This window comes from Neomonachus schauinslandi, chromosome 15 (genome assembly GCF_002201575.2).
Source record: "Neomonachus schauinslandi chromosome 15, ASM220157v2, whole genome shotgun sequence".
NCBI classification, from domain to species: Eukaryota; Metazoa; Chordata; class Mammalia; order Carnivora; family Phocidae; genus Neomonachus; species Neomonachus schauinslandi.
Genome location: NC_058417.1, coordinates 55,801,708 through 55,872,706, shown reverse-complemented (window position 1 = coordinate 55,872,706; position 70,999 = coordinate 55,801,708).

The following is a 70,999-nucleotide window of genomic DNA, read 5'->3' as shown; positions in this document are numbered from 1 at the left end:
GGAAGGGAGAGAAGATGGACCCCGCCCCACACACCCCAGCTTCCAGGCTCAGGCTCGAGCAGAGCAGGGTACCAGGGGCCGGGTACCCCCCTTGCCCGGCGCTGTTTCTCCCACGCTTCCATCAGCAAAGCTCTGCACGCGTCCATGGGCTTGAGTCAGTGGGCATTTGGAGGGACACCTGTCGCCTTGCCGGGGGCCCGTGGCTCCTGGAGAAGCTTCAGCCCCGGGTCCACCTGCCCAGCTGGGTCGAAACCAGGTCTGTTAGTTTCCAAACTGTCATGTGCTGCGTGTGGCCCGGTCTGCCCTCTGGGGAGTGGGGCAGTTAGTGAGTCATTGTTTGATTTGGCCTCGAGACAAATGGGGGGAAGTTAAAAACTCCTCTTGGGGAGGAGTCAGATCCCCTTCTTTGGTAAAGGCTGTGGGGATTTTTTACTTGTTTTTTTTTAAGAAACAGCTTTATGGAGATACGCTTCACATATCATATATGATGGGCTGAATTCTATCTCTCCCGAGATTCATATGTGGAAGCCCCAGACTCTTAGGACCTCAGACTGTGACTGTATCTGATGATAGGGTCTCGAGGAGGTGACCGCGCTAAAACGAGGCCTGTGGGGGGTGCCCTCCTGCCATCTGACTGGTGTCCTTACAGGAGGTGAATCTGGGAGACGTGAGGGGTGCTCATGCTCACAGGAAGGACCCCGAGAGGATGCGATCAGAAGGCGGCACCTGAAAGCCAGGGTCAGAGGCCTTGGGAGAGAGCCGCCCTGCCCACGCCGAGGCCTTGACCTGTAGACCCCAGGAGCACGAGAGAATAAACGTCTGGTTAGGCCCCCCATCCGCGATACTTTGTGCGGCAGCCCCAGCAAACGAACACCCTGTGCGATCCACCCACTGGAATCGCACAAATCAGTGGATCGTGGTGTATTCGCCCATTCCTGCAATCATCAGCACGGTCAACTTTGGAGCATTTTCATCGCCCCAGAGAGAAGACTTGTACCCGTTGGCTGTCCCCACGCTCGCCCCCCAGCCCCTGGCTGCCAGCCATCAGCTTTCTGCTCTGTGGATGCGCCCATTTTGGACGCTTCACATAAACGGAATCGCATGGCCGGTGTCCTCGTGTGTCCGGCCTCTTCCTTGGCGCCGTGTTCTCCGGGCTCATCTGTGTGGCCCTCTGTCACTTCTTCGTTCTCTTCCACGGCCAGCACGGTGGTCCCGCAGGGAGAGACCTCGGCCTCCTCGGTTCCATAGACGGACGATTGCATTGTCTGCCGCATTGCTGCTGTGAACGTTTGCGGACGGGATTTTGTTTGAACTCACTGTTTTCTCTTCTCTTGGACGTACGCGGAGGGATGGAGCTGTGGAGTGATGCGCGAACTCCCTGTTCGGGCCTGCGAGGGGCTGCGTGAGGCGGACGGCACCGTCCTACGGTCCCACAGTGCGCGCTGGGGTCCCGGGCCTCACCCCCGCCAACGCCCGGCCTTTGCCTCTGGTTCTGTCGCCATCAGAACGTTTCTGTAGACGGAGGCTGTAGAGAAGGCTGAGCCTCCACCCCTGCCCTGACTGCGAGGCCAGAGAGCTCCCCATGACACCCACTTTTTGGGTATAACTGGGAGCAGAGGCCTTCCCGTCTCCTCCGTGGTCCTCTTGGGAGCATCCAGTTCTCTGTGACGCGTGCTTGGACGTCCGCACACCACAGGCCTGGCCCCGGATGGGACGCGGCCCCCTATGCCACCTGGGCCCCAAATGTCACTCAGCGACTGCAGAAGCAGCGGGGTGGGGTAGGTGTGTCTGGAGCAGGAGCGGAGGTGGCTGGACGGAGAGAGGGGCGGGGGACATGGGGACAGACCCTCCTTTCCCTCCTTTCTAGGGCCAGCCGCTCCCAGAAAAGACACCCTCGCAGTCTCCACCCTCCAGATCTTGTCCACAGAGCTTGGCCTTCCAGCCTGGACAGACCCATGCTTGTTAACAGGGAGGTTTGTGAAAAGGTAAGCTCACGACTCTCATACAAATACAAAATAAGTACGTGCCTAAGATTTTCTTTAACTCATGAATTAATGGAGACACCAGTGTGGTGTTACAGCAGGTCCCAAGCGCCCGACATCTGTAGGCAGTGAGGAACGCGGGAGCGCATTTACAGATACACAAAGCCGGCCGCTCTCCACAGGGCAGTGGTCAACTGCATGCCACGGAACACGGCTCATCTGCCTGTCGTGGACAGGGTCGTTTGCGTTCTTACGAGTTTTGTACCACTTGCAGAGTGGCAACAGCTCCAAGACAGTCAAAGGTGAAGATACCTCCAGAAGGTGAGCTGGACAGGATACCCACTGATCTCGTTTGCCCCCTTTCAAAGTCCCACAGTGTTCCCTGGCCCATTAATGGGACAGGGCCCGAATGACCCACCAGCTGGCCTTCCTCTGGCCCTCCAGGTAAGTGGCATGCATGAAGAAATCGGAGTGGACAGAGAGGGCTCCTGGGAGGTGTGTGACCCCTGGGGGGGCGCAAGGTGGGCACTTGGGGGGTGGAGTCGCTCTGGACAGCAGGAGGGCGGGAGGGGCCGGCAGGAGAGGACGGGGCGCGGGGCCACCCTTCTGCTCCCCCTTGGTCTGGCGTCTGCTCCCGCCTCCCTCTCCTCTCTTTGAAGAAGCCGAGAGCAGTGGTCAGGACATGCTCGGGAGAAGGTGAGCCACTCACTGTGGGCTCTGGTGCAGTGGGGTCTGTTCCCCAGCAGAGGCCCCTCACTCAGCGCACAGGAGAGCTGCCTAGACCCCAAGACCCCAGACCCCAGCAGAGCCCAGACTTCTGGGGCAGGAAGCACCAAGAGCTGGGCTTTCCTTTCCTGCTGTCCCAGGGGTCTGGGCAGGAATGCCCTGGGGGTCTCAGGGTGGGGAGGGGCCATGGGTCCTTGAGGACCCTTGACCGCCTGCATGATCCTCCAGATGGGCCTGGGCTTTGCTCAGAGAGTGCAACTGGGGAGGAGGCCTCCCGAGAACAGGAGGGCAGCTTGGAGGGACAAGGGGCAGAGCCCGCAGCTCCCTGGGTCAGCCGGGTGGAGTGGTGAACAGCAAGAGGTCGTCTGGTCTCGGAGGCACCGCACTGTGGGGGCATCCGACCCAACTCCAGAGTGCCACAAAAGGAGACATACTATTTCCCAGACTTTCCCGTGGGGACTGTCCAAATAGCTGGTTTTTCATAAGCTGCTAGGGGTGTAGGGCGGGTGGGGGGCTGAGATTCCCCAGAGAGCAACGTTAAGGAGTAATAGATGTGGGGGTAAGCGGCCTTCCATGGGGGACGGTCCAGTCATCTGCTGATAATAGAGGGGCTGCTGTTGGGCGCCTGGGTAGCTCAGTCGGTGACTGTCTTTTGCTCAGGTCATGATCCCAGAGTCCTGGGATCGAGCCCTGCATCAGGCTCCCTGGTCAGCAGGGAGTCTGCTTCTCCCTCTGGCCCTCCCCCTGCTTGTGCTCATTCCCTCTCTCTCTCAAATAAATAAAATTAAAAAAAAAAAACAAAACAACTAGAGGGGTTGCTATCCCAGCCCTCCTTCCTGCATGTTGTGTCCAGCCTCGTAGTCTGGTTAAATGTTCGGTGAATATTATCAAAGATCATTTCACAGAGGCAGTAATCCATTAGCTGATCCACAGTGCCAAATTATAAACTTGCTGGCGGGACCCCCCAACACTGGTGTTCCAGTATTTAAATGCCTCCAGGGATGGGGAGTTCAGTACTTTTCAACAGCAGCCGATGTCTTCTTGAGGCAGCCAGGAGTGCTACCATATTTTCTCGTATGTAAGACTGAAAACCTGTATTTCTGGAGCTTGCAGCCATTATCATCTTACTTTGGTCCCTTGGGGCCACATGGAATGAGTCTATTTTCTTTGGAGCAGCACAGTGCTTCAGAATTCTTTCTTCATCCCCGAGTTTGTCTTCTGCAGTCCTTAACCATTTTTCAAGGTGGGTTCAAGGTCCCTTCCCTTCCTGGTTAGCTCACATGAACTTGGTTTGGTCTCTGCACAAACACCTCCCCCCATCCTCAAACTAAATAATAGGGCAGGAGTTCAGGCCAGTGTGGAGGACAGTGGGTTGTGATCACCTCCCTTCTTTAGGAGACAATACCTTTAATAATGGAGCCGGAGATAGTATCAGCGTTCTTAGGCCGCCCCATCACACTGTTGACTTGGAGTGCACTGACCACTGACCAGTTCCCTTGTTTGTGCGGCATGTGTGAAGAGGGCAGAGACAGGGGTGCTTATGACGTTGCCTTTCCCCGTCTTATTTTGGAACCCTTTGAAACAGACCCTGACTGAAGCTTTTCAGTCTGAGTGGTTTATCTGGAAAGTGATCCCCGGGAGCCTCGACAGGGCAGTGGGGGCATGAGGGGCTCTTGGGAGACAGTGTGCTCCAGGGACAGCTCCCCATGGAGCGAGGGGGCTGGAGTGTGTCTCCACCAAGTCTTGTTGGGTCTTGACTGTGGGCTGCTTTGGTGGGGGAAGGGGTTAGCTCTCCTGCGCTTCTGCTCTGCGGCTCTCATGGCCAAGAGAGAGATGAGGTGCTGGTGTTGGGAGGTCAGTTGGTGAGCCCAGAAATGGAAAGCCTGCAGGGGTGGGCGGGCCACCGTGGGCAACTCCGGTCCTGTGTCCTATCCATTGCCCTGATGTAAAGCCACAACAGCCTCTGTCACTCTTCCTCGGGGTTCTCTGGAGGTGGCCGGAGGTGGTGTGAGGAGGCACCATCATTTCAACTTACGTTGGCCCAGGGGCCTGCCCGACCCCTTCTTCTGACCTCCCAAGTGGCCGAGAGCAAAGCTTGAAGACCCCACCTGCCCAGGACGGATGGGCAGAGCACCTGGCGGGGAAGGCCCGGCAGGGAGGGCCCAGCGGGGCTGGGCTCTGGAGGGGTGCCGCAACCCTGCCGCAAGCTGGAGCAGGAGGGCGGACCCAGTTACCCCAGGATCTTCCAAGGAGGAGGCAGAAGAGGGCCCACCTCCAAGAGCTGCTTCCCCTTCACCCCACCCCAGCGTGTGAGTCAGAGGAAAGCCGGAAAGGGAATACGAACCGCCCACGGCTCCGCGGGGTTTCATGGCAAGCAGTACGGTGGCAGGCTGGGAGCGGGGATTTGGGGGACGTCTCCAAGGAGAGGGAGGTGGGTATAGACTTCAAGAAAGAGGGACACACTCCATGATTGAGGCCTGGGGGCTATGGAAACTCACTGACGGGTTTTTAAAACCAGAACCCTAACGTGTGTGTCCAGTGGGGGCTGGCCTCACGGTGGGGGGGCCTGGGGTCCGGGGTCCGGGGTGGTCCCTGCCTGGCGCGCCCTTCTTCCTCTCCTGTCCTGCTCGTGGATCCTCCTGACTCTGCCTCCTTCTGCCTCCTTGTCTCTGATCCAAACAGAGGGGCCCTGGCCCTTCCCAGAAGGGAGGGAGAGGGCTTGCTCAGCCAAGGAGGAGAAAGAGCTCGGCTGGCCCAGGACTGGTGGCCGGCCAGGCCAGACCAGAGGGTTTAATGAAGAGAAAACAATTCTCAGGGGGAAGAAAAGGCTGTTCCCGTTTTAATTTTTCCCTTTTGGCAGAAACTAATGGTTCTGTACAAACAATGAAATGTCAGGGTGGAGTCTCCTCCCCTGAGCCACTCAGCACCCCTGGGAGGAAAGGTCTGTGGCCAGGGACGGGGCGGGAGGGCCTGGCTCCAGGGACAGCTGCCCCACCGGGGCTGGGCCAGGCAGGCGGGCAGGAGGGCTGGGGAGGGTGGGCTGTCTGGACCCGTCCTGCCAGAGACAGGGTCTATCAGGCCCCGCTGCCTGCCTGAGTCCTCAGCCGACCTGAGCTCTGCTGGCCCTGCAGACGGCCACAGGGTGGCCTAGACCATGGTTCTCATTCCATGAAGTCGCTGTTCCCTCCCAGGGACTGGCCATTGTGAGCAAAGGTCCTGTGGTGACCCTGGGGAGAGGCAGGCTGGGCCCATGCTCACAAGGCAGGGAGCTGGGCTAACAGGGACAGCCTTCCGTTGTGTTGGGAAGGAAACATTTCTTCTGAGTAGGCACCTCATACCCTACTCGCTCCTTCTGGCACATCCAGGACCCTAAATCCAAGGGTGGTGGATACGTAATGTATATCCTACAGCTCACTGCTCTCTGACCACGTCCCTGGGACCCAGCCTGGCGCTCCCTCTCCCACAGACCACTGGTTTCCTTCTGAGGTGCTTGAGCACTTACTGCATACCTCTCAACTCCCCTTGGAAAGAACCATTTAAATATCTCACGTGGGAAGTCCTGGGAGGCGGGAACACCTCTGCACTGGAGGCACCCGGGCAGGTCTGAATGGACCCCTCTTTGCATACCCCACAGTCGCATGTTTGCCAGAGGAACAGACCTGAGCGGGCCAGTTAGCAGCAGGGAAAGCTCAGGATAAAATCCATCAAATGAAGATGCTTCCAAGAATCAGGGGCCATGAGTAGCTTGGGGTTGGGGGCAGAAACCCAGGGATGGGGCCCCAAGAGAAGCAGATTCAGCCACATGGAGACAGTGGTTGGGAATGCAGGAGGCGAGAACTGCCGAGTCAGAGGTAAGTGGCCAAGGTGTGTAGAGCCTCCTGGAGAGGGGGCTCACCAGGGGACAGGCTCTTGTCCGAGCCGTGTGAGGACCCAGAGCTCCTGGATGCACAGGTCGTGGGGTGGGGGGTGTCCCTCTTCCTTCTGTCACCCACTGGGTGCCTCTCTGCTGCTCCCTCAAGTCCTGATGTTAAGTCCCCAGAGGGCAGGACCTGCCAGTATCCTCCTCTTTGTGTGCCATGTATGGTGGAAGCTTCTGGAAAGTGGCTTTTAGAGGCTGGGGACACAGGACGTGCTCCCCCTTGTGACGCATTGGATGCACATCACAGCCCTGACAGAGTCACTGAGAGCCTGGCAGGACATTCATTGCCCAACTGAGATGAGTCCTTGAGAGATACTCGCATTGTACAGTGGGGAAACAGAGGCACAGAGAGGGGAAGGTGCCCAAAGTCGCCCCCATGGTTAAGGGTAGAGAATCAGAATAAAAATCCAGAGCTCTTGGCTCATAGATCCCATTTTTCCTGTGCACCACCCTATTCTTCTGGATCGGGGGAATAAATGAACAGACACACACACACACACACACGTGCGTGCACATAGCCACCTGCCTGCTTCTGCTGCCAGATGGAGGGCAGAAGCTCCCGGAGGCTGAGGATCCCCGGGGACCTGGGCGCTGACTCGGGAAAGGGGGCACCGCTGCACCCATGTCCTCGCCAGAAGCTGATTCTCCCACAGACATTGTTCTTTGTTTTCATTAGGGAAAATCTCAATTAAATTAATTACAGTTACAACAAAAAAATCACAGAAGAGAGAAAAAAGGAGTTCAGTTAAATGCAAATACATTCAGAATGATGTTATGAACTCTGCTCACCCCCTCTAAAATTATCCATTAATGACTACACTCTAATTACCCACCTTTGTATTGTTTTAGAAAGGAAGAGATTCATTCTCGTTGGAACAGAATAGATACCCAGTAAAATGATGCCCGGCGTGTATTTCCCAGGGGACCAAACAGCCCTCCTTTTTGGTAAAATCACGAGGAAGCTGGGACGGCTCTGCAGAGCTGAGAGCTTTACCCCGAAAAACAAACACGAGCATGAGTGATGGTTTTCCCTTGTGAAAATTTTTCCCTCCCTTTATTAAAACAGGGTGCTCTGTAAGCAAACCCTGGGACTTGTGTGCCGTGAGCCTCTGTCCCGCTGTGCTGCTCCGGTCTGGTGAGGGTCTCATGCCCGTAGGATTTGCATCATTTTGTTTCTCGGGTCAGGGGGGCACTTAGTTCTCTTCGGGGGCTGCTGCTGGCCCTGGCTCCATGCTGGGCCGCTGATCTTCCAGCCACAGATGTCGCCCGTGTCAAGGACAGGGCAAGGTCGTGGCCGAGGCAACAGGTGAAGCAGAAGGGTGTGCACCTGGGGTCAGGCGTGTCTGTCCACGTGTCTGTCCAGAGGCATTGGTCTGGATTCCCACTCCAGTCTTGCTTCCGATGTCTGCCCCGCCTCCAGAATTTGAATTTCCCACTATTTTGACATTGAAACCCAACCGTTCCCTACTTCCTTGTGTATCTATGGGGTCTCTTCCTGGCAGTCCCAGGGGAGGGGGCAGTGTAGGTCATTTTCTCTACAGAATAGACAGGAAATCTCTGTCCCAGGAGGTAGGCTTGTCCAACATCACTTAGCTGCAAGAGGTGGTTTTCAAATACAGGTCCATCCCAAAGTTCAAGATTTTCCTCGCTGCCAGGATGCCTCTCTGGGGGCCCATTGCATGATCTGGGAAATTGGGGTAGGATGTGTGAGGTGCATCTGAGACTCTGGAAATCCTGCAGCTAGAAGACCAGGGGCTCATCCCCAGCAAATGCCAGTGATACAAGGCTCCAAGAGGTAAGCAGTAAGGTCCTTGTCCTGGGAGGAGGGAGATGCAGAGAGAATTGATCCCAGCTGGTCTGGGGGGTGAGGAATTCCCCAGGGGTGGCGTGTGGAAGTCCATTTCCTGGGCGGGGGGTCCCAGATGTGCTGCCTTTCCATCCTGCCTGCATCTGCCAAGTGCCAATGTGACTGAGCTCTTCCCACTGCACATAGGCCGATGACCACACTCCTTACAGGGCATTTGTGCCTTCTAGTCTCATAATCTCCCTCCTTTCCTCACCGGGTTTTTACACTGGACAGTGCTCAAGAACCTGTTGTTCTCAGATCCATGACCCCACTCCTTAAACATGGTCTCCTCTGCCCAGAGCACCCACCTTCATCCCTTGTGTGTTTGGCAAGCTCCTATTCGTACATCAAAACCCAGCTTCTGAGTTACCTTCTCTCATTCTCTCTCCTCCCTTGGGTTACTTCTTACTACCCTGAATATATCCCATTGTTGTCCTTATCACTTACTGTTATTTTGATCTGCTCACTCCACCCCTCTGGCAGGAGCCCCCCGTCGAAGGTACAAAGAGGTGTAGGACACATCTCTGCATGACCAGCGTCTAGCAGAGCCTGGCTCAGTGTGGGCTGAGCGGAATGGAAGCTCCTCTGTCCTTCCCCGCCCTGCTCTGCCTTAGTCCCTTCAGGGGCTCCAACTGGCCTTTGGATCCACAGATGTGAGGGAGCCCCCTGTGGTTTGTTGACAGGCTTGCTTCTCTCCCCCACCCTCTGCCATCTCCACCCCGAAGACCCCCTCTCGCAGCCTGAGTGTCCCGGCCTGCTTCTCCGTTTCTTCACTCAAAGCTCTGGTTATGACGGAGGTAAAAACCTAAGAGGTGGTTTTTGCTCTGCAGAAGGGATATGTTCCAACCAAGTTGGCTGATAAGTGATTTTCTGTGAGTAGAATAATTGGACATGTGTTCCCATGGCAACAGATCCCTTCCTGGAAACCGTTTGGAGGGGAGGCAGGAGGAGAGGGGCCGGCTCTGGCTCTGCTGGGCCCTGCAGAGCTCCTGGGGGGGGGGGGGGGAAGGCGGGAAGGGGCATGCCTGCTGGCCATCCACTTCCCGAGATGCCACTGCCCTGCCTCCGGGGCCTGCCTCTCACTGTCCTGTCGTGTTCCTCAGGCCACAGAGATCACTTCATGCTGGAACACCTCCTGAGCTATACTCACGGATCCCAGGATCTGTCATCCGTCTCTCTCTCCAGGAACAGCAACCATGTTTTTCAACAACGTCGTATTTTACAACGCATATGGTGACAACTTGCAGACTGCTTTCCTGAGCGCTGTCATGGGATTCTCTGAAAGTGACCTTTGAAGGTTTACGATGTAAAAATCCCATTTTACAGATGTGGGAACTGAGGCTGGCACGGGATAAGTGACTGGTAGCACAGAGAGGCCAGAGGTGTGGCCGGATGCCAGGCAGGTGCGACCCCCAACTCCCCTGCGCACAGACGCGCTCCTTACCCCATCAGGAGGGGCGGGGGCAAGGGGTGGGGGGACAGAGAGAGACAGAGAGGGAGTGAGAGAGGTGACCTTCCCTTAACCTCCCTCCTCCAAACGGGGAATTCCAGGGACGCTCCCCTGCGGCGGAGGTGGGCAGGGGAGAGGCTGCTCCCAGGAGTGGGAGGTTCCTGGCTGCTTCTAATGAGCTTCCTGGTGAGATGGGATCAGTGCCTCGCTCTCTCTCCATCGCCCGCAGAGGCCTGGGCCCCAGTAAAAGTGATCACTGCATGAAGAAGAATCAAGCCCTTGCTTTGCATAGCTTGTCCTCTGATCTGGGAAAAGCTCCCAAGTCTATGGCGCAGGAGGCACCGTCATGTCTGTTTGAAAGAGAGAGAGAGAGAGAGAATGTGTGTGGGTGTTTGTGCATCAGGGAGGGCAGAGGGAGGCAGGCGTGGGGTCTCTCCAGAGGGCAACAGGGCCCGTACCTAAATTTGCTGTAATAATTATGTATTCCTTTTTGTCATTAGAAAAACATTTAGGTATATTACATGAAGATGTAAGAGTCGTTGTTTAGAGAAAAGCCAGAAAAGTCAGGAATCTGTAACCTTGCATCTGAGAGTTCCTGACGCTTTAAAAAATTATTCACAACCTACTGTGTATTTGGCACTAAAATTTGCTTTTACTCTAGGATTTGTCTTGTAAAAATTGCATTTTAGCTTTTGTTTTATATGTAAATCATTTCTTTTTCTTTTCTTTCTTTTTTTTTTTTTAGAGAGGGAGGTGGGCGGGGAGGGATAGAGGGAGAGGGAGTGAATCTTAAGCAGACTCCTTGCTGAGCGCAGAGCCTGAGGGGGGGGGGGTGCTGGATCCCGCCACCCTGAGATCATGATTTGAGCACAACCCCTGTTGATCATTTATGTTATGAAAGCCTAACATATATACACAATGAGCAGGCAGAAAATGATACACATTATAAATGCAGAGCTTGATACATTTTACATACAAGTCTTCCTATCTGTGTAACTTGAGCCCAAGTCACGAGACAGAATGTTACCAGTTCCCCAGAAGGCAGCCCTCTTATTTCCCCCATTACTACTACCCTAAATGTAAGTGCTGCCCTGATTTCTAACACCACAGATTAGGCTTGCTTTTTTTTTTTTTTTTAACTTTACATAAATGGATGTGTACAGACTGTGCTATTTTGTTTCTGGCTTCTTCATTCAGTGTTGGAAAGATTCTTCCAGTTCCTACACATAGCTGTGATTCATTCTCCTTGCTGCGTTGTGCTCTATTTTGTAAACATGCCACGACGCGTTCATCTCTTGCATCGCTGGTGGACGTGCATCTGGGTCGTTTCTGGTTTCCAGTGTTAGTGGTGGTTCACATTACTGTGCACCTTCTTGCATGTGTCTCCCGGTGAACCATTGTGTGCCTTTCTGTTGAGTCTGTTGCTTTCGAAGGATACTTTTCTTTCTTATTCAGTTCCTGCTTGTTCATTGTTTTCCTTCAGGGTGTTAGAGGTGTCACTCCTTTCCATGGAAATATGGAAAGTTCAGCCCACTGCTGCTCCTTTGAAGGGACTCTATCTCCCCCCCACCCCCGCCGCCCCACCCCTGCCAGGTTTTTTGGATATTTTGATATTTTTGTCTTTGGGTTGCAATAGGTTTGTTATGATATACCAGGGAGTATGCACATGTGCGGGGGTGCGCGTGTGTGTTTATATTTGTGGTGCTTGGGATTCTTAGTGCTTCTTGCTCCTGTGTCTTGATGTCTTTTGTCAGCTTTGAAAATTCTCCATTACCTCCTTAGGTTCTGCTTCTGCTCCACCCTCTCCCTGCTCCCCTTGGCCACAGGGGGACCGCTCCACGCCCGGAGAGCGAAAGTGACCCAGAATGTCCCCGGTACTTCTCTGTGCTGCTTCTTTTCTCTCCGGGATCTTGATCCCTCAAACCCTGGCTTCCTAAATAGCCCCGAATTCCAGTTTTTGTCACCCAGCCTCATGGGATGGCTGACGCTCTGCTTGCTTCCTCTGTCTCTTAGGGGTTATTTCTGCTGGCCTGGGTCTCTCTGTCCATGCTGCCAGGGAACTGACTAATGGATCAGGAGAGAAAGCAGTATAGGATGTCATGGTCACCTCTCTCTCTCGGAGTGTGGCTTGTCTATTCAAGCTCCACTGTCTTGATCACTCTCTGATGTCTTAACATTAAAAAAAAAGGCTAAGCCTCTCACTAGTTGTTCTCAGTGGGAGAACTGGTCATCTATAAGCTAGCCTGTCCCCTAAACCTTTGCAGTTCTTTTTTTTTTTTTAAGATTTTATTTATTTATTTGAGAGAAAGAGAGCACAAGCGGGGGGGGAGCAGCAGAGGGAGAGGGAGAAGCAGGCTCCCCTCTGAGCAAGGAGCTGGATGTGGGACTCGATCCCAGGACTCTGGGATCATGACTCGAGCCGAAGGCAGACAGACGCCCAACCGACTGAGCTACCCAGGCGTCCCTAAACCTTTGCAGTTCTAAGTTGCTGATGTTTTGGGGTTATTGCCACAGCACACTCTCACACATCCTGGGGTCCCTGGTGGCCAGATGGCTCTTAGAAACATTCATTTTCTGCGAATGGTACCAGAGCCTTCAGTGTCTCCTTTATAAGATTACATTTCCAGAGAGGATCTACTCCTGATTTTATTTTTTTATTTTATTTTATTTTATTTTAAAGATTTTATTTATTTATTTGAGAGAGAGAGAATGAGAGAGAGAGAGCACATGCGAGGGGAGAGGGTCAGAGGGAGAAGCAGACTCCCCGCCGAGCAGGGAGCCCGATGCGGGACTCGATCCCGGGACTCCAGGATCATGACCTGAGCCGAAGGCAGTCGCTTAACCAACTGAGCCACCCAGGCGCCCCTCTACTCCTGATTTTCGAGCTGCACTGGATTTCCTGGAGGTTTAGGAAGTGGTCACCATCCACCCAGCTGACTTTTTTTATTTTGTTACAAATACTAAGCCTCATGGAGTCTATCACATAAACCTGAGTAGGTCCTTATGTTTGCATGATACATTATTTTTATTTTTTGTCATTATTTTTATTTTTAATCTTTATTTTTTCTGATTATAAAAGGAATGCACACTTATTTATAAAAAAGTTTCAGACAACAGAAATGTATAAAGTACAAAGTGGAAGGTTTGGTAATCCTATGTGCCTTGATAATAACTATGAATAACAGGACCTATTCTAGTTTATAGCATTTTATGCAAATGCTAATATATATATGTATTCAAAAATAGGATCATACTGTATATACTGTTCTCCAATTTGCTCTTTTCATTCAGAAATATAGTACCAATGTCTTTCTGTGTTCAAGAAGTATCTCATTACTTTTAAAGGTTATATAGTTTTCCATCATATGGACACATCGTAACTAATTAAGGGAGTCCCTTGATAGACATTTATTATGTGTGATTTAATATAAGGGAAGATTTTTTAAAAAATAGGAATGATTTTATATTTCATCTATTAGACTCCATTCAATGCTGTTGTAAACAAGATTTTAAGTATCAATTTAAAATGCGATACAGTAAGTGGCTGCCTGGTGTAAAGTATGAATGTGCCCCTCCAGGATGAATGAACGTCCTGAAATGAGACACTGTCCTCGTAGGAAGTGCATGGGCTCCTGAAATGGTCTGTGACTATTCCCACAGGCAGCACTTTATTAAGCTCCGTGGTTTCTGAGCATTTCTCATGGAATTAGGTCGGGCCTTTGGGGCTGAGAGAGAAGGGGGGTGATTCTGGGTCGCAGGTGCTCCCAGGGGCGGGAGGAGGCCAACCCCAGGCCTGGAGACTGAGGGGCTGGAGGTCAGACACAGCCTGGGCAAAGCCTCTCTCCCAGGAGCGCTCTCTGTCCCACACAGCTCTGGATGTTGCTTTGGACAGAAAACCTGACATCGGACCCTGTATGCTCTGCGATGCTCTTAAAAGGGTTTTTTTTTTTTTTTTTTAAAGATTTTATTTATTTATTTGACAGAGAGAGAGAGTACAAGCAGGCAGAGAGGCAGGCAGAGGGAAAGGGAGAAGCAGGCTCTCCCCTGAGCAGGGAGCCCGATGTGGGGCTCGATCCCAGGACCCTGGGATCATGACCTGAGCCGAAGGCAGACACTTAACGACTGAGCCACCCAGGCGCCCCTCTTAAAAGGGTTTTATGCAGAGGCATGCGAGTTAGGAGCCCCGTCAATACAGGGGGAGGGGAGGGAGAGCTGCTGTTTCTCGGGCTCAGACCACAACACGGATTGTAAAAGAAGCAGACTGCAGTGAGAAACTCCAGGCACACCAAAGTAGGGCAAAACAGTTGGGGGGCAGTCCCTGCAGATGACCTGGGACCCATAAATTCTGCTTCTGGAAGGGGTATCGAGGGGTGGCCTGGTCTCTGTTGCCCTGTGAGCCCTCCATCACCACCTCCAGGGACCCTCTTGCAAGTGTCATGGCCCAGCTAGTCAGGACAGTGGTGAGAGTTCTTCACCTCTGCTGCTAAAGCACCTGCTGGGGTGGGGGTGCGTCCTGGTCGGCATTTAGAGTGACGCCCTCTAAGGACAGAGGATGCAGGGTGCCCACACCCCTTACTGGGGCTGCCAGGTGCTGTAGGTACAGTGAACATTTTCCACAAGAAATCTCCAGAAGGGATGCTTGACATGCATGTGTCTACAGTTCATTGAGAAGGTAGGTGATGTGGGAGAAGTGTGTGTCTGTGCATGTGTGTGCGCACGTGCATGCGTGTGAGCGTGTGTGAGCATGCGTGTGCATGTGCACGTTCCATGCAAACCATTTTATCCAGGGTCTTCTCTACAGCGCGCTGTTGCAGGCATGGAAACACACATTTACATAACACGGAGTCTTTGTTCTTCAGCAGCGCGTGGTGGGCTAGAGGATGGAGAATGCACCCAGAATAAATAACCCCCAAGTCGGGTGACTTAAAACTGCATTTGTTATTTCTTGGTTTTCTGTGGATTCGCGGGGCAGGTCTTTTCTGGGCAGGTTTGGCTGATCTGCAGGGTGGCTGGGCCGGGGCTGGGGGCTCCAGGATGGCCTCACTCCCATTCTGGCAGGTGGCAGACTGGCTGGTCTTAGGGTCCAGGCTAAGATGGCCCACGCGGCCTCCCAGCCTCCAGGAGGTGAGCCTGGGCTTCCTCCCCCCGGGGGGTCTCAGGGTTCCCAAGAGCGCACACGCTTCCTCAGCTTGTGCTTTTCTCATTGGCCCAGCCAGTCACGTGGCTGTGCTCAGAATGGGCCACGGAGGGGGCCACCGAGGGGGTACTGGAGAGTGCAGCTGCAGGCAGGCTCGTGCAAGTCGGGGCCATTATTACAACGATCTGATCCAGAAGGGCAAGAAGAGGGAGCCTGTTTTGGCAGACGGTATAATAAAAATAAAATTCTAGGGGCGCCTGGGTGGCTCAGTCGTTAAGTATCTGCCTTCGGCTCAGGTCATGATCCCGGGGTCCCGGGATCGAGCTCCACGTCAGGCTCCCTGCTCGGCGGGAAGCCTGCTTCTCCCTCTCCCACTCCCCCTGCTTGTGTTCCTTCTCTTGCTGTATCTCTCTCGGTCAAATAAATAAATAAAATCTTTAAAAAAATAATAAAATTCTAACGGTCCACCATCTTAATAAAAAAAAAAAAAAGTCCCACTTAATGCCGAGTTAAACCAGGGACAGCCAATTTGGGAATTAACCTTCTGGTAGGACCCACCTCTTTTTGGTTCAATCAGTCTCCAACATGGAAAGAACCTTTTGCACTCAAAGGTTTAATTACGGGCTTTTCTTGCCACTTTCCGCTCCCCTCCCCACCACAGGGCTTGGCTGCAATATAATTAGCTGCCTATAGATCAAGGTGGCTGTGCCCAGCGCTCACAAACGGGGTGCATGTGTGGCGGCGTTGGGGGGAACCGCGCATACTCGACCAGATTTCTAGTTGGATCGGTTCACTGTTTCATGTGGTTCGCTGCTAACAGCCACCTTCCAGCATTTTCCAGTGCATTGGAGGCATGGTGGAGCAGTGGGTCGTTAGCTCCCTGCCATGATTGAGAGTCCCGGGGACTGGGCATCCCGGCCGCCCTGCTCTCTGCAGTTGCTGAATGCAGAGGAGAACAAAGAGGGGGCAGGCGTGGGTGTAGTCCTGGCAGCTGGCTCTGACCAGGTGACTGACACTCTCATTCTGGCCGTTCAGGGCTGGAGGGTCCCAGGGCGCTGGGCAGGGAGGCACTGGCCCAAGGTGGGCAAGTGGCCAGCCATCTTGGGTCACATTCTTGTTTTAGGGCCCCTCCCACCCCAAATCCCTTTCCCTGACCCTTGCTTCACAGTGACCACAGCGGAGTGGGTGATTTTTAGGGAGGCTGAGTGTTGGGGGCAGGGATGCGTCAGGGAGAAGGAGGTGGCAGTCTCTGCAGGGGGGGTTTCATGTACGGGAAGGAATGTCCAGTCTCTCGGTTCTGGCCACAGCAGGACAGGTCTCCTTGGGAGCTGGACAGGGACCTATCAGCACCTTATTTCTGAGCACCCATCCCTCTCCTTTCTCCCGTGTCCTCCGAAGGCCCACTCTGGCCGGGTCTGCACCTGGAGCAGAGCGAGAGATGACCCGGCAGGTCACCTGGAATAAGTCAGGAATTGGAAAGAATCCTGATTCATCGGAGGGCCTTGGCTGCCAAGAAAATTCTCTTGAAGCCTTTCTTTTCCTCGGCTGCTGCTTCCCAGGGGTGAGGACTTAACAGTGTTTGCTTCTCGGCCAACCGTCCGTGACTCAGAGACAGAGGGGCCCAGGAAGGAGAAGGGCCAAAGGCCCAGATGTGGGGTGGGGAAGGGGTGAGCATGGTCCCACGTTTGGGAGAGCAGAGTGGGGGCATGGACACAGTAACTAACAGTGCGTGTTAATCTGCGACGACACGTTCCGAGCCCCTCTCTGGGGCCAGGCTTTGGGCTGGCGGTCTTGTATGCTCATGCTTCTTCATCCCACATCAGCCTCAGGGGCATCTGCTACTGCCCCCATTTGGCTGAGGAGGAAGCCGAGGTGGCCTAACCGGTCTCCGATTCCAGAGTCCCATTTCTACAAAAGATTGCTTCTTGGCCCCAGGGTCTGTCCTGGAAGCAAGCGAAGGCCAGCCTCAGGGAGCGAGGAGGACTGCTTAAGGTCCTCCCTGGGCACTCCCAGGGCAAGCTGCTGGGCTAGAGGAACCCCGGGGCGTCTGAGAGGAGGGGTCGGAATGGGTCTATCTTGCTCATCTGGGCTGAGGCTGGGGCCCTATGGATCTATCCAGCAGCCTGCTCCCCACTGGTGCAAGGTTGTGGAGGGTTCAGGGTCAGCGGGCACATCTGGGCTGACAGGGGACGCTCTCACTGCCTCCAAAAGGCTGGTGTGAGCTGGAGGTGACAGAATACAAAAGACGGTCAACAAGAACCGAGATCTCTACCTCTCACAAGATAATGCCCCAAGGAACAGAAGGGCTCGAAGACATGGTGCAGAAGGTTTCTTACCAACTGTGGTGTCACGCCCTGAAGATGTGGCTGCCAGCTCAGAACCGTGGGTCTCGTCTGGAACCCCCTCTCTCTGCCCTTGTGCAGCTGGGTGCCAGCTCCGTGCTCGCTCTCAAGCTCTCAGCCTGTGCTCTTACCCTGGCCTGGCTCCAGAGAGCAGAAAGGCCATGCAGAGTTCTCTCTCCTTTCTGTCTTCAGAAGCTGTGAGTCATGTGTTTGTATTTTTAGCAACACATAGGAATCTGCTGTGTGAAAAAGAATTGGAGGGGACACTTGCACCATTAACGTAACAAAGGCAATTAATTTGGATCCAACACACAGGGCTGGAGCCAGCCAGCCTGTGTTCTTTGATCCAGGAAAGAAAAGAGAAAGAAGGTCTGGTGGTGCTCCAGGGATGGAGGCCGCCCAAGGATGGAGGCACACCGGGGACGGAGGCACCCCACAGATGACACCCCACAGATGGAGGCATCCCAGGGAGATGGTGACACTGGGAGGATGGAGGAGGCCTGGGGATGGAGGCCTTCTAGGACTTTCCCGGGACAGCAAAGCGGAGCTGCCTGTCCCGGTGGGCAGTTGTCATGGCCTGGAGCCCTGGGAATTGTGGACATAGGCCTGGCTCAGGGCATGCCTCTACCACCTGGAAAGGTCAAAGGGTGTGGATTCCTTCCTGTTGAGTCCTCCACCCCCTGAGCAAGCCTCATGATCTCCTGGGAGCCCCCCAACTCCAATGACAGGCTTCTTCTTCATGACCACCCCGTGCTGGAGAGATGCTGGGTCCCTACCGCTCTTGGGAAGAGCTGAAACTTCTGACCTTGGCTACCAGGATTGTCCTCAGTTGGGTCCTGATCCCCCTCCAACCTTATCACACATTGTAAATGTATAAAGTGTGGATGGGCAACACGCCATCAGCATCCACGTTGTCGCCTTTGCCGTGACCATCCTTAAAGACACTTCCAGAGGTGGTATTGTCCAAGAAGAGTCCCAGCTTAGAAGTCACAAAGCACCCTTCTTGGGTCTGCCCTGACTGTGGCCCCTTGGACAGTTGCTCTAACATCTTTGGGCCTCAGTTTCTCTGTAGTGTCATTTGACAATCCATGTCATGGATGGACAGAGCATGACCCACATAAAGGAAGGGTGAAGGCAGGCCTTCCCCGCTTAGCTTATAGGATTGCCAAGAGGACAAAGTCAGCTAAAAGGCGGGAAGGCTCTCTAGTAAATTAAAGAAGGTGATGCAGGTGAGTGCCTGGTAAATTCTTTCCCCTGGGGATTTGACCACCTAGACTCCTGGATGGGCCCGGTTTCCTGGGATGAACTTGTCGTTCATAGCAGATCAGCTCCCTTTGCTCCTGGAAAGAAAGCAGGAGGTTTCTGGGGGCTGGAACCATGCAGAGAGGTGGGCCCTTGTATGTCCTGCGTCATCGGCTCGGGCTGATTCACCCCTCTCCGGATGACTTGTACTCTCGGGAAGCCCGCAGGACAACCCTGGGCCCCCAGCACACACACAGCCCTTGTGCTGAGATGCCCGTCACAGACAGCAGCAGCGTCCGGGCCCGGAGGATGCTCCAGATCAGAGTCGGACCCCACAGCCCTTGCCCAAGGAGCAGACCACAAGGAGAGGCTGACTGTGGCCGCAGAGACTCTCCCGGTTGCCCCAAAACCACGGATTCAGAATTCATTCACTCTATTATCCGACAGTATTGAGCATTGCAGGAGAAGTCCCGATTACCCATCACTCGGCCGGGCCTGACCTGGATCCCCATGAGATGACGAGGCAGGAGTTGATGGCTGGTCATCCTGATTGGCCTCCTCCACTCCAATCCACACCATGGCCAGGCGGGCGGGGAGTGTGGAGTCCAGGCTGTTCCAGAGCCGTCTTCCCTGGCACCCCGCCAGCCGCCTTGTCCTGGTGGTCGACAAAGCCGCTGGCCTCTGTCTGGCATCCGTATCCACGTCAGCGCACCTGTCCCGGACCTGGGTCAGGTGTCTCCGCCTCCTGAACCCGATCTCACGACGGCTCTCTTGCCATTGCCCGAGTTTAAAAAAAAAAAAAAAAAATATATATATATATATAAATAGCATAACAGCATTGAGTACGTACTTGAGGAAGTCAAAGCACTCGTGAGCCCTCTGCCCAACACAAGTGTCTCCATCTTGGCCTCCTCCCTTCCCTGCCTCTCTGCACACAACCTCTCACACTCGCCCGCTTGCCTCTTTTCAGCCGGCTTTGATTTGATCAAGTGAGAGTTTCTCAACTCTGGCCACGCAGTTAGCACCTCCCTGGCTCCCAGACGCAGATTCCCGAGTGCCCCGATCTTCCCGCCTGCTGTCTCCTTCCACCCCCCGCACCAGCTTGGGTTCTGGGGACACTCCTCCCTCGGGCCAGGGCCTTGGGTGCCCCCTCTCGTGGTGCTTGCGCTTTCAGCCACTCTCCTGCCTCCGGGCCACGTCCCAAGCACTCCCAGCCCATTTCCCTCACTTCGGGAGACCGACCATCCCTCAACAGGTGCTCTGCATTGGCTTTTTAAAGGGAATTATTCCTTTTGAAAAAATATCAAAAGGGGGTATCTGGGCTGTGGGATTGTGGACCACAGGCTATTTTCCTCTTTATACTTATTATTAAAGTTGAATCCATTTGGAACCCTCTAAGATGTTTCTGACATTCCGTCGTGATGATATTCGGCAAAACTGTTTTGAGGAGGCTCACCTCTCAACCCGACATTCTTTCATCACGCAAGGATGCCTTCCTGCACGTGGACGGGCACGCCATGTGCAGCTGCTGCTCAGCGCATTGCCACGGGGCCTCTCAAGGAGATGCGTCTTTGCCCTCCCGGGGCCCCCCATGAGGACAAAGAAATGACACGTATGAGCACCTGCTGTCCACAAGTGGGCTGTGCTGGGTGTAGGCCAATTCTCAGCCCTGCGACCAAACCTCAGGTGAGGTGCCCAACAGAAGAGGTGAGGGTAACCTGGAGTGGGGGGGACAAATTTGCCCAGGGAGGGCAGGTGAGGCTCCAGCTGGAGGTGTTGGCGTTTCACGGGTGGGTGTTGCTAAACTGAGCAGGGTTAAGGAAACTTCCAGGCTGAGGGATGGAGGTGTGATAGGGTGAGGGGACAGGGGGCAGGTGGGAGAAGGATCTGGAAAGCTGAGTCAAGGTCAGGAGGTGAAGTGTGATTAGCATCAGGCTGAGGATTTTGCATCGGGTGCTCTCAAGTGGAAATCCCTGGGGGCCCGGGGGTGGGGGGCAGGTGTGTGTAAGGAGAGATCCCATTGCTGGCAGCAGCCTGGTGGATGAGGAGAACGGAGGGATGGTGGTGGGGCAGGCACCAACGGGGACAGTCGTCATAACTCAGGGAAAATGGTAGAAGCAGGAGGGGTGGAGATGGGAGAGGGGGTAAGAAATGCTCACAATGCAGAACCCAAAGTTGACAGGTTGCTGATACACCGTTTGGGCCAAGGGTCAAGGTGAGGGTGGAGGGAAAAGAGGCATTGAAGGGAAACAAGCAAGTGCTGCTTTGAGGGCCCACAAATAAACGGTCTGCTCCCCAAGCTTGCCGAGGGCTGGGTCCACTTAGACCCACTTGCAGGAACCAATGTGGTTAGGCTCATGGATGCTCAAGCATGCATGCATGTGTATACAAACAAGAGGGATGCGGAAGTGGCTGCTTCAAGAAGATTCATGGATGAATGGCAGAGATCTCTGTGTACCCAATCCCAGCTGGCTTCCTGAAAGAGGGAGCACCCTCCCCTCTGCCACCTTGCACTTCAGCCACTTCACCCCCAAATTCCTGCACCTCTACCCCCCCTTTATCTAGGGAGCAAGTGTGCTCTGAGAAACAAGAACCCTTCGCCTTTCTCCAAAGATAAGTCTGCATGGCCCCCATCACTTAAGGAAGAGCATCTTTTCAAACAGGAGGGTTTCAATCCTAACAGGTTCTCCCCCACCGCCACCCCAGCTCAATGGAGCCACAGTCCCAAGTTGGTTCCTGGTCTTAGAGAAGCCGTCAGGGCTGGGGGCCAGGTGTCTGCTTCTCTGCACATCAAGGAGAGAATCAGACCTTTCAGGAAGGTGGCTGGTTTTGTCCAGAGGAGTGTAAGGCTGTCTGGGGTCTGTCTTCCATCCTTCACTCTCCCATTAACCCGGTGGGGGGCCCTTCCCCTGACTTTTTTTCCACTTTAGCCTCCTCTTCTGTATTGTTTTGTTTTTTTAAACCTCTGTGCCCGGCTCCCATTATGGAAAGTGCTGTTTATGTCCAGGGCCCCTTAAAAAGGCAGCTAACGGCTCCCTGGCTGCGGTCCTCTCTGCTTGTTTCCCTGGCAACTGGAGGCAGGGAAAACAGAACCTGTCAGATGGAAAATGTCAGTTATAGCAGATCTGGGGAGAGGAAAGAAGGGGTGGGGCGGAGGGAGGGGAGAGGGAAGGAGGGGGGAGGGGAGGGAGAGCTGGAGGGGACCTCCGGGGCTTAGGCTGCTGCCACCCCAGGCGGGTGCCCTGGCCCAGGCCAGCTAGTGGGCAGAGGGGCTGGCTTCTGAAGCGAGGGGGCTGCCCCCCCATGCCAGAGCAGGGGCCTGGAGGGGTGGGGAGGAGGGGGATGCAGCCAAATAGGATTAGCAGGATGGTGCTGGAGGCTGCCATCCCTGCCCTGCCCAGCTGATTATCACATTGTTTCAGAGGTAATTTGGTGGCTTTGGGCACAGAGCAACGCATCCTAGGATCCCCTCCAGCTGCCTGTTTGAAGCTCAGCCTGGGCAGGAGAACGGGGAGGTTCAGGGGAGAAAAAAGATATCAAGTCTTGGCCATCCAAAGACCCCGAAATCCGCTCCTTCTGCCCTCCATATTGATCCCCGTCCTTGCTTTATATCAATTGATCAACGGCTCTGCTGAAAAGAGGAACTGCCCTTTAAAATGGCTGGGAAAGCGGTTCAGGCGGAGCGTTAATATTAATCAAAACGGGCCCCTCTCAGAAGGACAGCGGGGAAGTGGAAACAAAAGAAGGACGTTTGCTGAACAGCCTAGAATATTAGGGCGGGAGAAGCAATCAGTTAATGGGACTGGATGCCAATGAGGTGTGGGGGGGGGCTCCCGCGAGTAGGGAGAGCGCGTGAGAGTGCTGTGAGTGTGAGTGCGTGTGTGTGTGTAGTGAGAGTGTGTGGGTGGTGGGCATGCGCTGTCTGCAACCTCCTGCCGTGGGCCTCAGAAATTCCTGGAGCCTCCCCGGTATTCTGATTTCCCAGGAGCAACTCCGCCGCCTCCCTGGGGCCAGTGGACCCAGAGAGAGTGGGGACAAGACAGGCTGCTGCCCCAACTGCGTGCTTGCATTGCTGTTCAGATGGTGTACATTTAAGATAAAAAAACAACAGGGGGGGTGGGGGGGTGGGGGGTGGCGGGCTCAACAGAAGGAGGAGCCAGGACTGGTTTCTGTTCATTCTGAGAAGCTTAAGCCCCGCAGAGGAGAATCTCCCCATCTTGTGCTGGGTTATCTGGGGGAGTCTTCGAGGAAGATCGGTCTGTGAGGCTGGAGCACAGGGGATGTCCTGCTTCAAGGATGCTCGCACCTGAGGTGCCTCTGGCTGAAATGACATCGCCTTCTGGCCCAAGGAGTGCAGTGCATCCTCGAGCTCTGGCTGAGTACAGGTTCAAGGAAGGGCAAGCTTGACAACACGCGACCCTTTAATGCCCAGTCCCACGTAAGCATCCTCGCCAACAAAACTTCCCAATAGAAGACAAAAAAACCACAGCAACGCAACAATAACGCAACCGGATGTCACTGACCCCCAGACTTGCAGACTGCCTTATTTGCTCTAAAGATTCCAGCTTCAGGCAGCAGCAGGGGAGGAAAAGGGAGATCAATTATATTCTGTGTTCTTTCACTGTAATCTCTCCTCCCAGGGTTTGCTGGGCGGGCACCCTGCTCCTTTCTTCCATGGATTTCTAGGGCTTGTGGGGATGCGTCCACGTGACCGTCCGGTCCACGTGGTCCCTGAAGGTCGAGGAGGAAGCAGGTCTGCGGTGACAGTGTAAATCAGGGCTCCACGAGCCTCCTTGCATGCGCCTCACTTAAAGACCATATGGACCTTCTCGCCAGGCTGGGACAGGCTTAAATTATGACATTTTTCGTCTCGATTGACAATTCCCTTCCCCTGGAAGTTGGGGAACGGCCCGGCTATATTACATCTTGTACAATAAAACAAAGGAAATAAAAAGGGGAGTCATTATTTTAGGAATATGGTCTCTGGCAGTTGGCTCCGGACGTAATCTTTATTCCCACTGCTCCTGTGTTTTATTATTTTATTAAGAGTTAACTCTTGATTATCCACATGTGAGCCAAAGAGAAGATTTTATTCCCACAGCTGTTAGGTCTTATTATTTCATTATTATTGGTTTGGGTTTGTCCCCGGGCTCCATTCTGGGCTGAAAAAGAGTCATGATTTCTCACATGTTTTTTAAGTACCCCTTTTGAATTATGTGCAATAAATGCTTATAATTTCAGTATCACTTCTTCCTTCTTCTGGGGTGGGTGGTTATTTCTTTTTTTTTTTTACTGTGGTAAAAAACATTACACAAAATCACCATTTTAGGGGCGCCTGGGTGGCTCAGTCGTTAAGCATCTGCCTTCAGCTCAGGTCATGGTCCCAGGGTCCTGGGATCGAGCCCCGCATCGGGCTCCCTGCTCAGCGGGAAGCCTGCTTCTCCCTCTCCCACTCCCCCTGCTTGTGTTCCCTCTCTCGCTGTGTCTCTCTCTGTCAAATAAATAAATAAAATCTTTTAAAAAAAAATCACCATTTTAACTATTTTAAATACAATTCAGTGGTGTTTTAGTACACTCACAATGTGGTGCAACCATTACCACTATCTGGCCACAAACATTTTCATCCCCCCCAAAGGAAACCCCACAATAAGCAGATAAACCCCATTCTGTCTCACTCTGGTCCCTGCAACCACCCATGTGCTTTTGTTTCCATAGATTTCCCAATCTGGACCCTTCATGTAAATGGGATCATACAACACGTGGCCTGTGGTGTTTGGCTTCTTACTTCCCATAACGGAGCCAAGGTCCATCCATGTGGCAGCATGTACCAGAACTCCATTCTTTCCGTGGCTGAAATAACACTCTGGCATATGGATTCACCACGCTCTGTTCATCCATGCTTTTGTGGACGGACCTTTGGGTCATTTCCATCTGGGGTTGTTGTAAATAGTGCTGCTGTGAACGTCTGTATTCAAGGTTTTTTTGAACACCTATTTTCTACTCTTTGGGGTATATTTCTAGGAGTGGAATAGCTGGAACTGCCGTGTAGTTCTGTGGTTAGCTCACTGAGAGCCACCAGATTGGCTTTGCCAGTGGCTGCACCGCTTACGTGCCCAGCAGCAGGTAGGAGTTTCTAGTTCTCCACGTCCTCTCCCACGCTCGTCAACTGACGATTCTTTCAGTCGGCCCTCTTTGTGTCAATGGAAAAAACAGTATTTTCAAGATCAAGTTCTTGCCGTGTCCTTGGCCTTTGACCTTGGTGCTGTGGCATCATTCTGTGGTGCCACGCAATGGAGCAGGGGCATGGTTAGTAGGAGCGCCGCCATGTCTCTTGACCTGGGAGCTGGGTGTTTTGGGAAACCCACAGAGGCAGGCCCACCGGGGGCATTGCCAGGCAGGGGATCCTTCGGCAGGGTCAGCGTGGTGGGGCCGGGGGATGGTTGGGCTTTGGAGAAGAATTCTCCAAAAGTACGTGGCCTTGGCAAGTAACTTCCTCTTAAAATGGTGTAGCAGACCCTGTTGGTGCCCCACCCAGAGCCCCATGACATTGACTTCTGTTTGCTCTTGCACCCGGACTCACTGCCAGAGTTGGGGTCCCTCTAGGTAGAGGGGCAGGTCAGAAGTGCTCAACCAAGGGTATGGAGGGATGGATAACCTCGTAACCTTCGGGATGGGTCACTCTGTCTCCCAGAATCTGCTGCTGGGCTGGAGCTCCATTTGCCCTCAGTGATAACTATATGAACGAGGTACTTATATTGGCTGCCTCAGGTCCCCACATCCTTTCCCCACTCCCCATTGGTGCTTCCTCTGCTCCCTTCTTGATTGAATGTCTTGTACTCTGATCCTGGCCTCAGAGTCCCCTCCCTGGGGACCCCACCATGACCTGGGGTTCTGTCTTTCTGTCTTTATGGATTTCCATCTCCTGAACTGACTCAGTGCTGGGCACATGGCGAGCCCTCAGTGGACATCAGCAGTCCTTGTCACTGTTAACGTGGGTAGAAGCGGTTTCTAATTATCAGTCTGTTTTGGGGGACCATCTCCCCGTGGAGAGAAGTGAACTGGAAACAAATATGGAGGCAGCTTAATTTTAGCACAGTGTTCTTATCCTATTAAAAGGGATCAGCAAAGCGCGTGATACAGAATCCGGGTGTTTATCTCCCGACAACAGCACTCAACTTTCCCAGAGGTTTGCGTTCCTCTCCGAAAAGCATTTCTTCCAGGCTGAGTCGCAGATGAGCAGACGTCCCCTTTGAGTGTCCCCCCTTCAGATGGGGCGGCAGGGGGGAGCATTGGGTGCGAGAATGCTGGTCTAGAAGCAAAAATTGGCTTTAGATAATCCCCAAAGTGGATCACCAGCCATGGAAAATCGAGAGGTGGCCATGCTTATTTATTCCCAACCTGATGGGTACAATCACGGGGGAGGGGGTGGACTGAAACCCAGGGAGGGAGAGCACCAGCGTCTGGAAGAGTAGGGGGCATTCAGCTCTGGAGTGGGCAGCTGCCAGCCAGAGCTGAGTGCGGGGAGGGCTGTGGGTTCTCAGCCCCCCTCACTCATACTCTATCCTTCCTTCAGAGTTACAAGTGGTTCTCTTTGGACCAAGTGTTCAATACTGGCTCTTTTGGGCGGTGGGGTTCTCCAAGAGGACGGGGCAGGTGGAAGGAGGGCCGAGGCCAGGGGCTACTGAGGAATGGATGGGCAGCCCAAGTTGGCCTGCAGTCCCCTTGTCACCCTCTCCTTGCCACTGGCTGGCACATGCTCAGGCATACTCAGCAATTATTTTGGGTAAACAGAAGGAGGATCAAGTTTCTACCTGTGTGGGCTTCCCACCTCCTAATCCTCGAGGGCAGAAAAACTTGGCCCCCCTGCCTCCTAGACCTGTCTTCTCATCGCTATGCATTGGCACCTTCCACAGTAAGACCAAGAAACTGGGTCCCCTAAGGGCCCTCCTCCTGGTGCTCCAGCTGACCTCTGCCCCGGTGCGGGCCCCCTGCTCCGCCCATCTGCGAATCCTGTCTCGGCACTGCCTGCCCCCACCGCTCACCATCACCCCTACCCCAGCAGGCAAGGCGTGCGGTGTGTGTTGGGGGAGGAGGAGGACTAGCATGTAGGGCTGGGTCAGAAAGCAGGTGGTGGAGGGAACTCTAAAATGCCTAGACTCCTGCCCCTTCAGAGTGCTCCCAGTTCTCCCCAACTTCTGTGTGCAGGTTGCACCGGATGCCTTTTTTTTTTTGAGAGAGAGAGAAAGCGAGAGAGCATGAGCAGGGGGAGGGGCAAAGGGAGAAAGGGAGAAAGGGAGAAAGGGAGAAGCAGACTCCCTGCTGAGCAGGGAGCGTGAGGTGGGGCTGGACCCCAGGATCCCGGGATCATGACCAGAGTCGAAGGCAGACGCTTAGCCGACTGAGCCACCCAGGCGCCCCTGAATGCATCTTCAAACCCAGGAGTCCAGGCTCCTGCCCACTGATCCCAAGTGCCCGGGGCTGCACCCACCCTGGCTGTTGGCAGCTAGCCACCAGTCCACTCTTACAGGCTGGGAATATGATGTTTGGGACGGCAGGGCTGAATTTTTCTCCACACATTCCCTGAGTTCTTTGTATAAATACCTGCTCCACGGCCATCACCTACTCCATCACAGAGACCTATCAAATGAACCAGCCGAGCCCATAAATTATTGCACAACCATTCCAAACAATAAAGGCAATTTTACTTACTGAACCATTAAATTTACATACTTAAATTAGACCCAACCAGACGTCGCATGGGGGTGTCTTGGGGCCGGGCCCACAATGAGTTTCGGGAAGTGCTGGCTGGTGGCCCCACCCCTCTCATGAAATTAATGAGATGCCTCAATTTAATCATCCCTACAATCATGTCTTTATTTAGGTACTTAGCTGGGTTTGACCTGCTGCTGTGGAGTCACCCCTGTGCCCTGGGCCATCCAGACAGCCAGCGAGAGGTCAGCAGGAGGCCGGTGGGCGGCTGCAAGGCTGCTCTGGCCCAGGACGCCTCGTTGGCGGATCTTATTTCTGCCTCCAGGATTTACTGGAGGCTTGCCTGTGCTTTTCTCTTATCTGGAGATCAGAGCCAACAGCTAGGAGACACACGGTGCCCCCAAGGTGGTCTCCCTTGACCCCCACGCTGAATCTGACATCGAGCTTGACCCATTACATCTTTTAAATATTTCTTGGATCTCTGTCTCTTTTCCATTCCTAACACCAGTGTCTGAGTTCAGGCACCAAACTTTGTCCCTTTGGTGTTAATTCAACTCCAAACCCTGGCTGTCAGAACAGTTAATGGAAAATCTGAGTCTGACCTCATCTACCCCAGCTCAGAGCCCTTCGGTGGGGCCCCGTTGTCTCCAGGGAAAAGGTGGATGCCTGGGTGTGGCGTTCAAGGTCCCCCTGCCCAACTGTCCCACCCCCCATCAACCCTTCCAGCTTTGTCTCCTGTCACTCCCCGCCTTGACCTTTAAAGTCCACTGAAAGCAAACTGCCCGGGGGACCTCTGCCCCCCACCATATACCCCCCACAGTTAACTTTGCCACATGCCTCAGAGACTTGCTTATATAATGCCCTGGCCCAGAATGTCCCTCTACTTTCTTGTGCACCTGTAATTCATCCTTTCAAACAGCCGAGGCTTCGGCTCCTCCATTTCCTCCATGTGCATTTCTAAATCCTCAGGTTGGGCTCAATGCCCCCAGGTAGCTCATGGGCCTCCTGCCACTCACCCATGTATTTGGAACAACCGGTTAATATGCCTACAGAGGGGTGGCATACCTATCTTGCACCCTCAGTGCCCAGCAGAGCCCAGCAAGCAAGGATTTGCCAGGCAAATCCCTCAGAAGGAGGGGATAGTAGCCCACAGGCTGCTTCCCCTGGCCCTCCATGCACCTGCACACTCTGCGGCCCTCGACCCTGGAATGCACTTACTCTTCATTCGTGCACGAGTCAGACCCAGGATGATGCTGATGGAGAAAAGCTTCCATGGTCCCACGGTAGGTACCCAGGTGCTTTTACGGACAGTGGTGGAAACTGGGTTCTAGTTGTAGGGGGCCTGGAAAACACCCAGAAGGCATCAGGAAGTTCCTCGGCTCAGCCATACCTCTCCTTGATGTGCATCAACTGGTCATTTTAAGAAGTGGCTCAGGACAGATGTGTGCATCAAAATGTGTAGGGCAGGGGAGATCTGAACATCACCCAGGGGGGCACTCCTGATTGTTTGGGGTGGGCACCCACCATCTGCTCCCTGCTGAGGTCATCCTCGTTCCCTTCCAAAGGGGGACTCAGGGAGGCCCTGGCTACCTCTGCCTGTCTATCCCCAAGGTTATCATTGAATATCTATCTGTAAAGTGGAGTGTGTCTCTACTCATCCTTGTCTGAGCATCAGGCTTGCAAAACACAGACAATCCCCCAAAGGGATGTTTGTGTGTGCACAATGCCCACCCACCACGAGGTTGGGTGCATCTGGTCCCCACGCAGGGGCCCTGCCTTCTCTTCTGCTCCCCATCTGTCTTCTCCACACCCAGGCCAGGTCTCTGCCTGGGGCGTATGTCTGGCCTATCACCGCATGCCTCGTGGAATTATAATGCAAGCCACATCCGGAATTTTAAATTTTCTAGTAGCCACGTTCAACGAGTAAAAAGAAAGAGGCGAAATTAAATTTAATAATGCATTCTTTTTAACCCAACACATCCCGAACATTGTCATTTCAACATGTCATCAGCATAAAACTTGCTGATCAGATACTTTGCTTTTGTTTTTGCACCGGGCTTTTGAAATCTGTTTGCATCTCCCATTATAGCCCCTCTCGTTTGGAGCGGTTTTCTTCTGAGCGTGCATGAGCCACGTGTGGTTGGTGGCTACCTAATTGGACGGTGCAGATGTTCCCGGCTGACATCAGAGAATGTCTTTGTGGAAGTGAATATCCTGAATTCTGTCGCTTGCCAGTCCTCCAATTAGGCAGGCAGGGGGAGGCAGGAGCCGGGCCGCGTCAGGTGGCCCCTACCGAACAATACCCCAACTTCCAGCAGGAGCGGGAGGACCAGGAAAGCATCACAGACACCGTGGAGACCAAACACACGGCCTCTGCAGGGGCATTGAGCACCAGTTACTTATCGGCTCCACGGGGGATGGGGGGGGGGGTAACGAAGAGACCTCCGAATCAGGGCCGCGTGGACGCTGCTGCTGAGGAGGAGGAGGAGGCAGGCTCCGGGCCCGGGGCCCTCGGGGAGAGCAGGCCCAGGACGCCGCGGGGCCGTGGCCGGAATAATGAAGCGAAGGCCCGCATGCAGCCGCTGCCGGAATGCAATGCGGGCCACGGATTTCCCAGGCAGCGCCCCGGGGAACTCACAGGCACCATGATTAATGGCTGGATACCCCGGTGTGAAAACCATTTAAAAGATGGCATTTTTGTCACGGACAGTGTTCCACATATAGTAAAGGTCATACATGATAAGACCATTATCCGTATTTCTTGGGCAAACACGCTTAACCTTGTAGAGCACGATTCCTCGGCGGATCAGCGATCCGTCTCTGGCACTTCGGAGGGGCCGAGGGCGCGGATTCCCTGCCGAAAGGGATGAAGGAGCGCGGCCTGGCACCACGCGGGGGCTGCACACAACAGCCCAATGGGCTGCCGGCCTCTCGCTGCCCCGGCGGGCACAGGCACGAGGCCCCACAGCCTGCGAAAAGCTGCCGAGCGGAGAAGGTTCTTGTGAACATCAGCAGCTGCTCTCCCCAGCTTTGAGTCCCCGGGATGGCCCTGGGGGGGTGCGGGGCTCCCCCTGGCAGGCTGGGTCGGGAGGGACGCGTGCGCATCTCCAGCCTCAGCTGCCCAGTCTGGTGCTGGGTCCCCTGACGGCGCGGCCTCCGCAGGAATCCAGAAGGGGCTCCATCCGCCTGTAAGGGGGTGTTGAGTGACAGCGGCTGGGGCCATGGATGGATGACTGGACACCTGGTCCACTGCAGGGGGCGGAACCCCAGACCCGGGAGAGCCCTAAGTGGGGAGCTGTGGGAAACACCGCTAAAGAAGGCCAAGCCTCCGTCTCGGCAACTCACAATGTGAGTCTGATCAGCCATGATCCCCCGGGGATGGCTCACGCTCCCCGAGACTCGGGGAGCACTGGGTGGTGGCTGCTGCCCGTAACCTTGGCCTTGAGAGTGAGCGGCGGGCGCTGTTCTTCGGGTCTGGGCCATGTCCTTCTTGCGCACTGCCCACTCGCGGTCACCACTGCCGCACACATGCGGCGTTGGGCATCTTTCACAGCCCCCTCCCTGCCATCCCTGCCCCCCTAGCGGGTGGCCTCCTGTCCGTTCTCCACCTCGAACCAGTGTCCAAAAACCTAATGTGATTACAACTCCCTCGGTGCTCCCAGTCCCAGTGAAGGGGAATGGCCTCTTAGTCCAGCACGAGGCTGCCACCTGACGTGGCTCTCAGACTCTGGTGTGCTGATAAATGTGGGACCACCGGCTCTCCGAAAAACAGATGCGTTTACATCTGTGTGTGTTTATCGTAAGTTTTACCGATATAAATGGTGTGTGGTGCCAATTGACAAATAATAATAAAATATACAATATTCCTTATTGCAAATTCCACGTAGCCGAGCGATAACTCAGAATGCCTTTGCTGATTTTTGCTGAGCTCTTGTATCTGTGGTCGGCCTATGTTGCAATTCAACCCTAATTTGACAATCTTTCTGTGACATTCACAACATAATGGCAATAAGCCCATTTAAAGTTGAATCTGTATGATTAACATTCTCTCTACTGCTTTCTTGAGCCTAGACAATCAGCAACACCCCATAAATCAAGCCCTGATTTGTAGAGTTTGCCAATTTCCATGGTGTAAATCCTCCTATTGCAGCCAATTTCAGACTAACAGCATGACATCATTGAGCAGGGAGCTGGAAAGAAAGGTGTGGTAGTCACCATTATATAATGTTTCCAGCCTACAGATGCAAGAAATACAAATTATCTCGAGTGCAGCTAATAATCAAATGTAGCGAAATAATTAGTAGGTGGGGGAGTCTCGAGTTTTTATGATCATTCTTTTTAACAAAATTTCTTTAACAGTGAGTTTATATAATTGAGTTTTTAAAAAATGGCTCGATTTAGCAACCAGTCCACAAAATTCCCCATGATGTAAAAATCGGATTTGGTGCGCAGGTAGAAGCTGGCTCCGGGGAGTGGCGGCCTTCGCCCCTGCAAGCTATCTCTGCCACCTCTTCACTTCCCTTAGGCTCCCTGTTCCTTACTCTGCTCATGCTGCATTTCTTTGAGCTTTCCCTGCCCTCTGAGCTTTACACACACCGCTACCTTTGCTGGACACACTCCTCTCCTTGTCTCTTTGCCTAGACACCCCTGCCTCCCCTTCCCCCCCTCCCCTCCCCTTCCTTTCCCTTCTTATTACTTGTAGATTCCAACTTGGAGCCTGGGGCTTAAATTATTCACATTATTATCTTACCTCCAGGTTGCAGCAAATAGCATCACTGCCTGGTATCTGTAATTGTCACGGAGACTTCTCTCCGTTTACCTCTGGATTCCTCTGGCCTCGATGAGTGGAAACAAAGAGACTCTGCTGAACTGGCCAGCATTCTCTCTCTGGCCACCCAGGCCCAGCTGCGCTTCCGGGGCCGGACTGCAGGTGGGACAAGGGTGGCATTCGATTGGCTTTGTGGTCCCCTCAGCCTTTCCCACTCCACAAAGTCGTGATCAGAAGGTCACATCAAGAACGTCGATCTCAAAGGAGAGACAAAAGCATGAAGAAGTCTAAGGAAACTAGGATTTTCCATGTTCTCGTTCTAGACTGGAAAAAGCATCACAATGCTCACACAGCATGAATGTGGCGATGGAGCTGGAAATGCTTATAAATGAGAGAGTGCTGGCCACCCCTTATAACCGGGAGGACAGGGGGAGGCAGGAGACTGCTTGGTTCGTTCAATTCATTCACTCATTCATTCATTCAACATACACCTGAGAGCCTTGCCTTAGGTGCTGAGAAGGGCACCACGAGGGGCCACATGCTTCCCCCCACCCCGAAGGACCATCGGTTTTCTCTTCCCCTTTCTCCAGGGAACGAAGATGGGAGAAGACAACGTAGGACACAAAGGCCACCCAGGAACACTTCAAGTTCAACCTTCACTTTGCAAGTCAATTATGTGGTTTGCTCCCCACGACCTCCATCTTCCAGACTGGAGCACAGATCGAGACTGTGTCCTCTGAAGTCCAGGGACAAAGCCTGCCCGCCTGCTGCCAGGACCGCGCGAGCAGGAACAGCTCTGAGCTGCCCAGCAGAGGGGTGGAAGAGCACGACGGGGGTCCGGGTGTGGCCTTCTGGGGCTCCTATGGGGGAAGAAGATGCCGGGTTGTCCCCGCTTCCACTGGGCACCTGATGAGATCAGGTTCTGCAGACGAAAACGGATTTGGGACAGTCGGGAGGGAGGTTTGAAAGTGCAGCATCGGAACGGGGGTGGGGCTGAGGCTGTGGTCAGGACTCCTTTCCGCCAGGGTGTCTGTTCCCCAGAAGCAGGGTGCGTGAGCCGAGCATGCGTGGGAACAGTGTGTGTGTGTGTGTGTTTGTGTGTCTCGGGGAGCTGGCAGAGACGGTGGCATAGCTCTGAATAGACACACGGGGTGCAGGAGGCCGCACCCCACATGAGCGAGTTAAGTGAGGGGAGAGGGTGTTTCTTCCCAGGACCCCCCATCAAACCATCCCGTCACTCTGGTCCTCCCCCAGGCTACGCCTCCTCACACCCCTACAGTCACTCTGGACTTCTTCTCCTCCTTCCCCTCCTATCCCTCATTCCCTGTCTAGAAGCTGGTCCACTGTCTCTGCCCGGCCCCCCTCACCCGGAGAGGACAGTGGTGTCCTTCCTGGTTCCTTCTGGCCCTCCGCCTCTGACCTGCTCTAATCTTCCGCCACCAGCTTCTTGGGCCCCCCCTCCTGCTGTGTCCTGCCTACACAGTGCCACCGCCCTGCTGAGGGTCCCCCTGATGTCTCTGGCCGGGACTTTATCTCCTGTGCCTGCATCCTGTTATTTCTGCTCTTCTTACCTCTGCTCACCTGCCCACATAGGAGAGAGAGGTACCCTTTGAACCATGCATGGGCTTTGTCCCCGGGATGTATCCCGTGCACATTGGATGTGACGTTCTTGAAGACGAGCCTGTCTCGTCGTGCATCTTCACCAGCTAGCTCAGGCACACAGAAGGTCAGCGCTGTGAGTGTCTTGAAGAAACTGTGTAAGACATTTGCGGGGCGGGACACAAAGCAGAAAGCCTGGTCCACGGTGGGCACCGCTGACTCTCGTGGCACGAATGGATGGTTCAGTCTGTGAGCTCCTGGGGGAGGCGATGAGAATAGGTGTGAGACTGTGGGCAGGTATAAGGGTGGGAAGCAGGCTGCTGGGGTATAGGGGCACCATGGGGAGGGGGTGTGTGCTCCTAGCTTGGAAGCACCTGTTTCAGGTGTGGGGTGAGCATCCCTCACGATGGCCTTCTTTGGACTTCTTGAAACCGACTCCTGATGTGCTCAAGTGGGGCCCTGGCATCTTCGGGGCTAAAGATTCCGGATGCTGTGGTAATTGTTCTTGCTAATTACCAGGAAGCATCAAACAAGAGATTTTTTTTTACCCCCTTCCTAATGGATTTTGTTATGCAAATTAGAATTGTATGAACTGTTGCTCTCAAACCTGGAGAGTTAGGGAAACATTTGCATTAATAGCTGCTGCAGAAACCAGTTATTATTATTATTATTTTTTAAAGACTTTATTTATTTATTTGAGAGAGAGAATGAGAGACAGAGAGCACGAGAGGGAAGAGGGTCAGAGGGAGAAGCAGACTCCCTGCCGAGCAGGGAGCCCGATGTGGGACTCGATCCCGGGACTCCAGGATCATGACCTGAGCCGAAGGCAGTCACTTAACCAACTGAGCCACCCAGGCACCCAACCAGTTATTATTTTAATGAAGTTCCGGTCATCGAAGAGATGCCCCTGTTTGTGGGCTGATTTCAGGTGTGTGTGTGCTCCTGAGCCCGTGAATGCACGTGTGTGCCTGTGCATGTGTGTGCGTGCCATTTGAAGGGTCTGCCTTCTATTTTGATCTCTGCCTGCTCGGTGGGATGGTAGGTTTTTTTTGTCTCTGCAGCAGAACTCCTGTCCCTCACCCCCTTTTGGGGGGCCCGGGGCCGAGACAGCGAATTAGAAGTCATCAGCACTTAGATTCTGGCCTTCACTTGCCATGTCTACTACCAATGTTCATTAAACACCACCCACCCTGCTTCCGGAGAGGAGAGGGAAATAGGGGGCCTCTCTCTATGGAGCCCCCGGTAAGGGGGTTGATGCAAAGGAGGGGCCTGGTCTCAGCCACCTGGCTCAAAACCGCAGGCCCTTCCCACAACCGCTCTGTGGCTGCCATGGCCTGGAGTCTGAGCCTCTCCATGTGAAGGAAGATGTGGGTGGAAACACACATCTCAAAAGGCACCTGGAAGAGGCGACTGTCTGCCAAGAACATGGGCAGTGAGCAGGGAGATGGATGCCACACCCCGGGGACCTGTCGACCATTTGCGTGGACTCTTACGGGAACCACAGCCACCTGGCCCTGCCCAGCGCTCACTGCGGACTTCTGGTGATGAAGGGGGTGGCCGTTGCCCACCGAGGAATCTTCCTCCCTTCCCTACGCCGCCTCCATCCCCTGGGTCCCTCGCAAGGACCGGCCCCCGGTACAGGTCGATGACTCTCACTTGCGGGTCCATGAGTGCCCATGCTCCCCTCCCCTTCTCCGCCACCCCTTCACCGCCCGCAGGGTCCTGGGGCACATGGCTGCCCTGCGTAGGGAAGCTCACGGAGGCTTCGCGGGTCTGAAAGCCTCACCAAAGCCCTGGATGTCAACTTTGCCTGATTTTCTAATTTCATCTCTTACAAGCTTTCGGGATGCTAACATGATTAAGTTCTTCACACAATTTATTAGCATCATGTTGGAAATCCAGTAGTATATTATACTGTCTGAGTAATCCAATTAGCAAAATGTATTTATTTAACGGGAATATTAGCCACACGTGATCCCACACCAAGTTCATCCCTGCCTTCTCTGCTCACTCTCCTTGCGTTTCTGCAGAGGCAAGGGCTGGAGCTACCACAGACGTTTGTGGGGGAAAGGGGGCAGCCCCCATCACCGGGTAGCCAGGGACGCCCCTGTTTGGGCCTTGACGGGGTGAGTCACACAGAGTTACAGATTTTGGCTCTGAGACGAGATGGTCTGGGGGGAAGAAACTGTTTTCAGGTGCTTGCTTTAAGGCCCCTCACCTCGCTCCCCACACCCCCACGCTGCTCCTGGTGCTTCCAACCTCGACTTCACTCACAATGGCAGCCAGCTCTTCGAGGCAGGCATCCTCCGGGTCCCTCCGGGTCATCACGGTCAAGACCACAAGACCCAAGATAGTGGGGGCCCAATAACCCCCTCACCCCCATTTGCCTTCCTCCCTGTTGGGGAGCAGGGAGCCAGTGCAGCTCAGAGGGGAGGGAGCATAGTGAGTCCTGGGGGCAGTCTTGCTTGGTGTGTTGGCTTCCTGCCAGGGAGAACAACAGGAGAGAAACAAAGGACTCCCACTGGCAGCAGCTGGCCAGCCTTGCTTCAACCTGTGTCCATCCAGCTTTCCCTCTACCTGCAAGGATCACCCCTGTGTGTGGCACTGACTCTGTCCCCTCGGAGGCCTCAAGACACCCAGAAACACCCCAGCTCCCAACTCGGGGCTCCCCTGTCTCCCCTCCCCTAGACTGCATTTTTAGGCTCCCGATGGCGCTCCCCCGTCCCCCTCGTGTGACTGAGACATCTCCACCATGTGCCCCCCCAGACTAATAGCTGCGATGTTCCGCCTTCCACATTAATGACAGGTGCGCGGGGGAAGGGGAAGAAGGCTGCCTGCCTGCCAGGGGGCTTCGCTGATATCAGGCCGCTCTGCGCTGAGCAGCACACCCTAAGGCAACTGAAATCCTAATAGGTTCCTCTAACTGCCTCCTGCATCAATTTTGACACCAGGCGCTTTCTTCTTCCTCCCCACGGCTCGCCTTATAACTCTGTCATTGTCATTGATTTTGACTAAAAGAGAGAGAAAAACCCCCGCTTGTGCTATTACCATTCTAAGTCAGAGAGGCAGAGGTCTCGGGGACAGCGGGGGAGGGGTCCTCACAGGATGTGCCCCACGGATCCTGGGGCAGAGAGGGGGTCAGCGAGGGGGACGGGGGACGAGGGGGCTGAGGGGCTGACGGCAGGTGAGTGAGGTCCCTGGGGGGCCCTCTGCTGCCTCCTCCTCTCCACCTGCACTTGGGGGAAACTGGCAGAGCGTCGCATTTCAAAATGCTTTCCATCTCAGGGTTGGAGCCAACCTGGGTGCTCCGCATAGAAGAGGGGGGATTGTGTGTGAACCCCCTTTGCACCCCCCCATTTACCTTATAGCTTGGGCCAGTTGTGGCCACACCCACCTGATCTGAGCATCCCTGGTTCAAGGATCAATCAGCAATGAACCTACCTGGCTGGATCTGAGAGGTCTGGGCGCAGAGGTCTGTGAGTGAGGGTGAGGGTGAGTGGTAGGGGTGTTCCCTGAGACCCTCACTGACCAAAGTCTCTCTCTCCAGGAGGAAGGGGAAGGGAGAGAGGGAGCCTGTTGGAGGAGCAGGGGTGGAGTGACTGCCCTCTATCTCATCCCTTGTCTTTGTCCCACCTGCTCCCAGGCTAAATACCCCTCACTGTAACCATTTTCAAGATGTTCAACCCTCCGTGGACCACCCAGAGGTGCTGGGTGGCCCTGCACTGAATGGGTCCAGACAAAGGCACAGAGAAGCCCAAGGTAGAGCCTGTCCTCAGGGACCTCCTGCACAGCAGGGACCCCTGCCATGTCATGTCAAGAGGACAGGGAGGGTGCTGATCCATGGATGGGGGACCCAGCGGGTCTGGCTGCAAAGGCAGACACAGGGAGGGGCTGCATGGAGTCCAGGAAGAGAAGCCTTGGTGGGGGCTCTGTAGCTGGTGGCCTGAACCATCCTGTCCCATCCAGGCATGCACGGGGCCCCTCCGTGGGCATCTCGGGCACCCAAGAAGCAGGGCCCAGAGCGTGCTGATTTCCTGCAGCTGTGCTCATTTCAACGGGAACTCACGGCCAGATCCAGCTTGGTTGCAATGCCTTTACAGTGCTTTTCACATCAGAGCAAACCCTTTGACAGATGTATCCCAGTTTCTAGTGGGGAAAACATGTTGACAGCAGGGTGCAGGCCTCTCCAGGTCCCCCATCCTGGGTTCCCCTATGGTCCTCTGGGCTGGATGCATCTCTGGAATGGGGATGTGCTGTGGGCCCAGGGTGAAGGAATGAACAGGCTTTTCTTGTTTCTAAACCCATTGCTTGTTGGACTCTAGCAGCTCTGCTTCAGTGATAAATCAGGTTCTGGATGGTAATGCATTTGGGGGTCTGCCCCTACCCCATGGCCCAGAGAAAGCCCGCCATGCCTACCTGCACCTCGTGAAAGGGAAAATGCTTTTTATTGCTCCTCTGCCCCCAGACTCCTCCTTCATGGGGTGCTGGGTCCTTCCTCTGGGGCTCTCTATTCTCCATGCACCAAAAAATGTTTGGGAGAAAAAGCGGGGACAGAGGAGAGCTTTATCTGTGTCCTTGGCCCTTCGGAAGAGACGAGGGCTTCCTTTGGTGGGAGTGGGGAGGAGGAGCTCTGGGACAACATGGCTCTGGTCCTTCCTGGGGGCCCTGGGCCCGGTGCCCTGCCCGAAGGGGAGGGGTCTTCCTGGGGAGGGTCTCCAGCAGAGCCCCGTGGATGGACGGGCTCCTGCAGGCAGTCAGCTGGCTGTGGCTGGGCACACACAGTGACCCTTCTGCAGGCCTTCCTGGGCACCCGGCGGCTGATTTCCTGCACTTGCAGGTCGTGGGCCCTCCGGGGGCAGGTCCTCTCCATGCCCCGCTGTGGGCCCTGGTGAGTGGGCATCTCCGGGCCGGACTCAGGGGGCCGCCGCCCAAGAGGACAGCCACGCCGCCGCTCGCTTGCACAGCCCCACACAGTGAGCCGGCTCTTCTGGCAGATCTCCGGGGCCCAATCTGGCAGTTTCGGGCGTTTGCGAGAAGCCAGGGCACTGAGAGGAGGTGGGAGGGACGACTGCCGGCACCGAGTCTTGGCGGCTGTTGCCGGGCGGGCGAGAATGCAGTCCCGCCTCTGTCATGGGTCCTGCGGCCTCTTCGGGCGGGGTGGGGAGCGTTGCCCACACACAGGGGGCCGGTCCGTTCTGTCACCCTGGGGAGGCCGTGACCACCAGCTTTGGGCCCCCCCCTCCCCCCGGGGCCCAGGGCCATCCCGGCCAGCCCCGCACGGAGAGAGCTGCCACATCACCGGGCTACATTTATCCTTTATCCTGCCTGCTGCTGGCTCGGCTCAGCCTCCTCCTCTCCTACCCAGGGCTCACGCTTTCCCGCGCCCCGTTCTTGCTGGAAGAGCAGGGGGGCACCCCGGCTCCAGCCCTCCCACTATCCTGTCTCCCAGAGGGCTGTGTCTGGCACCCACGGACAGCCGGTGTCTGTCTTGGGCGGTGGGGACCTGAGCCCCCTTCTGGAACACCAGCTCCCCGAAGGCAGGCCCCCCCCACCAGCTTCTCCAGGGCCACACATCCAGGGGCTTAGGATGCATTGCTGAGCAGACAAGTGATCTGAGAGAAAACAATACCACATCCCTCTCCCCGGCCTGAATTGACCCTTTTGCATCCTCCCCATGGAAACAGGACCTCGGGAGAGAAGGGGCAGACACCAGGACGAAGTGGCAGTGTGGGGCCAGGGAAACGGAGTAGGGGTGGCAGGGTGGGTGACAGAGAGGCTGAGGGGTGGGCAGAGGCAGGGGAGTGAGGGCAGATCCCGAAGAACTCCGGAAAGCCCTCATCAGCAGTGACCCACACTGATCAGGTGTCCCCCCTCCAGCTAGAGTGGCTGGATGCGCCGACCCATCCGAGAGGCCACAGCGGGAGCGAGGTAGGAGGCGGTGTGGCGAGGTGCTTAGAGCACATGCTTTGCAGGGACACAGACCTGGGTCCATATTGCTGTGTGACCTTGGAGAGGTCTCTCACCCTCTCTGGGCCTACTTCCTCCTCGGTTAAATAGGAAGACCAGCAACAGCAGAGTCACAGTGACAATGGCCTGTGTCGGGCTACGGCGAGGATTCAGTGTGATGCCGCGTGAAGAGTGCCTAGAACAGGGCCCGGCGTACTGTACGTTCCGATTACGTTTCAGGGAGAAGTTGTCAGCGATGATACAGGCCCAAGTGTGGATGTTGATAGAAGCCTCCGAAGACAAGAGGCCTGGTTTTACAGCACATGAGCACACTGGGCTGCGTGCTCGTGGGAGACGCACCCGGCACTCTGGATGACCTCTGGGTGTCGCTTAGCGAGGGAGGGGCCTGGGGCTGGGGGCCGCTGGGGTCCTGCCTTTGTCCTGGAGCCTTTCTGTGCGGAACGATGAGAGGTTTTCGGCTCGTGGTGCGCTGGTGCTGGAGTGACCACAGTCCGTCCTCCCGCCAGTGACGACGATCGCCACATTTCCGGTGAGGAAGCTGGAGGCCCACGTGGTTAATGACTTGGCCACGGAGGGACAGAACCACAGCACCGACCTCTGCCCGGAGGTCCCGTGAGGCCTGTTTGTTTTTGAATACTTGGCCGTGCACAGTGTTGGCAGCCCAGACAGTCAATGCTAACGTGCAGGAGGCCGTGCACCAGGGAAGGGGCTGGAGTTTACATAGGAATGTTCTGGAACGTGCCGTTACGATCACGTCACGGCCGTGTATCGTGCGTCTGGTGCCCGAGAGGTTGCAAAGTACTTGCTCATCTTATGTCACCTGTTCTTCCCAGGAACCCGGGAGGCCCTCATCCTGCTGTACAGGTGCAGTCGAGGCAGAGAGGCGGGCATCCGCTCAGAGCCCCAGAACCAGCAAGGTTGGGTTATGAGCCCAAAGGTGCCCTCTCTGACTTTTAGCATTCTACGACCTGGCCAGAGCCCGGGGTCCCCGAAACTTCACTCCTCTGGGAAGAAAGCCCAGGCAGGGGTCACCTCCTGTTCTCCAGAGAAAGCAGTGCCCCGTCATTGACCCATCAGAGCCCAGAGGATGCTGGGAAACTCCCTCTCAGGTGCAGAGACTCCCCTCCCCCACCCCACAGTTTCTCTACAAAGGGAGCTATCTCTATGGGGAATATTCCCCAGGAATAACTGCTAAAAGGCTTAATTTTGGAGACAATCTCTGTTCTAGACACCTCAGCACTTTCAGTAGCGTCTCCCCTGTGACATGCCGTCCCCCCCTGCAGAGGGACAAGTGAGGCAGCAGCCCGTGTGTGCTTGACCGAGAGGCAGAGCATGCTCGCGAGGCCCCCCGCCCAGCCTTGTCAGGCCCCCAAGCCTCTCGCAGATGCCTGCTTCCTCCTCCACCGCCCGGATGCCCCGGGGCCCCGCAAACACCCCACCGGCCCCCGGCAGCTGGAGGCTGGCCAAGCTGGTGTGGATGAGCCAGACGGTGACTCTGTACAGGAGGAGGTGATGCCAGCCGCAGGGCTCTGGGGACACACGCTCTCCGGTGGGGGGTCCCGGGGTGCATCTGCTCCACCTGGGCATTGTAATAACCTCACTGGCACGCCCTTTGTGGGGGCTCTTGGAGCATCCTGGGTCCTGTTGTTCATGCTTGGACCCAGCTCCGAGAGCTCGAAGGGGACGTGGGCAGGCTCTGAGGTCTGTGTGTCTGTGCGTCTGACTCCAGACCCTTCCATACAAGCCCAGAGGCCGGAGAAGTGCCATCGCTAGGTTGGGGATGGGGGCTCGGCCCACTGGTCACAGGAGGGCAAGGTCGGGAAGGTTATGAGGAGGGCGGAGCTGCTCTTGCTGCAGCAGAGGGAGAGGGAGTGAGGACTGGTTGGGGCCAGGCTGAGCCAGGCTCCAGCCTGGGGGGCAGAGGGGAGTCAGGACGTCCTGGTAGGAAGTTGAAGGGGAGGTAAAGATGAGCACAGGAGGCCTCTGGAGGGTCTCTAGTAGGAACCAGACCGAGTCATGTGGAATCAGGTGTGGCCCCAGGTGGCAGGACCCAGCCAGAGGGTGGGTACCGGTCTGTGGCTCCTGAGAGGTCTTGCAAGCACCAGGCAAGACTCCGTGACCCGGGGCATGGGGTAGGGCTGAGTCATGGGGCGACAGGTGGGTATTCTGAGGTAGGGAAGAGGTCTGAGGTCTCAGCAGGCTTGGACACAAGGCTGTTGATCCCGAGCACTGCAAGTACACGGCAAGGGGCCCGGGCTGCAGCCAGGTGGGCCGGGCGTGGGGGCAGATAGACTGATAGCTCCAGGTGGAAGGAAAGCCCCTGGGGTCTCCTGGTGGAGCAAAGCCCAGGGTACCTTGGACGGACTGGGATGGGCTCACCTGTCAGCCGGGATCAGCCTGGGCTCAGGATCCAGATAAAAGGGAGTCCACTCCCTCTCCCATCCTGGAAAGCACACCCTGGCAACACTACCTTGCTATCTCTCCTTCATAGCTGGCCTTTTCTAGAATTTCCTGTAAATGGAAACTTCCAGTACACAGCCCCTTGAGTCTGGCCACGTTCACTCAGCATAGCGGTTTGGTCGTCCATCCGTCATACTGCTGTGCATGCTGGCAGCTCATGGCTTTTTATTGCTGAATAGTATCCCACTGATGGAGAGACCTCAGTGTATTTTTTCCTCCACCTGTTGATGGACAGCTGGGCTGGTTCCAATTTTTGGCTGTTATGAATAAAGCTGCCATGAGTATTTGCCTACAGGTCTCTGTATGAACATATGTTTTCCTTTCTCTTGGGTAAATACCAAGGGATGGAATAGCCGGGTCATCCAGTAAGTGGGTATTAAACTTTATAAGAAACTACCAAACCACTTTCCAAAGTGACAGGTCCTTTACGTTCCCCGTCCCCCCACCCAGGGTGGGAAAGTCCCATTTGCTCCCTCGCCGCTCCCTCATTTGCAAACCAGAATGAGGGCTTTCTAAAACTTCTTTTCTCATTACCTTGACAAAAATCATCCTGATACATGGGAAAGAATCTGTGTCACATATATGTAGGTGGGAAACATAGAATGGAAGGAAAGCTGCAAAGCCTCTGAAACTGTGGGGTTCTCGCCAACACCACTGGTCTCCCCTGGTGCCTTCCCTGCCAGTCCTGCCTTCCCCCAGGGGCAGTGCCCAGAGGCAGCCCTGAATTCTGTGTTTATCATTCCTGGACTTTTCAAAGAGTTTTCTCCCTAGAAATGCACTCATCAACATTGTGATATTCTGTTGTTGTTGTTGTTGTGTTTGTTTTTTAGTTTTCTTAAAAAGATAGACTGCGTGATGCATGCTCTGCTCAGGATCTTGGTTTTTGTTTTGGTTTGGTTAACTCAGCATTCAGGACTCCCTTGCAAGGGAATTGCTCAGGTCACAGCACGTGGCAGGAGTCCGTGCATTGTTAAAGCTATGTAATACCCCACTGGTGAATATAGAGAAATTTATTTATCCATCCTCTACTGATGGACACTTGGTCCCTCCTCCCGGTGTTTTGCCAGAAGTCGCTATAAATATTCTTGTATATGTCTCTGGATCTACCTATGTAAGGTATCCCTTCCTTGGACATACAGGGGTGGGGCGGCTGGGTCACGGGCAAGGAGAATATCCAGAATGAGTTCTCTTCTTCCTCCTTCGTAACCAGCATCTTTCCCATCTCCTGAGCCCTGCTGAACGCCAGCCTCGGTGCTGGGCACTTCAGCTGGGTCTCATTCAACTCTCAAAATCACGTGGTGAGGAAGGCCGCCTTATTATCCCCATTTTACAGACCAGTATCCTAGGGCTCAGAGAGGTTAAGTCACTTGCCCCAGGCCCCACACAGCGAGTAAATAGCATGGACAGATCTGGGTCTGTCCAGATCCCACGGTGTGGGACAAAATCCTTGATCTCAAGGCCCTTCTGCCGCCTCAAACATGCAGAATTCTGAGCACGGCTCTGGGACGGTGGAGGCTGCCTACACTTAGGCTGGCCTGTGGACCAGGCCTGACGTGCAAGCCGTGCCTCCCCTGGGAGTGCGGTGGAGGTTCACGTTTGCATGGCTTCGACAGGCGGGTGTCCCACTGTGACCTGTGTGCCTGACGCTGGAAGCGCCCCCCTCCACCCCCGCCCCGCGCAGGAGAAGAGCCTCAGCCCCTGCCTTGCTCACACTTTACTTTCTCTTAAGTGGCCACAGGAGATGCCATTTCCCGACACAGAATCTGGCTCCATCCAACCATCCCTGCAAATGGCCCGTCAGCTCAGCCTAGTTACACAAGCACAAGAGAGATGAGTAAGGGGAAGGGAGTGAGCAGGGATGTTTTTTTCCTTCCTGGGGTTAAACATCCCAGTTTGAGGTAAAACAAATTCCTTTCTGGAGCTTATCACCTCCAGTTGGGCCATTGGAAGCCCCATTGAACCAGATCATTTAGCACTGAATCACGTTAACAAGACGACTGGGCGGGCTAATTTTACACTTGCTGAAGGCCAGTCTCTGGCGGCTGAGGGAGCGGCATGCTGGTGGCCGGTCTGGAGGCTGTGGGACCCGGGATGGGCTGGTGGAGGCCCTCCGTCCTCAGATCATCTGAAGACATGAGGCGGGGGTGCTGTCCTTGGCATCCAGTGTAAGATGGAATTCTCCCCGGGCCTCTGCTTGGGGTCCACGGTGAGCCCACAGAGAACCCTCAGAACCACTGCCCCGCCTCCAGGTAGGAAGAGGACACCCTCCCCGCCACCGACCTGGGGCCCCACCATTCTGTGTTCATGACGATTCTGGCCAGCCCAGTGCTGTCCAGCTTAAGGAGCCTGGCAGTCATCCTCGCTCCTCGGCCTCTGACTCCAACCCGTCTGCTGCAGAGTCTACCCACACGGCAAACAGGGTGCACTGTCATGGAACCCCTTCCCTAGGGACTCCTCAGTCCCAGAAAGGGGAAGAGAGAAAGGGAAGGAGGAGTACCAGCCTTCTGAGCGGACACCCTGACCACTGACATTGCCAGCTCCTCATTCTTTCTGGCAAGACCACTGAGAGACTCTGCTTAAAGCGTGTAAGAGTAATATCTGAGAAGGATAGTACATGAGTTCACTGGCACCCTTTAATACTCTAGCAAGAGCTAGCGAGTCCGGGGAGCCCTGTCCCTCAGCCAGGGGGCAGCAGGCTGGCTGGTGTCACCAGGGTGCCCTCTTTGGTGGACACCCATCACCTACGAAAGACTGCCATTTTCCAAGACCCTCTGTCCGGGAAAGTCTGGTTTAGGGAGTGGTCGGGACTGGCCTGGAGCTGCGCCGACAAGCAGCCCCCGTCTCCGTGTTCCCCGCCAAACACCTGTGCCCCTCTCCCTGCTCATGTTTTCGCTCTTTCATTTGGGTCTTCTAGATTTCCTTGTCCCTTCCTGTCCCCACTGTGTGCCTGCAAGTCTCAGATGTCCTGCCCACCTCCATAAAGGTCCTTGATTCCCTCCCTGCCCTCCAAGCACTGAGTCGATCGATGCCCATGGCTTGAGACCCAGCTCCTCCTTCCCCTGGCTGGGTGGTCAGGTTACATACAGATGTGTCTCATCCACCACGCTTTCTAGTTACTCCACCACCGGCCCCTGCCCCGCATAGCCCATGCATCCACATGGTCGGGTGACAGTTGAGCGAACACATCCTGTGTGCCGGGCACCGTGCCAAGCGTTCAACGCATCAGCTCATGCAGTTCCCGTGACAACCCTCTGCGGGGGGCGGGGGGGGGTGGTGATGAACACTCCATTTCACAGACAAGGGACCTGAGCGGCCACCATTCTTCTGGCTTGCTCCTTCAGGAATGGATCCCTCTGTCTTGGGCCCTCCCCTCCCTGCACCCTGTGGACTCGAGCAGCTGATCTGGGCTTTGCAAGGTGCCCCCAGCCTTGCTGCCTTGGGCCGGGATGTCTGGGGCTCCCGGGTAGCTCTGTCTTTGCAATGGCCTTTGGCCGGCCCTCTTGCACTTCCACTATTGGACGGTGGTGTTGGCTGTTGGTTTCTCTGGTTAAAGACCCTGCTTTTCTTTCCATATGTTCTACGTCTTCTGTTTGCTGCTCAGCAGAAAAAAGAATGAAACTCAGGGTTTCATAACCCTGAGCCCAGGGTTATGAAGCCCGAGCTGCTTCAGTGCTGTCTTGTATGGATTAGTGACTTCAGATAAGCTGCTTGGCCTTGACCGAATGGGAGTGTTTACACCGGGGGAATTGACAAGTGCCACAGCTCAGGGATTTTTTTTTCCGCTGGAAAGCTGGGCAAACACTTACCAGCACACACTGGCGGGACCCCCTGGAGGTCCATTCTGTCGACACGGTCTGCACTGTTTTCACTTGGCTTTGGACCCTCAGCTCCCAGCCAACACCAGAACTTACTTTAAAAAACAAATACTTATAAACTGAACAAGACAAGGTCCCCACCCAGAGCCATAGAGCCGCATGATTTCTTTCCCCAGTGAATGGGAGACAGAGCCTGGTCAGCATCACCCATTAGAAAATTTGGCCGTGTCGAGCTTTCATCTGTTCCTCTCCCTGAGCCAACCTTCCTGGAAGTTGGAGGTTCCAGGGGTTCCTGGAAGCATGAGTGTGTGGGGTGGGATCACAATACTCTCCCATGTCTTTCAGAACCCCCGGAGCGTGTCAATTACTCCGCTCGGTGAGCCCAGCTGTATGGAGCGATGCGGCCAACTCTTCATTGACACAGTTGCATTAAAGATTCAGGATATAAATTTGAACAAGGATTAACCATTCCCAGAACAAACAGCCCTCACCGGCACTCCTCCTGGCACACAAACCCACTGCCTTATCCATGTGCAAACAGCCCCACTGCTCTCTCCCTCTCTCTACCTCCCTCTGCCTGGCAACTGGTCCTCCACCAACAGAGTCCAGAGTTGGTGGCCGTTGGCCTGCAGGGAAGGTAGCCCGAGTGTTGGAGGAGCAACGGGGACCTCAATCCCCCTGCTGGAGTAGGTAGGGGCTAGGTGAGACCCTCGGCAGCTTCCCTTCTGTTCCTCAAAGGGGAGAGAGCCGCACCTTGGCCCCCTGCATCCCTTGGCTCAATGTCAGCAGAAATGGAAAACTGAGAACAGGTCACGGATGAACCCCAGTTGCCCCCAGTGGCCTCCCAGTTTTAGACAGAGAAATCACAGAGATTGGGGAATTAGCATCCTAATCCTGGTCTGGGGTCTCCCAGAAAATTCAGATGCACGAGAAAGCCGGGAGGAAAAGCCATTGTGTTGGTTGCATCCTGAAAATGCCAGGCAGAGTCCTCCCAAACCCGGACATGGTGCAAGCTACAGAATTGCGGTCCCTGGGGGAAGCGGAGTCCTCCGTGAACAGAATTGCTGTGCGTCCACTCACCTTCAGGGGCCAGGCAGGTACTGGTGGGTGGGCCTGGGGTCACCTGGGGAGTGCCACAGTCCGCAGGCAGCCACTGCCCAGATCCAGATAATTGCTGTCATGGGGGAGCCTGGGGTCACCTGGGGGTATCTGGTTTCTTTGGAGGAGCCAGACCTACCAACTAGATTTTTATGTGGAAGCATACGATTTTAGATGTTGGCACCCAGATTTTAAAAATAGAAAGCATGGTATGGGCCAAACAAAGCCTTTGGTGGGCTGGCTTCTCCTTCCTCAGCCTAGCAGTTTACAATCCCTGCCCTAAACGTCCAGCGGCTGGCGGGGCGGGGGCAGAGGAGGGGGGCAGGCTCCGGAGTTTCTGCTTTCAATTTCACAAGCCATGCTTCTTCCAGGGGCTGCTGCCTTCCGGGGTAATTTGATTTTGCCTTTCTCTTGCTGTCTTTGATCATCTGAGGTTGCCAGGCATGGCTACCATTTTATTCGCAGGCTCCGATGACAGGAGAAGATTTTGAAAGCTGTAGCCTGAAGAGGCATGCTTCCTCTGGGCTGTTGTCAAGTCATTTTTCATAGTCTCCAGGGGGAGTGGAGGCCACCGCACAGGACAGAGAGGCTTGGGGGGAGAGGCCCTCAAATGTTCTCTGGGCCACCTTGGGTTGGGATGACCTACTCCCCTTTGCTGACACTGGGCTGCCAAAGCTAGGAACTAACTCTCTCTACTCGGTGCTGTCACCAACCCATCCATCTACCTACCTATCCACCATCACTCCATCCATGTACTCATCCATCCACCACCCCATATACCACTCCATCCATCACTCCACCCACTCCGTCCATCCATTCATCCATCCATCCATCACTCCATCTATCACTCCATTCATCTGTCTACCCACGCACCCACCCATCTACCACCCTATCCATCACTCCATCCATCCATCCATCCACCACTACTCCATCCATCACCCCATCCATCCATTTATCACTCCATCTATCCATCCACCCACCCATCCATCCCACATTTACTGGGCATTGGTCATGTGTCAGGGCTGTGCTTGGTTACGGGGTGATCATGATGGTGGACGGCGGTCCCTCTCCTCACGGAGATGGCATCCTTGCCCCCACAGTTGTGATGCAGCAGCAGCAAAGTCTTCTTTGCTGGGTTTTGAGGTTTATACAGTTTTGGACCAGACAAAGGGAGGGGAAGATATTTCTGGAGGAAGGAATAGCCTGAGAGAGAAGCAGGGGCCCCTCCCAAACCCAGTGCAGACTCCGTGGAAAAGCAGAGGGGCATCCTTCCCATTTCTCTGGGCACAGCACTTAGAGGACCAGCGGTGATTCCCCTTTGGTGCAGAATATGTCCCTGCAGGCAGTGAGCTGAGTTGGTAACTCGGGATAGATGTCAGCAATGGATGGACATTGGGAAGATGAGCTCCCCCAGAATGGGCTATAAAAAGCTTCATATCATGATTACTGCTGGTAGAAGAACCCCTTTTAACTTGAACTGAAGTTTTCCACTCCTTCCAGCCAAATGCCCAAGGCAATTACTCATGCTCACGACCCTTTGGGGTAAATATACACTACAGATGAGCAAACGTGCTGAGAAAGGTTTAATAACTAGTTAAAAACCACACAGGTCTCTCTGGTCACAACCCTGTTCCCAAAGCGGTGCTGTTTGCTTGCGCGCCGGGACAGAACCATCGGCACGCCCCGTCCCTTGTCACAGTCGGCCTGGTTGTCAGTGCACAAACACCAGCGGAAACCCACAGTCTTCCTTATAATCATACACTACAGAGCTTCTATCTGTTTTCCATTTTTGCTGACGGATTCCCTTTGCATGGAATTACTGTGCCACGTCGGTGTTAATAATGTGTCTGCCCCACTTACTCTGATCATCTGTATTGTTGGGCAAACGTGGGTTCCTTCTTATTGTTGTTTTACTCCTCAGAAGTTCTCTCCATCATCAGCAAATCCAAGCTCTGCTCATTATTTGTGCTGCCTGAGCCCCTGTTCACCTGCACTTCCTGAGGGCCCCCCCCTCAGATCCGATGGCCAAGCCCAGGAGGCAGCGGCTGTTTCCATGTGAACTAGAGGGAGGGAGGGGGAGGGAACGCAGGCTGATTGTTTACTAGTTGTCCAACCTCATCCCTTCCTCTCTTCTGTGCCCTCCTCAGACCCATGGAAGATAGTACCCTGTCTTACCTAGGCTCCCCAAGAGAAGAAACAATGAGCCAGAGTTGAAAACCTGTAGACTTTTTGAAAAGGTAGAAGACAGGTCTTCTGGTTAGCTATTCCCTGGATGTGAGCCCGGGGCGGAGGGGAGGTGGTGGAGAAGGTGGCTTCTGGAAATCTCTATGCCCGGCAATTCCCTGGACTGCAATTCTATTCCCAGATCTCCCATTATCTTAATTTGTGATCTTGAATCCTTCTCTGGGGCTCAGCTTGCTCATCTATATAACGGGAGGATTCGATTAGATCAGGGGTTGTACAAACTTTTTCTGTAAAGAGGCAGGTAATAAATATTTCAGGCTTTGGCAGCCAGAAAGTCTCTGTGGCAACTTCTCTCCTCCGCTGTGGTGTAGTGAAAGCAGCCATAGGCAATCTGTGCATGAACAGGTGTAGCGTGTTCCAATAAAACTTTATTTACAAAAGCATATGGTGGGCAAGCCTGCTGTGGCTGTTTATTTGCAGTGGAATCCTTTTATCAAATCAAATCTTGCTTGGAACTCCAATAGATAGACACCTAGCTTCTCCGATTGCACTGGGGAGACTGCACCCTCCCTCACCACGACCCCTCCGGCATGCCCAGCTCCCACCCCACCTGACACCCTTCCTAAGCTCCCAGAACACAGCTTGAGACCCTGGGCCTTGATGACCTCTCAAAACCCCCAACAGCATATGATTTATTCATTCATTCGCCCATTTCCCTATGTCGTGCCAGATATCCACACTGTCCTGGGACAGCAGGTGCCAACAGGCTGGTGGATTTTTGATATATTCTGATTTTGTTAAACCACACGTGTATTAGTCAACAAGTTCTGTTTTAAATAAATACATGATGTCTTAGTCTGTTTGGGCTGGTATAATGAGTTATCACAGATACAGGGTGGCTATAAACTATAGAAATCTGTTTCTCACGATTCTAGAGGCTGGAAGTCCAAGATTAAGGTGCTTCTGGGTCTAGTGTCTGGTGACAGTTCCCTTCCTGGTTCACAGACAGCCCATCATCTGTCTTCTGGCTGTGTCTTCACAGGGAGGAAGGGGCAGGGGACCTCTCTGGGGTCTCATTTATAAGAGCAAGCACCTCATTTACGAAGGCTCCATCCTCATGATCTCTCACCTCCCAAAGGTCCCTCTTCCTGACACCACCCACCAGGAGGCTAGGAGTCCCACATCCTAAATCAGGAGGACAGAACATTCAGCCCCTGGTGACAGATAACTTAGTATGAACAGTGTATGACCTCGAGTTTGCTGTTAGCAACGTGTACCCAGGACAGGCTGCCTAACTTGCAGACCCAGTGAAAAGGTGTCTTGCTTAAAAATGAGGAGCATCTGTGCATAAAGATGCTCCCCAAAGTGCTAAAAGGAAAGCTGGGGGGGGAATCTCAACTTTCTTCGTGCTTTTCTGTGAGCGCAAAACTTTCTATCACTGTGTGTGTCACCCTCATTGCAGCAGAAATGGACAACAGATGCTTTACATGGGACGGAGCCCTCAATGCCCCACTTTGCAGCCGGGTGGGGGCGGGTGTCGGGGGGCCCTGCAAGGGGACGGGTGTTGCTGCTGAGGGGTGGGTGGATCGAGGGCCACTTTACCTCCAGGTTTGCCCACGGAGACACGCCTCTAGTCCACGTGGGCCCCCTGACCTTCCCAGGGCGTCACCGAGCCCCTTTCCTGGGTCTGGAAGCATGGACCCCTCACCCACACATTTACTGCAGAGTTTTAAAGGGAAATTGGGGCTTGATGAGGGTGCATTCCTCACATCCGAAGGTCTGGGTCCCCAGGAAAAAATTACCACGAGCTCCCCAAGACATATCCCTGGACGTATAATGCTGTATAAATGTAGATCCAACATACACGAATGGGTCATTAAGGGAAATTAGGGAAGCCTCGGGATAGAGTTCTAACCTTTTAAGGAAAATGTCATGCTTTTCCACAGAGCCCCCCAGGGTGTGATAGGGAGAACCAGAATATTTGGGCTGTTTCCGACTTCCCTCCCCAGGCTCTGGCCAGTCTGAATATCTGCTGTGGCCTCTACCTTTGTCCCTGTCCCCTGCCTGGGGCCCCTGTACCTTGGGGCTGAAGGCTCCCCTGCCCCTCTCCCCAGCTGCAGAGTGAGCACACCCCCTCCCACGCTGGCCCTGGCCCCCCTCCTCTCCTGGTGACCTACCTCTCAGCCAAGCCAGCAAGTCTCAGATTGTCATTCATAGGTCACTGTCACGTCACTGTCCGCCCTTCTCGGACGTTCTGGAGCATGTCTTCTTCCTGTATCGCTATTATCTTGAGTCGTGAGGTTTCTGACTTCATCAATTGAGGCGTCCCACTAGGGTGTCATTATGGTGTGTAGGGATGCTGGCGGAAGGAGGGGGCAGTGACGGGGCCTCACAGAGGAAAAAAACATGATACCTGAGGGGGCAAGGGCCATCCCACACAAATCCCCTCCTTGTTTCTTAATGGAAATAAAATTCACGGAACACAAAGTAAACCACTTTCAAGTGTACCATTCAGTGGCACTTAGCTCATTCACACCGTGGTACGACCACGACCTCTACCTAGTTCCCAAACATTTCCATCACCCCAAAGGGAGACCCCAACCCCATTAGCAGCGACTCTCCATTTCCCCTCCCCCAGACCCTGCAGACACTCATCAGCTTTCTGTCCCTATGGATTTGCCTGTTCTGGGCATTTCTGGAATCATACGGTATGTGGCCTTTTGTGTCCGGCTTCTCTCACTGAGCAGCGTACAACCCCTCTGTCTTACCGATGGAAAGGCTGCGCCCGAGCGAGGTGAAGTGAGCTGCCCGAGCTCGCACAGCATGCTGTCGGGAAGGAACAGACCTTCCCATGAGCGAGAGAAAATGGAGCCAGGATTAGCAGCCGCAAGGTGGAAATGAGGTAGAGTAGATAATATATCATCTAGAAGGTGAAAGCAAGATCCATACTGACGAAGCCTATGCCCTGACTGACTGAACATCAAGCATCTCATTCAAGGAGCATTTCTGGGGTGTCTGCTGAATCCACAGCGAACCCACCGCCTGGGGGAGAATTCTTCCTTTCTCAGAATTTCTGGGTTTTGATACGAAGCTCAGGCGAGACTCCGAAGGCCCCTTTCCCACATGCCGGCCGTGCGGTTCCAGGCGGGCCCTCCGTCTGCACAGCTCCCTTCCTCAGTGCTCAGGGGCCGCACCCACACAGCCTGCTTTAGGGGCAACTGCGGGGTCGAGTGGGGCAGTGCACGGCAGGCGCTCGGCGCGGCAAGCGTGCGACAAACGTCACCATTAGCACCTCTGTGTCATCAAGTTGTCATCGTGTGAGAAGGAAGCTGCTTCCTTTGGGCGCCTCCATCCCCCTGGGGAGTGCGGCCAGAGCAGCAAGCCGCGCCCCCGCCCTGAGGTCACCAGTAAGGGTGGGGTGCCGGGCCTCAGCTTAGCACAGAGAAGTCTTGGGCTCTTCCTGTGTGTGGAGGGTGTGTGGGGCGGGGAGGTGGGTAACAGTGGCAGCCTCCTGCATCGGCCTTTTTCACCATGTCCGAGAAGGGGCAGAGGAAGCCCACGCTGGGCTCATTTGTGTCCCTGTCCCCTCGTCTATCCTGTAAACCGTCCCCAGTGTCCTGCTTCCCATCACCCCGGCTCCTGACAGAAAAGATTGGAACACCCGCCCTCCTCTGAAGAGACACGTCTCCGACACTCGAGGACCGCATACACGTGACAATTACTGGTCAAAAACGTCTCAGCCACGCGCCGGCAAGCGGGTGTAACTCAGAGACCTAAGCAGCTCACACCGACCCCCCCCACCCCGGAGCTCCCAGGGGCTGGGCTGCTTTATCTCGGCTGGCACAGAGGGAGGGGAGCCCCGCTGCTCCGTTTGGAGGATCTAGAACAGCCCGATATTATTTATTTTTCATCAACCATCCCAGCGTGCTCCCTGTAGTCAAAGGCAAAGCCGGAGCGCGGCGCGGGCACGTGATTGATGGTCAGCTTCCATTTGCCCAGGGAAGTCTGGGGAGCTGCAGTCCCTCGTTTGCAGAGGTGCCCCGGGGGCGACACGGCATTGCTCAGAGTGCGACCTGAGCTTTGCCCAGATAATGTGAGGGCAGGGCTGGGTGGCCCTCCGCAGCCAGGACCAGCTGCCTCCTGCCCGCGTACGGGCTGCCGGGACACCAGCCTGGACACTGGAAAAATACCAGCCCCCCAGGAGGAGCCGGGAGCCCTCTGCATGCCCGCCGGCCCCCCTCCCCCACCGCTCCTGCACGCCCAGCTCGGCTGTCTCCCGGCAGGGACACACAGCTAGTGTCCCCTGACGGCCTGGCGTCGCTCGGCTGCTCCTGGCGGCGAGGCTGTCCCACAAAGAGGCTGGCTGCCCCTTCTTGGGGTGCGCTGCGGGCTTCCAGCAGGGGCTGGGGGCACTCCCTGCTTCCCCCACTCACCGCTGTCCACCAGTTTATGGTCAGCCTCCCACTTGGGACTCTGGAAGGCCACTGCTCCTTGGCTAACCTCTTCCTCCTTATTTTCTAGGGAGGCCTAAGCTGGTGATTTCTGAGCCAGAGTCGTGAGGCTGGATCAGGGCCTGGTGGGTGGGGCCGGTTTGCGATTTGGACACTGCAGACTGCAAACAGACAGAGGGTCCTGTAGCCAGCGTCCCTGTCTGCCCCCCTGTCTGCGTGGGGATGCAGGAGCAGGGGCAGTGGGGAGGGAGGAGGCAGGAAAACTCGAATTTACTCTGGTCATGTGGGAATGGAGGGGAAAGTGGCTCATCTGAGCCCAAATAGGGATAGACCTGTCCTTTCCATCCCTCTGCTCAGGAAAGTGAGGCCCGAGCACGGGACAAGGGACAAGACCCAATATCCATTAGGGCCTCCTGAAAGCTGCAGACTCATGGGGGGGGGGTTCACCTCCACCCCCCTCCTTGGAGTTATTTACATAATAACCTGACCCTCAGGTTACCTCTCATTAACAAACACATGTGAAACACAGAATCAGCAGGCTACATCTCATAAATATAGATTGTTAACCCGGTGTAGACGGCTTACTCTCACTCACTCGAAAGAGAGGGGCCCCCTGCTTTGCATAACCATCAGGCGCTGATGGGAAGGGCCTGGCAGAAGATGGTGGCAGCTTCTAGACTGTACACTCACCCGAGAGATCATGCCTCTTCCTCTGAGTGCTGAGTTCAACCTTCAATTAATTCCTTTGCCCAGGTTCTGGGCTTTCCCCTCCTCACTCCCTCCTGGCGCCGGGAGGTCTGGGAGCCAGGGATGGGGCATTTCAGGCCAATTTGTTAAGTGCTCGCTGGCAGGATCATCTTCCCTCCCTGGTCCCGGGGCTCCAAGAGAGAACCAGGGCTGTGCACACTCAGATCTGGAGCTTACACACTATGGCTCTTCAAGAAACATGTGTTAGAGGGCCGTGCTGGTCCCATCCTGTCTTCTTACTTTTGGAGGTGCCCTGTTGTTCTCTCTGGGATCCTCACTGAGTGGTGCAGGGGGTTTCTGGGACTTCTGCTGTTTCTGAGCCATTGAGGTCCCTGAGCGGTGTGGGGTGGGGCATGCAGTCTTCAATTGCCCATCTGCCTGGCAGGTGGTGTCCCAGGAAGCAGGGAGGCCACCTAGGTGATGAGGCTTGAGGCCCAGGCTGGGACAGGTGAGATTCTGGAAGGCAGAGCTAAGGAAGAGCTGGTACCAAAGAGGGGGATTCCTGGGCCTCCTTTTCCCATTCCAACCTCATAACTGTCCTCCTTGAGAAGTTTTGAATTCACCCTCAGCCCCCTGGGCAGCCTGCCGTGCGTTCAGGGCTGAAGTGTGGACACAGGGTGACAGCGAGGTCCTGCTGGAAAGGCCCTCAGGAGCTGGAAGGGGCTTCCAGGGTGGGCTGGATCCAAGAGCTGGTCCTAAGCCCTGGATGCCCAGACCCTGGACTTGCCAGCACCCACTCATTTCCTGGCTGGTGTTTCGAGTCAGATGACCACACTGTGAGTGGCTGCACTGCCCATACTCGGGCTGACATCGAGGCCAGAAGACCGATTTCCTCATTTGCAGTAAGGATGACGACTGGGCAGACAGCGCCGCCCGTGTGGCAAATCTGGGTGCTTTCCCCGTGGACCAGCTCTGTGGACGCTGGCCAGAAAGGCTAACAGGAATTAAGCACTACCATCAGCCACGTCTATCAGCTACCTATTGCTGCATAACAAATGACCTCAAAACTTAGTGGCTTAAAATAACAAGCATTGATTATCTCAGAGTTTCTGAAGGTCAGAAATGTGAAAGCAGCTTCGCTGGGCAGTTGAGGCCCTGGGTTGTGGTCAAGCTGTTGGCCAAAGCTGCATGATCTCAAGATCTAACCAGGGCAGAAGCAGCTTCTAGATGCTCACTCACACAGTTGTTGGTGGGAAGCCTCAGTTTCTCACCATGTTGACCTCTCCATAAGGCTACTTGATGTCCTCACCACATGGCAGCCAACTTCCCCCAGGACGAGGGATCCAAGAGGAGGACAAGGAGGAAGCCACAATGTCCTTTAGGACACGGGTTTGCAAGTGACACACAATCAGCTCTGCTACATTCTAGCCATTAGAAGTGAGTCCCAAGGGCGCCCGGGTGGTTCAGTTGGTTAAGCGACTGCCTTCGGCTCAGGTCATGATCCTGGAGTCCCGGGATCGAGTCCCGCATCGGGCACCTTGCTCAGCAGGGAGTCTGCCTCTCTCTCTGACCCTCCCCCCTCTCATGCTCTCTCTCTCATTCTCTCTCTCAAATAAATAAATAAAATCTTTAAAAAAAAAAAAGTGAGTCCCAAAGTTCAGGCACATTCAAGAGGAGAGGAGGAGAGAAGTTGCTCCTCTTTTTTTTTTTAAAGATCGATCGATTGATTGATTTTAAAGATTTTTTATTTATTTGAGAGAGAGAGAATGAGAGAGAGAGAGAGCATGAGGGGAGGAGGGTCAGAGGGAGAAGCAGACTCCCTGCCGAGCAGGGAGCCCGACGTGGGACTCGATCCCGGGACTCCAGGATCATGACCTGAGCCGAAGGCAGTCGCTTAACCAACTGAGCCACCCAGGCGCCCGATTGATTGATTTTAGAGAGAGAGTACATGCAGGGGGGCAGAGGGAGAGGCAGAGAGAATCTCAAACAGACTCCCTGCTAAGTGCAGAGCCCCACTTGGGGCTCGATCATGAGATCCCATGACTCGTGGGATCACTGCCTGAGCTGAAACAGAGTCAGACGCTCAACCAACTGAGCCACCTGGTCACCCAGCGAAGTTGCTCCTCTTGAAGGGAGGAATATTGAAGCCTCTGTGGACATATTTTTAAACACCACACCAGGCACAGTGTCGGTGCTTAACATGTGTTATCTCGTTTAATCCTACCACCATGATTATTAGTGCCATTTTACAGAGGAGGAAACCGAAGCTCGGAGGGGTTGCGTGATGCGCCCATGTTCACACAGCTGATTAGCTGCACAGCCAGAATTTGGAGTCAGATCGTGTAGAACAGGGCAGCCCAATAGAACTTTCTACAATGATGGAATTGTTCTCTGTCTAGGCAGCCCAATATGGTAACCACTAACCACGTGTGACTACTGAACACTTGAAATGTAGCCAGGGCTGTGTCTTCCAGCAAAGACCGCCAGGAACACACCTGTAGTTGAACAAACTGGGCTTATTACTTGGCGCGGGGAAAGAGAGCACACACCCTAAGGGTTCATGTGGTGTCTTGGCAGGAGGCAGTTAGGAAGAATCTAGGGTACTGTAGGTCTTTGGTTGGGTGACTGGGGAACCAGGTCATCCTCATAATGACTTGCTGGAAACATTCTTCCCATTTTACAAATGGGTACACTGAGGCTCAGAATGGTTACATGATTTGCCTTGAGCCACATGGCTGATGAGCTAGACACAGCCCTGCGTCTGACCTGAAAACCTGTCCTTCCCCATCACTCCCAGATCCTGTTCAAGGCGGGAGGAGAGAAGAAACTTGCCCTCGGATAGCTTGCGGCCACTCTGTTCTGGGGAATGCTCTCTGGGCAGAGGAAATTGCAGCCTGGCACCGCTCAGAGGCAGGTGCAGGTGCGGCTGGCCCTGGCGCTGTGCCAGCCTGTCTGAAGAAAGGGAGAGAGGGTAGCAGGGAAGAGGTCTGCAGCATCCTTCAGCTCTGCAGGCTGGTTTGGGACTCTGGACGCAGTGTTCCCAAATCTGAATCCTAATGATGTTTCTGCACCGCGGGCTGAAATTAACAGTGCCTGCCACCACCAATGCCCACACGACAGCTCCCCATGCCTTCAAGGGGACGTGTCATTTGACATTAATCCCCTTGAAGCCTTTTTAGCTATTCATTTGGTATTTCCAAACCAATTATAGGCTCAGAGTTTGCAAAAAGGGTTGACACTTTGGTTTTCCGGCGGGGACCCCCTCAGCACCAATCTGAGGATGTGGTAATTTCGCAAAGAGAGAAAGCATATAATTTTTTAGCTCAGGGGAGACTGGAGGCAATTGCAAATATCCCTTGAGCAGAGTCAGATTCTCTGGTTAAAAGAAGCGACGTGTTCCCTGCCATAATTGGACTTTAGAACCCCTTTAATTTGAAGGGGGGGACAGACAGAGGAGGTTAGAGACGTCATCACTTCGCTGGGCTGTGCCCTCCTGGGAGCGGGGCCTGAACCTCCATTTAATTGGAACAAACCAGGGAAGGTCTCTCATCTGGACTGGCACCCAGCTGTGTCCAGGAAATGACTAGCACTTCCCCACTTGAGGACAATTCACTGGTCAGTGTGACCAGAGGGGGCAGGGAGCCAGATGCCCTCTCCCTCTTGGGTCCTGCTTTCCTGATTGGCTGGCTGGCCTGGTCCAGTCTCTGGGCATGTCCAGTTCTCCTCTGCTGGGCCCTCCCGGGCTGCCCAGGATGGACAAGACCAAACTGGAGCTCGAGTCCCTAATCCTTCTCCAGGTCCCTAGGTAGGAGCTCCAGCAGCTGTCAGAGCTGCCCCTACACACCGATCCCAAACCCTAGGCCCAGACACCCCATCTTTGTGGGGAGCGGACCCTGGACCAAAGCCTAGCGTTGAGGGAAAACACAGGTGTCTCTCCCTGGCCTCACCTCTCTCTAGCTCACCCCCGTGGGGGCCTCTGCAAATACAGCCTTGTGCAGGAGCCCTGGGTCCCATCAGCTTGGGTAAACAGAGACACCTGCTCCCTGGACAGGAGCGTTTATGTTCCAGCTCTGTTACTTAGAAAAGCAGACATCCCTCTGGCTCTTCCTGCTTCCCGCTCATCTCCTGGGTCTCTGCTTCTGTATGGAAGTGCCTGGCAGGGGACCTAGGTCCTGGGGGGTGTGTGGGGGGGAGGCTGTGCTGGTAAACTTGAAACAACTGCCTCTCTAGCAAAATAAAAGCCCAAAGGTGGTGTTTGCGTTTCCCTGGTGGAAATGCTCCCACCACCACCAATTTCAAGCTGTTGGTGTGATGTCACGAAACAGGGACTCGACTGGCTCCAGAGCACCGCTGTGGAGAGAGGGGACGTACCACACTGAACCCTGCTCCAGAAGACCCCACGCCTTCTCCAGGCACACCCTGCCTCAGGCACACCCTGCGCCTCTGGGGGAGGCCTAAGCAGGGGGCTGGGGGCGCAGGTGAGTCCAGGCCAGGAACCCCCCGGAACAAAGGAAGGGCGAGATTCCTAGAAATGTCCCCAGAAGGGAAGGGGGGGGGGTGGGAGCTGTCCTACCTGAGGATCAGCAGAGCCTAATGAGAAGGCAAATTTCAAAGCAGGAGAGGATTTGAAGCTAATCCTTACCCAGGCAATTAGCCAGAAAGCCACTCTTATGGGGGATCTGGTTTCTTTGCTTATTCCGGAATCCCCTGGCTTCAGGGAACCTCAAAGCACAGGAGGCAAAGGAAAATGAAAATAAATCCTGTCTCTTTCAATAAAGCACAAAGGCCTTGCCTCTTTTGGCAGGAGCAGGGCTTGCAGTTTCCCAGACAGCAGATGCCCAATGAGGCCTGTGGAGGCGGAGGGGCTCAGGACTGGGCAGGCTCCGGGCGGCCAAGAGGGAGGGGAGCTGGGCTGCATTCTGCAGACATCACAGTGGGAACAAGGACCCTTGATAAACACCCTTGCCACACTGAGCGATCCGACCTGGAAAATGCCATCATGTATTTTTAATCTGCCTTCCCCTCGCTGAATAATGAAAGACGAAAATCACAAGGTTTGACTGGCATTTATAAGGAGGCTCTGAAGGGGGCTCAATGAGGAGAAAATGAGCTCCAGGGCTCATCACGGTTCAACTCGTGCTCCTGACACCCACCGCCTCCTGGAGAGCCTCTTTCTGCCCAGGGCCCGCAGCCCCCGCCTTTCCCAGCCTGGCCCCTACGGTCCTGCGCCTCCGGTCTGCGAGGCTAGAGCTTGGGGAGCCTGACCAGCACTGGCCAGGGGAAGATAGGAGGGTAGAGGGAGCTGGACAGCCGGCTGGGGATGGACCCCTGGCCTTGGCCAAGCTCCATGGTGCAAAAACGCCCACCAGGGCCCATTTCCAACTACCACCAGGAAATGGTTGAACCCGGGGTTGGGAAAAGATGGGCAGAGTCAGCTCTCGAAAGGTCTCGTCTTGGGGGTAGGGGCTTGGGATGGCCAGCAAGTTCCTCTGAGCTGGGAGGTCAAGGGGAGAGGAAGAGGGGCGGAGGGCCGGCGGGTTGCTGAGAAGAACAGGGTCTTCGGAGGGCTGGTGGGGATGGCTGTGTCGTGACCAGGATGCTCCGTGTGAGTAACTTAACCTCTGGGAGCTGCCAGGGCCCTGTGCTGCTGCTGGAGATGAGAGGTGTTACCCATTTGTTTCATGGGGCTGTTGGGAGGTTAGGATGAGGGCAGGTGTCTACAATTACTTTGCAAAACCGCCTGCTACCCTCCAAATGTATTATTACAGTCACAGCTAAAAGGTGAGAATACCCGGCTTCCCCGGCCACACTGGAACCGAAGGGGAGACGATGTATACACTCACTCTTTTTTTTTTTTTTTTAAGATTTTATTTATTTATTTGAGACAGAGAGAATGAGAGACAGAGAGCATGAGAGGGAGGAGGGTCAGAGGGAGAAGCAGACTCCCCGCCGAGCAGGGAGCCCGACGCGGGACTCGAGCCCGGGACTCCAGGATCATGACCTGAGCCGAAGGCAGTCGCTTAACCAACTGAGCCACCCAGGCGCCCCCCTACACTCACTCTTAACTGAAAATAACCTAGAGCGTTTTGTGCAAAGTGGGCAGGTGAGCCCCAACGGTGGTGTCAGCACCAGGCCCCCACGATTCCAAGTACGAACCGCTCATTGCCCGGGCTGGTTGGGCAAAGTGCAGGCCCGGGCCTTTAAAGATACTTTCCTCCCAAAGAACCCGCCTGCAGATCTCACCCCAAGTGAACACTGGCCACGACTGCCCTCATCCGTTCACCGGACGGATGTTGCCCCCGGGCGCTGAGTCTGGGCTGGGTGTTCCGACGTGGATCCGCCTGGGAGACGCCGAGTGTTTGGGGAAGTGGTCACGGGAGCATGGACTGTGTGCTCCAGATGAAGGGCACCGCGAGGGGGGCCCTGGGGGGACCCGAGACTCCTGAGGTCCCACGCGAGATGCTGTTGTGTGGCCTGGGGAATGGTGTCGCCAGATTCCCTCACTGGTCTGTGGTGCCCGCAAGGTTAGGACCGGATGGGAAGGTGATGGGAATTTGCCAGAGAGGGGTCTGCCAGGGACACACAGGTAGGGACGAGCCCGGCCTGTGTGTCAGGGAGCCGAGTGGACGGAGCCAGTGGGGTGGGGGGGACTGGAGGCCGAAGGGAGGGGTGAGTGCTGGAAGAGGAGCAGCCGGGAGAAGGTGCGGCTAGAGGTGAGGAGCAGAGGGAAGCGAGATCAGGGATGAGCCTCAGAGGGGAAGCCGGCCTCATGTTCCCATCAGACTCGGTTTCTCTAGCCAGTCCTTGTTCTGGGCTCTGGCCTGGCTCCTCCCCGAGAGCCCGGGTCTGCTTCAGAGAATCAAAGCCCCAGAGCTTCAAAGTGAAGTGAGAACTTTCTGCTCGGTCCCCTTGGGAGGCAAATTCACCCTTGAGTGTCTACCCAGGCCCCTTAGACTCTGCCGGCTCCAAGGCTGTGCCCCCAGAACCGCGAGGGCATTTCCAGACCCGCCCCATTTTGTGATTCTAGGAGTCTGCTTTCTTCAAGTCACCCCCCCTTGCCCCCCCACCCCCCACGAGCTTCCCTGAAGTCTGAAGGTCATCGGTAGTCCAGAAATGATCTTCACTGTTACTGCCCGGGTTGGCCCGCCCTGGGAAGGGAGGCCTCGCAGGCAGAAGTGGATTCTGTGCTTGGGAGTGAAATGTCTGTGGGCCTTGCGTCCAGTCTGTGAGGTGTACAGGTAGGAGGAGGAGGGGCAAAAGTCTCTGAGCATAGATCACATTCACGGATGCTCTTAACCACACTGGTGAGATAGTTGGTACTTCAGGCCAGAGAATTTTCCACCAACCACAGCCATCTCTGGAAAATGCATGGCCCGCTTTTGTGCCTTCTGCAAGGATAAATCACACTGACCCCTTTCCTGATGTTTCAGGAATTACCGATGGCTATGAATCACCACCCTCGGGTACCTTTCGGTCACGCCCATGGCGGCTGTGGTGTAAAGGACTATCTGCCCTGGCCCCTAAGTGCGTTGTCCCAGACTCACAATCTTTGGTTTCTTGAGTATTTTTTGTATGTTTTCGACTCCCTCCTCCTTCTTGTCCGCCTCTGTCCTGGCTCTCTCCCTGTCCCCCTGCCCCCAACGGCTTCTTATAATGTGCTGTGGGTCATAAACCCAAACTCTCAGTGTTCAAACTCTTTGAGGAAGTAGATAAAGTGGGCAGACTGCGAGTGAGGCCCAGGTGCTGGAGATAGGGACGCGAGAGGATGATACGGGTTTTGGTCACTCCGGGACATTCTGCCTTGGCCCCGATTCCAGTGTGCTGCTGGAGATACGATCGGTACAGTCCCTGAGGGAAGTGAAAAGAGTCGTGTTTGATTAGGCCGGAGAAAATACGAGCTGGCCAGTAATGCCTTCGGCTCACTGAGCATGTACTGCTAGGTGTCTGCCGTGTGCCTCGAGGCTCTGGAGTGGACGGAGAGGGTCTGCACGAGGACCACCACCAGCTGACGCAAACAGGCTCATCAAGCAACCCGCCTCCAAATAGCCATTGGCCCTAACTGACCAGTTACAACCAGGCATACTTCCTAAGATGACCAAAAAAGGGAAAAGTCCATCCATCCCCATACTGCTTCACTCTGCCCTGTAACTATAGCCCCTCACCACCACCTCCTGGCAGACCGTCTCTCCTTTGCTGTCCTGCCCGATGTGCCCTTGCCGTGTGTTCAGTGAACGTCTATCTCTTTGTTCTGCCTTTGGGGCATCTCTTTCACTGCCCGAGCTGCCACCGAACCCCACCCCATCTGTATGCACCGCATCTTCCCCGACGGTAAATAAAGGGGGATTTTCAGAAGACGCCCAGATCCTTGTAGCACAAAGATGGCAGGATTCTGACAGTATTTGCATTGTTTTGGGGGGGAGCTAAGTCATGACCAGTAGAAACAACCGCTGTCCCCCTCTTCTGTACCGTCAGGGATGAAGCAAGGTTCCAGAGTGAGCAGAGCGCCAGAGCCAGATCCTCGGGTCCGCATGACCGGGCTGGGGCTGGACTGGAAGCAAAAATGTGTTGAACTATCAGGTCCAAGAGCTAGAGGAGAGAAGAAGGTGGTGTGATGTGGGGGTTGGCAGCAAAGAAGGGACAACAGGGAAAGAGAGGGCGGGGAACGGGAGCTTGGAAGCATCTGGGGACACAGCACTTCACAGGTACACGCAGTCCTGTTATCTGAGGGCACACGGTCACGGACTTAAAAGGATTGGCATGCAATGAAATACTTTTTTTTTTTTATTTATTTGAGAGAGAGAGAGAGAGAGAGAAACAGCATGAGAGGGGATAGGGTCAGAGGGAGAAGCAGGCTCCCCGCTGAGCCGGGAGCCCGATGCGGGGCTCGATCCCAGGACTCCGGGATCATGACCTGAGCCGAAGGCAGTCACTTAACCAACTGAGCCACCCAGGCGCCCTGCAATGAAATACTTTTAACACACTCAGCAGAGCCCAGTTCAGTCTAGGACAGTTCGCACGGCATTTTGAAATCAGGCTGGACGTGGAATGCAGGCTGCTGAAGGTCCCCGCTCCAATCCTGGCTCCTCGGGTCTGGGTATCTCCAGTCCGTGAGAACAGACGCGCTCTCTCTCAAGAATGGGACTAGCTCCGGAACATTCGATTTTCCAGGTGCTTTGCATGCAATTTGGGTGAGCTCTTACCTGGAGCACGGCCACGCTGCAGTTTGAACCTCAGCACTGGTCCCAGAGGAGATGTGCACACTGCTAGTCAGTTAGGATTTTCCACGAAAACGAATCTCTTTCTTGCCATATAATTCTTTATTAAGCAGTAAGCCCCGAGAACCATAGACTATTTCATTTCTGAGATTTAAAAGCACACTTTTAGGTAACATTTGGCACACCCGATTGTGGATTTTAGAGCCGGAGCCCACAGTAGAAGTGACCTTGTCTGGCCTTCATTTTACAGTTGGGGAAACAGAGGACCAAGAGATTGTTTGGCCTTCCCCAGACCTCGTAGTCATTTGGAAGCCAGGACCGGTCCTAGTGTTCAGGCTTTGGCAGAAGTTGAAGAAGACATTTGTGTTCAAACAAATATCAGAGCTACTGTCTGCTGAGTTTTTGGTGTCGGGCATGACACTCGCTGACTTCTTGCATTGATTAGTTCATTTAATCTTTACAATGACCTTATACGGGTCTTCTATTCCCACCCCAACTGTGTGAGCCACAGTTCAATGCTGGCACAGGCCACCCCAAGTCAGTGTCAGACCCCACAAATCAAGGACTGAGTCCTTCACGAGGCTGCCCCCACGTCAGACGCGAGCCAGGGGTCCCCACACCACCCTCACTTCTGACCAGCTGGCCACAAACCCAGGGGTTCTTCTGACTTGCTCAGGTTTGACAATTCACTGAAATGACTCACGGAATCAGGACGGTGCTATACTTTTGATTCCAGTGTTACTAGAAAGGGTAGACTCCGTCCCTCCTGGACCTCTGGTTGGCCCCTGGTTCCAACCTTTCATCCTGTGGTTAGTCTTTGTGGGGGCCAGCCCTCCCGAGGCCACCTAAGCATCTGCCCCAGGCAGGATTTGCGAACACTCTCAAAATTCTGAGGGCTTTCTGTGCTGGGAACTGGGGACAAAAGACCAGGTATCTTCATCATACGACAGAGGGGTTATCAGGGTCATGTTCCCCAAAGCTGGCTGAGGCCCAGAGGGTAATGTGCTCCAAGTCCAGCCGCCTGCACTCAGGCCTGTCCAGATCTCAGGCCTGTCCGGATTTCAGACCTGTCCGGATTTCAGACCTGTCCGGATCGACGTCTCTGGGTTTCCCGCTAACAGGGTCTGGAGCACCACGTGAAGGCCTCATGGAAGGAGGGCACTGAGCCCACTCTCCTAGAAGGCCAGTGCAAATCAAACGCCCAGAGGCAAAGTTACATGCAGTCAAAGAGGAGGCGTGTGGTCAAGCCACAAGAAGAGTGGCTCCAGGGGAATCAGACCCAGGGCCTGGGCTCCAGAGCAAGGACGCCGAGCCTCACTCAGGAAGCCCTCACAGAGGTCCACCAGTTGGACAAGCCCTTCCCAGCCCCAGCCCCGCACTACCCGTGCACACCAGCAGTGGCTTGGGCAAGTTCGGAGTCCCTAGGAAGCCTCATACCAGTTAAAAGAATTGATTCTCAGCCAAAGTAGAAAACCCCCGACTGCCCACCTCTCCATCAAATCAATTAATTAAGGCCAAAAGGATTTTATTTTTTTTATTTATTTTTAAAGATTTTATTTATTTATTTGACAGAGACACAGCGAGAGAGGGAACACAAGCAGGGGGAGTGGGAGAGAGAGAAGCAGACCTCCCGCCGAGCAGGGAGCCCGATGCGGGGCTCGATCCCAGGACCCTGGGATCATGACCTGAGCCAAAGGCAGACGCTTAACGACTGAGCCACCCAGGCGCCCCAGGATTTTATTTTTATCCTTATTGTATACTGATTTTTTTTTAAGTTATCTCTACACTGATCACGAGGCTTGAACTCACAACCCTGAGATCAAGAGTCAGGAGCTCCTCTGACTGAGCCAGCCAGGTGCCCCTGATTTTTTTTTTTCTGAAGCTTTTTAGCAGGCTGGGTCAAGTCCAGATCTTTTTGGAAAAGATCTGGACTTCAAGGCTATGGGTTCTCACCAGACGGGTCTGTGTGTGTCTGGGGCCTGGGGCTGGAGTGGCTGGATTGACCCCTTCTCTAGGGTCTGTTTAGCTCTGGAAAGAGAGAGTGAAGGAGCATGGCCAGGTAGGACAGAGTTGTGTGCGCCTGGGCCCATTCTTCTGGGGAGGTCAAGAGAAGTGCCATCCAATGGAAATAGATTATGAGCCACTGAGGTCATTTTCAGATTTCTAGTAGATATAGTAAAAAGAAATAAATAGCATATTATCACTTCAACACATAGTCAATATAAAAATTATTAACGAGGTATTTTCAATCTTTGATTCATACTAAGTCTGCCAAATTCAGCGTGTATTTTATACATAGATCGTAACTCATTTTGGACTAGCTGCATGCCAAGTACTTAAGAGTTACTTGTGGCCGGTGGCCGTCATAGTGGACAGCTCATGCCTACATCCTTCCTGTTCCTGAACGGCACGTGCTAGGACCCATAAAAAGTTGCAATCATGGGGCATGTGGGGGGCTCAATCATCTGACTCTTGGTTTCAGCTCAGGTCATGACCTCTGGGTCGTGGGATCGAGCCCTGTGTCTGGCTCCACACTCAACACAGAGTCTGCTAGAGATTCTGTCTCTTCCTCTCCCTCTGTCCCTCCCCCGCCTCAAATAAATAAATAAATCTTTGAAAAAAAGTTACGGGGCGCCTGGGTGGCTCAGTCGGTTAAGCGGCTGCCTTCGGCTCAGGTCATGATCCTGGGGTCCTGGGATCGAGCCCCACGTCCGGCTCCCTGCTCAGTGGGGAGCCTGCTTCTCCCTCTCCCTCTGCCTGCCGCTCTGCCTACTTGTGCTCTCTATCTCTCTGTCAAATAAATAAATAAAAATCTTTAAAAAAAAAAAAAAAAAAGTTACAATCTCTGCTTAAGTGTCCGCCATGTTGGACAGGTTCTGATTTGCATATGTAAATGAAGGCTATCCACTTCAACCTTTAAACACCCAGGTCTTTTATTGTGTGTATTCTTTTTTTTTTTTTTTTAAGATTTTTTATTTATTTGACAGAGAGAGCACAAGCAGAGAGAGAGAGAGAGAGAAGCAGGCTCCCTACTGAGCAAGGAGCCCGATGTGGGACTCAATCCCAGGACCCTGGGATCATGACCTGGGCTGAAGGCAGCCGCTTAACCGACTGAGCCACCCAGGCGTCCCTATTGTGTGTATTCTGTTGCTTTGACACCTGGGGCTTTGCTGACCCTGGAGAGACACCCCCCCCCCCAACCAGCCAGGGTGAGCCCAATCCTCAAGATTGTAAACAACTCACCTGAATGTGCTTTTCAAATACAAACCAACCAATCCCAAGCCACTCCCCACGCTCTTGTTTATCGGGCTCTCACGCTTCGGAGCCCCAACCACCTGCCCTAGTCACCCCAGGATCAGGTAGGAGACAACTAGGAACAGCTCCTATGCTCCAGAGTCCCCCTGAAATTACTCAAACTCACCAATCCTACATCTGCTTTCCCTGACCCACAGCATCCTTCCCACGGAAACCGCAATAAAGCCTCTTGCCTATGCTTTCCCCTTGCTGCCTCTGGTGCTTCCCCAGGTGGCCCCAAAAGGCATGGTGTACCCCCTCTTCTTGGGCCCTGTGAGTCACACACTGTGTTTTCAATGGCAATTTCCTCTTGATCTGGGGGCCTCACCATGCGACTTTGCTATTAATATACTATATGTTAGAGCGCTCTGGCTTTGGCTTTGTGGATGGGGGTGGCGGTCAGGGACCCCGGCAGGAGTCTCTGTGTGTGCCAAGCACTAATGATAAATGTTGCTCATCAGCAGAATCTCTCCTGTAGCCACCTGTGCAGAACTTCCTCAGAGCTAATTTGGGTAAATTTGGAGAGGAATTGTTCCCTGGGCCCAGGTCATCCCTGGTCCCCAGAGTCTGGGAAGGCCGGATGACGTTGCTGGCCTCCCGGAAGGACAGCCTGTGATCGGGGCAGGGAGCCCCCTTGAGTCAGAGACCACTGACATCATCACAGGCAAATGGATGGTCAGGGAGAGGTGCTGTGACAGCTGAGTTACAAGAGGCTTCCCAGAAGTTGTCTGACCTCGTGGAAAAATCAATGCACCTCTTGTTTTTGTCTCCTGAAATATTTCATCCGTGATGATTCTTCCCCAGGTGACAACATATTTTATGACAAAGCTCAGCAGGCTGCTGGGCCCCTGGTGGCTTCAGACTCAGCCTGACATCCTTTCTTGTCTTTATTGATGAGTCTCACCTGCACTCCCTGCCCGGTTAGGGAGCCTGGAGGGATCTCAGGTGCCATCAACGCCATTTCCGGAGAAGACCTCCCCCCCCCCCCCCCCCCCCCCGCCACCACTCCCTGGGCTGCTGTGACAGGGGAGGGCCGGGAGCCTGGAAGGTCACAGCCAATGTCCGGGCATCTGGGCCCACCCATGCCTTACAGACCAGGAAACCGGCCTGGAGAGAGGAGGTCCCCGAGAGGGTGGGGAGGAGAGAACCCCCAGGCCACGCTGCCAGTGAAGGAGGGGGCAGAAACCAGAACAGGAGGTTTCTCGATCCACGTCAGTCTGTCTTCTGCTCCCCCACCAGCTTTTTAAAAAAATGGTTCCTCCCTCCCCCCTCCCGCTCCTCCTCTCTCCCTCCCATCGTCCTCCCTTCTCCCTTTTGCCTCCCTCCCTCACTCCTTTTCCACAAATATTGGCGAGGCTTCCCTGTGCCAGACTCCCTCGTGTTTCTTCACTCAGCCCCAGTTTGTAGACAGCCACCAAGGGCCATGTAAGGGGACAGCAGAGAAGCCATACTGGGAGGCACACTCTCCCACAGTCCTATGTCCACACTGGCCCTGTCCTCCCGGGTGGGTCCTGTGTCCATACTGACCCTGTCCCCCCCGGTGGGTCCTGTGTCCACACTGGCCTGTCCACTGGGTGGATCCTGTGTCCACACTGGCCCTGTCCCCCCGGGTGGGTCCTGTGTCCATACTGGCCCTGCCCCCCCCCCGTGGGTCCTGTGTCCCCACTGGCCCTGTCCCCCCTGGTGGGTCCTGTGTCCACACTGGCCCTGCCCCCCCACCGTGGGTCCTGTGTCCACATTGGCCCTGTCCCCCCTCGTGGGTCTTGTGTCCACACTGGCCTGTCCACCGGGTGGGTCCTGTGTCCACACTGGCCCTGTCCCCGGGTGAGTCCTGTGTCCACACTGGCCCTGTCCCCCCCGATGGGTCCTGTGTCTGCACTGGCCCTGTCCCCCCCACGCCCCCGTGGGTCCTGTGTCCACACTGGCCCCGTCTCCTGGGTAGCACCTGCATGTTGGAGTAGGGCCCCTGGGACCCAGTCAGGGTCACCTGGGCAGGGAGGGTCACCTGTGGCGTTGGGACAGGCCAAGGCCAGGTGGCTTCTCCACATCACCTCTGGGGGGACACAAGAGCAGACAGTCTTAACCTGCAGCTGGGGAGTGGGGCAGGCACCCTGGGCATGGCCCCCGGGGGACTCTGACCTCATCCTTGGGCAGGCTCCTCACCTCCTGGACACTTAGGGTCCGTGGAGGGTCCGCAGGGTGCCTTCTGCCTCAGGACTGTGTCCTGGCTGCGGGATGAAGCGGGGAGAGGCTGGAGCTCGTTCCTCTCGTTCCTCGTCTTCGCTGGGTGACCGGCTGCTGTGGGTGCCCCTCTTGGGGCTCTGGGCTTCCGTCTACAACTGTACCACAGGGCCTGGATGGGCCGAGGCAGGGTCCCCTCCCGCCCAGCCACTCCCTGGTTAGGAGGTCTAGGGCCGTGTTCTCTGAACATGGCCCATGGACCACAAGCCTCAGGGTTACCTTGGGGGATTGTTCAAAATGCAGACTCCCTGGGCCCATTCCGGATCTCGGGGTTGGAATAGCTGGGCTTGGGGCCTGGAAATCTGCTCATCCTCAGCGCCCTCCAGTAAGCCCCACGGCACTGTAGACCAGACACCTTGCCGGCAGGCCTGGGACAGAGGGGCGGCAGAGGATGCACTGGCAGAGCCGGGAGGAGGGCCCGTTAACTGGAGAGGAGCCTCCGCCCCCTCCCTCTCCCGCCCCGCCCCTACCCCTGGGCTGCCTGCCAGGCCTTCCCAGGATGGAGACGTCTCCCGCCTGCCTGCCCGGCCGGATCCGGGGAGGAGCCGGAACCCAGCCTGTGCCGACTCAGCTCATCGCTCAACTAACGTACAGGTCCCTGAGCGCAGGGACCGTCGCTGCGCCTGCCAGCAGCTCCCCCGGGACCGAGGTTCTGGGGAGGATGCAGGGAGGCGGCTCCGGCGAGGGGCGGGGCCAGGTTTGTGCTGCCTTCACGTCCGCTGGGCTGGGGCGGGCACATGCCGGGATGCCAGCTCCTGATCTTGGCAAAGGGAAACAAAGCTGCTGCCGCCGAGTTAATTAAGGAGGGAGGGAGGCAGGTGGGTGGGAGTTGGCAAACGGAGTGGTCCTGAGTGCCAAATGTCCGAGGCAGTGCCCACGTGCGGGGTCCTGGGAAGGGGGTGGGGGAAGGGGGTGGGAGACCGGGGTGGGGGGTGTGTGGGGGGTGTGGGGATGGGAATCCTCACAGAGCAAAGCCGGCTGTGCTGTTTGGAGGCAAACTCATGCCTCCCCCTGCCTGCACCTGTCAACTCAGCAGTTGGGGGTGTCTGGCCTCCCCACGGCTTACCAGGCACTTCCGGGAGGAAGGAGACCCAGATCCCACTGGCAGAAGCCCGGGGAGCATTCGAACAACCTCCAGGATGGAAACTGCTGGCCACATGCAGCTGTTTAAACTTAAATTAGTGGAAATGAGATAAAATGTGAAATTCAGTCCCTGTCTGCTCTGGCCACATTCCGAGTGCTCAGTAGCCACAGGAGGCCGGGGGCTACCTACTGGACAGAGCAGATGCAGGACCTTTCCTTTTTCACAGAATGTGTTGGTCGGTCTTCAGCAACGGGGCCAGCACTTCACACAAAACACAACACAGCCAAAACCACCGTATGGCTGTGATGATCATCCTAACAACTGTGTTGATTGTAGCTCAAATACATGTATGTTATTCTTAGGGAGTCCTAGGAAAAGACATAAACACACGCCCCGCATTGAGATTGCCAATCGATGGAGGCCTAGTTACTGAGCCCTGCTGTGCATCTCTCAGGCTCTGTCCAAAGCCGAGGGTTTGCTAACGTGAGTCAGACCACTCTCAAAGAGCGTGAACCACAAGTGTGCACGTGGGCAATGTCACAATCTCTCCGTGTGGCAAATGCTGAGCTGGAGGGACGCGCAGCAAACTGTGCAACCAAACCTGGGGTTCAGAGCCAGGCTTTTGGAAAAATCTGAACTCATCTACCTTTCCTTTGAACAGTGGGTTTTTATGATGTGTTTCAAGACTGCTCTGCTCAGTCACCTTTCTGATAACGGTTACTAAGAAGATCGTCACAAATGCTGTGCAGGCCCGTGTTGGGTTCTCTGCTGCCGAAAGACCGG